Source organism: Pseudopodoces humilis, chromosome 15, assembly GCF_049639895.1.
Source record: "Pseudopodoces humilis isolate 2021_Gansu_Grassland_sample_001 chromosome 15, ASM4963989v1, whole genome shotgun sequence".
Taxonomy (NCBI): domain Eukaryota; kingdom Metazoa; phylum Chordata; class Aves; order Passeriformes; family Paridae; genus Pseudopodoces; species Pseudopodoces humilis.
Window position 1 is genome coordinate 127,910 of NC_142214.1, and position 64,591 is coordinate 192,500.

Sequence of the window (64,591 nt, forward strand, 5' to 3'; positions counted from 1 at the left end):
CTGTTCAGTCTAGAGAAGAGAAGAATGAGAGGGGATCTCACTAATGCATATAAACACCCCAAAGCCAGGTGCCAAGAGGATGGTGCCAGTCTTTTCAGTGGTGCCCAGTGACAGGATGAGGAACAATGGTCATAAACTAAAATACAAGAAGTTCCACCTCAACATGAGAAAGAACTTTGCATTGAGGGTAGCAGAACCCTGTAACAGCTGCCCAGTGAGGCCATGGAGTGTCCCTCACTGGAGACATTTTGTGTCACCTGCTCCAGGTGAACCTGTCTTGATAGGGGGGATTGGATTGGATTGGATTGGATTGGATGATCTCCCAGAGGTCCTTTCCAATGCTAACTGATCTTGTGAAGCAGCAGGTCTATCACTTCTTTGGAAGGAAAATCACAGTAGTATCAGCTTAACTTTGGAGTTTGTGCAGGAACTTAAGCCTTTAGTTAGCTAAAACAGACTTAAAGGCAATTTTAGTTAGTGTGATCAATACATGTGCATGGCAGCACCCCTTCCTTGGAGAATAATAGAGACCCGAAACAAGTGTGGTTTAAAATTAAATGTATTGTTGATGGCACAAAGTTTTGCCTTTTTTGTTCAACTAACTTATTTGTTAATTACTTATACATGAAGTTCTACTGTGATTTTCTTTGGCTGGCTAAACCTGATAGTGGAAAAGTTAGGAGAAAATCTGCTCATGCAAAAAATTGGCTTAATTTGCGTTATTTGAACCTGTAGATTATCTAAATTAATGTTAATCCGTCATCAAGGCCTGTTTTCTTAGTACCACCCAGTCTAAGCACCATAGAGTCTTTTAAGTTCTCCCTTGCAGTTCTCCAGACCTTCATTTCTGGAAGGTGCCACAGGGCTTATGGACTCTAAGAGCGCTGCCCAGTGCTGTTACAGTTGCACAGCTGCATAATTGCTACATTCTGATAAGAGAACATCAGACTCTATCCTTATCTTCAGTTTTTCAGTCTGTCAGATACTGATATTCAGCTGCTGTTTGTGCCATGGAAAGCAGAAGACAACATTGCCTCAGATTAGCTCATAGATGTGTTTAGAACACAAAGGAGGGGAGCTCTCAAACACTACTCTAAACCCTAGTATGTACTTGAAGATGTCACCTTACCAGTGTGGATGCTCAGAGTTTCTGGATGCTGTTACTGTAAGGGGAAAAGGGAAAGATGACATTTGTAAGGAGGTAGGAGGGTACTGCCTGTGATATCAATGTAGCTGCCGGAGAATGGCATTACTAGATACTCATCCAATTATCATATGAAAAAAAGCTTCAAATTCTAGTTTCAATACAAAATAATTAAAATTTCAGAGGCTCCCTGGGATGGATAGTGAGAACTAAAGCAAATTGTTAGTCCTGTAAGAAATATGCCAAAAATGGCCTCCATCAAGGGGTGGAGGGGGTGGGGGGGTGTCTCTGTGCTTCTCTGACCCACAGTGTATAAATTGACTGCCTCACAACTGGAAAAATAAGCAGATGCAAACAACAGCCTCTTTTTCTGTCTCCTCTGATTAAAAGAGTAAAATATTTCATTGATAACTCCAGGCTTCATTTTGGTAACATTTTGTTAACACATACTTTACACATAGTTAGGCAGGATTAGCATGAACACAATGACATTTGAAACAGCATTTTAACATAAATGCTGTATCAGGGCCAAATTCTTCCATCCATTGTTCTAAAAGGTATCTTCATGAGGCTTCTCAGCAAAACTTAGTTGCATCCTCATTGCAAACTGGAACAGTATTTTACCATTTCTCACTCTTATGCAGTGTATGTATGGTCTTGCTCCAAAGACCATAGGATCTTAAACAATTAGAGGATATATAATTCTTTAATTCTTCTAATTCTTTCCTCTCCCCTGCTCTTTTTTTTTTCCCCTGTAATTTTGAATTTTAGAAGAAAAACTACGGAAATCATCCGGGAACAAACTACAGTCTGAATTGAAATTAATTCCTCTTCAGTAAAAAGTTCAAGGCTGAAGAGCTATGAAATTTTCTTTTGCAGATGACCTTTCAACTTTGAATTTTCTGATAGGAAATTAAGTAGTAATAAGAGATCCTATATTGGACCCTATGGAATACGAAACAGACTTGGATGGGACAGTTGGGGAAACCGATCAGGAAAACTTTACCAACCTTTACACAGAGGACAGTTGCTCCCTAACTAGCATAGATATACTTGCCCTTGCATTATCACGTTTTTGAGAGCAGAAGAAATGCAATTAAGTATGTTACAAGTATGTTACTTACAAACCCACATACATATAAGGTGATCTCTTCCTGCCTTCTCATTGATAACATTAAAATGAGCTGAGTAGATGGGAAAGGTAGACAACATTCCATGAGGGCAATAATTTATGGATTTTTGTGACAGCTTTAAACTAAAATGTTACTCAAATGAATCCCTGGATGTTTTATCAATGTAGTTGAATTTACACTGCGAACTTTTGCATGCAAAGTGTTTTGGATGTCCCTTGTACCATGCTGCATATTTTTATCAAACATATTGGCCTCTTACCAAGTTCATTATGCTTTGGTTTTGTCTTAGGCTGCAATGCAAGATGTAACTGAAAGTATGTATTCTATTACCATCTGTTAAAAACAGGTGGGGCAGCACACCCATGCCTCGTAAGACCAGGGGGATCTCTTCTGATAATGGGCCATTGAGTCTCACTGCATAAGTGATAAAATTACATCATCCCATTGTGAGATGCTCCACCCAGGGGGAGGAGCCAAACAGTCAAATACAACCTGAGACTTGGAACACCACAGGCAGTGTTTCTCCACTGGATTCCCAGAGGAGAGACTGGACCCATCTACACCACCCCTGGACCTTCAGAGGAAAACTACACCCTTCTACAGAGTCACTCAACAGAGTGACCTGCAACAGAACCACATCTGTCACTCCAGGAGGACTGCAGCCATCATTTAATCAGATTGCTACCAACACCCTGACCAACAGGGTGTCAGGTTGTACCCTGACTCAGTCAGTGGTTTTTGTACTGCTATATTTAATTTTAATTTTCCTATTAAGTTGTAGGGGTTTTTTATTTACACATACTAGTAAAGAACTATTACTCCCATGTCTTTGCCTGAGAGCCTGTTAATTTCAAAATTATAATAATTCAGAGGGAGGAGGTTTACTTTTTCCACTTCAAGGGAAGCTCCTGCAAACACAAGTCTTTTCAAACCAAGACAGGTCTTAAACTGGATAAAGAGTTTAGGAGACCTGAGGGATGAGGACTAATGAATAACTAAATAATCTGATCATAAAAGACTCATTCAGAATTAATAAAAAGAGGACTGTAATCCACTCTTGATATGCAATCAAAAACTAATAACTGAAAAAGCAGTTTAATAGTTTTATAACATAGAGTAATTTTCTAGGCATTGTCAGTTGATAAGTATTCATAGAAATTCAGGGATTTTCCTCTGTAAAAGTCAAACTAGAGTAGATGAGAACAGCACAAAATAATTGTTTCTTTGTAAACCATTTCTAAATGAGAATTCCTTAATGTGCTTCTCCCAAATCACCTATTTGGGATCTCATTGTGGCTCCTTTCAGTTTAGCAATGCAAGGTGGATCGCAGGTCCCTAAGACATAGCTGGAGCTGCCTGAAATGACAACTCTAATTCCCAGGCTCAGCTGAAGAGACATGAGAATTCCTGTGCATCCCTTATTCTTTTTCCTGTGAAGGGCAATTCACTTTGATTTGATCGGATTAATGAATTGGTTAAAATTATTGGACATGGATGTTTTGCAGGGTAACACAAATATAGTGTCATGGTCTGGAAACAAGAGTGGCAACAGCTTGCCGAAATGGCAAATATAGAAAGATTGAGGTGTTTGCTACCCAGTATTGACAGCAATGCCTTTAGCACAACGTCTCTGACAGCTGTGAGCACCCATCTTGCCATGGTCACACAGAGCTGGGCTTGCAGCTATCACTTGTACTTACCCTGCTCCTCAGACAGCTTTTGCAGCTGTCCCAAAGGACTGCTCCTGCCATTGCCACCTGAACAGGTGACCCTGGAACTTGGCATCACGTTTGTGGCACCACTGTGACTGTGTTGTACCAAGAGGCTGTGCTGTACCTGCAACCATCACAGGCTGCATCAAAAAAACCCCACTAAATAGAATTCTTCCAGATTGCTGTATGAAAACTTAGATTTCCACCCCTAATTTCTGAGCTGGTAATATCTGACTTAGGCCTTTCTCACTCACTCTCTACAACTCCCTGAAAGGAGGGTGTAGCAAGGTGAAGAAGGTCTGACTGGTCTCAGGTAGAAAGTGACAGAATGAGAAGATGTAGACTCAAGTCTGCAGGGAGAGGTTGAGGTTGGACATTAGCACAAATTTCTTCACTGAAAGGGTATTTCGACATTGGAATAGGCTGCCCAGGGAGGTGGTGGAATCACTGTCCCTGAGGGTATTTAAGCAAAGACTGGACGTAACACCTAGTGCCATGGTCTGATTGACATTGTGGTGTTAGGTCCTGTGTTAAACCCGATGATCTCAGAGGTATTTCCCAACGTAATTAGTTCTGTGCATTTTTGCTGGGGGCTAAAACCTTCAAAGAGATTCTGGTATCATGGAATCCCAGAATGGTTTGAGTTGGAAAGGACTTTGAAGATCACTTGATTTCACCACTCCCACCCCGCCCGCCATGGGCAGAAACACCTTCCCCTAGACCAGGATACTCCAAGCCCCTTTCAATCAACATTTCCAGTGATAGGACATCCGCAGCTTCTCTATGCAACCTGCGCCAGGGCCCCACACCTTCCTAGGGAAGAGTTTCTCCCCAGTATCCCATCTAGCCCCCGACCTCTGGCACTCGGAAGCCGCTCCCCCTTGGCCTGCGGCGTCCTGTTCCTCAGACTGCCCTTTCCCAAGATGGCGCCTGGGCCTTCGCCCCCTCACCGCGCAGGCGCTGTGGCCCCGACCCGGCCGTGACGCGACTACCCCCGCCTCCGACTGTGCTGAGGCCGCCTCCGCAAGGCGCTGCCCGGGGCGGTCGGTGCTTCAGTTGCACCTCATGGTGCCTTTGCCCGTTCAGGCTGTAAGATGAGGCTGCTGACTGCCACACTCTTGCTGGTGGCGCCTCTCGGCGCTGCCTTCTACCTGCCCGGACTGGCCCCCGTCAGCTTCTGCGAGGAGGGCGAGGAGACCGAAAGCTGCAAGGTGAGAGCCCGCGCGGGCGGGCCCGACGCGGGCCGTCCCCTCGCTCTGCCCCGTTCGGGGCTCCCGCGGCGAGGCGGGTCCGCGGGGTATTCCCAATCCCGCTGCTCGCGGGTGTCCTCCCACGGGCGGTAGCCTTTGCTCCGGGAAGGCAGACAGACCCCAGCTAGTATTCCCTTTTCCCGCTGAACTTTCCAGCCAGCGCTGGGGGGACTCTTAGTTTCTTCCCGGCGTGACCGGGGCCTGTCAGCAGCCAGGGGTAACTCCACCATGGGGTAGCAGCATTTGGTAGCCACGCGTTTCGTACCAGACGCACGTTTATTTCTGAAAGTCCGTATTTTCCTACTTTTTCTCCTTTCCTGTTTCAGTCACTAATTGAGCTCTTCGTGAACCGGCTGGACTCTGTTGAATCAGTTCTGCCATACGAATATGATGCGTAAGTACATCCCAACAGGTTTCCAGAAGCGTTTGGAAAGGCGCTTTTATGTTACCGTAAGGGTGTCAGTATTTTGGCTTTAGGGATGGAAGAATGAATCCAGTGCTCAGTGGCAGGAATAAAGTACAAGAGGGTGTGAAGAATGAAGGCCACACCTGTGCCACCTGACCGTCCTCTGTTATTGTTAAAAAAAGGCTGTAGGGTTTCTTACAGGTGCATTTCTTTGAGCTGAGTACAAGATTTAATATTGACTGTTTGACATATTTGAAAGTTTTTTCTGTTAGGCAAGCCTAGGACGTCAGATGCTTTGAGTTCCTTTTTTTTTCCCTGGTAATTGAAGGGAACTTCGAGACCAGTCGCAATTAACTTTCTTTTTTTTTTTTTTTGCCAAAGTTCTGTAGCTACTTCTTGGTTTGTTCGATTTGGTTTTGTTTAATTTTGGTTCTTTTATATGAAAACTTCTATCTGCTTTCCCAGATATTAATAAGTCTACAAAGCAATGATAAACAATGTGATTTGCAGTCTTGCTGTTGGGCACAGAAAAGAAAACTTGGTGTTTTAGCTCTTACCTTGGGCAGTGCAGCAGTAGAAGCAAAGCCAGAGACTAGTTAAAAAATACCCCTTTCTCTATTTCTGTTAAACTGTATGGAAGCCAGTGAATTTAGGACCACTGATTGAGGAAAAGTACTTATGTACCAAAGATAAGCATTGGTTTGTTTGTTTGGGTTTTTTAATGTAACCTGCTGCTACCTGTGTTTAATGAAAAGACAGCATGGTTACATTCTCTTATATTCAGCAGTTTTAGGCTGTACGTAGTTGATAAGAATTGGTGAATGGTGTTTGACAGTGCAGCACTCTAAAAGCACTTCTTTGAAATGTGTTTCATGTTAAATGCTATTTGTAAATATTCCTTTAAGAAGGGGGTGTAGTTTTTCAGAAACTTTTTGCAAGAGAAATGAAAAGTCTGTAGCACAGCCCCTTTTTTCCCCACAAAATGAAACATTCTATTGTTTGTTTAAATTGCCATTTGAAAAGGGTGGGTGGATTAAGCATCATGCATTTTATTAAAGATATGCTGGAATATGTGTTGGTTTAACTTGATATTAAAATAGATGTCAGCTTTCTTCACAGAGGCTCTCAGATATTTTACTACCAGTGTTTGACCTGTAAAAAAAAAGTAATGAAAACTACTATGTAAAGGAAATAATTTAAGGCTGGTATTTACATTTATATGTCAATTAAAAATAAAAGGGAACCTTTGCTACTTTTTTCCAGTTTTGACTTCTGTCAAGATAAGGAAGAGAAAAGACCATCAGAAAATCTTGGACAAGTGCTGTTTGGGGAGAGAATAGCATCATCTCCATATAAGGTTATTTTATCCCTTGAAGTTGATTCTGTTTAAATTTGATAGCTGTCATTCTGATGGCTGTAATCCATAGACATAGCTGAAGATTTGATGACTAGGTGATTTTTTTGTTTGTATTTTTTTAATATAAGCACTATGGAGTTTATGTAATAAAACCCAATAAAACTCCTCCCAGGCCAAAGGTATCTTAGGCTGCTTAATTACAGTTAGGAAACTGAGCCAGTGATCACTCTTGCCTGTTGCTCTGTGGTAGAGAATTCCAGAAACTCTATCTAAGGTAGTTACTTAATAGCTGTATGTAAGGAGTGTTAGATGATCTGAAATAATTGGTTTATTTAATGTAACATTGGAGACTATAAAGTGATAGTTCAGGAACTGTTTCATATACTTGGTTGTAGTGTTGGGCAGCTTCCAGAGTGGGAAGGGGAAGTTAAGTTATGGCTCACTTGCAGCTTTTCTTTGCTTATACATGCTTATGATCTGTTGTCTGAAACAGAATTTTTCAGTGTTGATGCATATCACTTGGAACCTTCTATAGAGTAAATGTATGGAAATATTTTGTGGATTGAGTATGTGGTATTTTTCTGTATCATGCCTTGTATTAGCAACGACCAAACGTAGTATATCTAAAGAGCTGTGCCATCAACTTGGGACAGTTACTAGCAGTGGGGGAGCTGTGGTCAAACAGTGGCTCTTGGTGTTTGAGAGCTATATGGTGTTTGAATGCAGTTTCCAGACTTGGATTTGCTGGTGAAGCTGAAAACTGCTATGTGTGTGTGTGATGGTTGCTAGATAATCCAAATCCCTGTGAGAAAAAGAGGCAGCAGTTTCTGAGTCTGCTGCTGCTCAGTCATAAGGGACCCGATCACATCTTTTCATTAGTGTGTTAGGAAGGTGCTGCCCCCTCCCTTATATGAACTGCTCTTAGACATCTCCTTGATTCCCTGAGCTAATGTAATTTTAAGTCTTAGGACTAGTGGTCACAAGAAGCTTTTAAATATGTAAGCATGGTGGGTCATTTGGACTGGGTCCATATTGAATAGATTAAGTGTTATAACAGTTGTTTGAAATGGCTGCACACCACAGTAATTAGAAAGTGCTGCTCCAGGTTAGTGTTTGGGCCTTGATAACATTATAATTTTCAGTTGTGTTTTAAGCTCACTAACAGGTTGCTAACCTGTTAATTATCCTGTGAAGGTTAATTATCATTAACTGGGTCAGAAGTTGGAGATGCAAATGTGAATGTGTTTGTGTTAGGTGATGTCTGTGCTTGAAGCTTACATGTTAGATGTTGTGCAACTTGTGCTTTTAGCAGCCTTATTTAACTTGGTCATCATGGGGAAAAACAGCTAAACAACATGAAACATTCAAGAAGGGTGTAGTGGAAGTCTGTTTTAGCAAATGATGAAATTATCAAAATAAAACAAACTGGTAGAAGAAAAAGCAATACCTTTTTTACTAATTTTCAATTTTCAGTCCTCAGGCTTTATTGTTTAGAAACTTAGAGTAAGGAGGTAAAGTAAAAAACCTCCCTACTTAACCGGAAAAAAACCCAAAACACTAAAAGATCTTTGAAGCAAAATTGAAGTGACTTTTTCTTGTGTGCTTTTTTTAACAGTTCACTTTTAAAAAGCAAGAAACTTGCAAGAAGGTTTGTACAAGAACATATGATCCAGGAAACAGTGCTAATAAAAGCAAACTGGCTTTTTTGAAGAAAGGAATGCAATTGAATTATCAGCATCACTGGTAAGCCAAGATATGTGCTTGAGGTTGGGTTTATTTTCTGCTTTTGGACATTTGTTATCTATGTTTTAAGTGATTGCTTTTTTTCTTTGTGCATGATAGTTGTCTCTCTACTGTGCATCTTGTAGGCGTTACTGAAAAGTGTGTGCATTACATGAATGTGAAATGTCACTGTGAAGTGAGGTGCATCCCTTTCTGAGGACATGTTCTTTGATGATTTCTGTCTAGGATTATCGATAACATGCCTGTAACATGGTGTTATGATGTGGAAGATGGACAAAAATACTGTAATCCAGGATTTCCAATAGGATGTTTTGTTACTCCAGATGGTAGAGTTAAAGATGCTTGTGTTATAAATGTAAGTGGTGGAACTTTCTTTGTTAGTATAGGGTGGTTTCATTTGTGGTTTTACTTTTAAGCTTTCCTTTCCTGAGAAAGAAGAGATATGTTTGTGAACATGCTTAATGTTCAGACTATGGGCACTGACAGAGCTGAGTGCTGCTAGTGTGTGCAGTGTCTCACTGATACAGTTGTCCAAATAAAAAGTTCATACAGGTCTTTTACCAATATATTCTTTAAAAATGTATAAAATAATGGTGTGGATGTTCAAAAGCCTTAGAAAATTGAGGTTTTGTTCTGAAATTTCATGTGTATCCATCCTAGTACCTATTCATTCTTTGTCTATATGGTGTTCATGTGCAAGATGTTCTTTTATCAGTATCAGACAGAAGCTTTCTAGTGAAGTCCTAGAAATTAGTTCTGTGTTCTGGTTGCAAAAGTTATGTATCACAGATTACAAGTTAAATGTATCAGGGTTTTCCCAGATGGCTGAAGGATAACAAACATGGCTGTGACAGGGAAAATAAAGTTGACAGTTGGAAATGTGTCAGTCATCCTGGGAGTTCCATTGTGAATTAGTATAATTGCACATAATAGTGATAGAGTTTTATCCCTCCTGGGTGAGGGACAACACTCCTCTTGGGGAGGAGAGAGCTTTCTGTGACTTTACCACTTGACCTACTGCTTGTATGCAGTGGAATCAGTTCATTTGTGCAGCAGGTCTGATGCTTGAGGTTTTGCTTTTATCATGCACGTTCAGTTTACTCTGTCTGTCGTCACCTTCAAACTCAGTTACTCCTCAGGCTCCCCAAACTCAGTTACTCCTCAGGCTCCCCAGACTCTTGAAAGTAATCTTTTATACAGGTATATTGTTGAAGTGTTTCCCTTTGTTGCTCCTTCATACACCAGTCTCATTTTAAAGTTCTTGACTTCTTGTGCCCTCTCTTGTTGGAGAAGTTGCTCAGTTTCCTGATCATGTTTTGTAGTCAGAGTTTAACAAGAAGAACACTTTCTACCTCTTCAACCACGTTGACATAACAATCATGTACCACAGTGGGAAGGATGAAAACTGGCCTGGTGCAAGACTGGTGATGGCAAGACTGAGACCACAAAGGTAATTGTGCATTAAAGCAACAAGTTGTGGTACTCTGGAGTCCTAACAGTAGTTCCAAAAAGAACAGTTCCTTAGAGATGTTATTCGTGTTAATGAATTCTGAGGAACATGTTTTTCTGACTTCTGGTAAAGCATTTTTTTCAGATACATCCTTTCACTGAGTAACAGTTTCCCATGCCAGATCTGTTACCTGTCTCCCAAATGCATTTTGGATGAAAGTACAGGAGTACTTTTTCCTATGTAAGTTTGGATACAGAGATATAGGTGAAATACCATGTTAACGTTGATATTCAGAACTGCAGATGACAACAACTAATTTCCTAAGACTAACTGATTTTCTCAAACAGTAGCTTCTTAGTTTTTGTGTTGACCTGAGTGGAGGTGCAACAACTCAGAGGTCTGAAGAAGATTGAAGCAATTACTTTGGCCTCTAGTCAATCTGTTCATACACAGTTCATATTTGAAATCTCTATTTGAAAACTACAGTCCAGTTACAAAATTTCAAAGTGGCTCATTTTTTTTATAGCTAAACTTTTCTCTCTTTTCTATAGAAGTTAAATGAGTTAATAAGTTACACTATTGCTGTTTCTGAAGTCATACAGATATGCTTGGTACAACAATCAACATATACAGATATGCTTGATTGTACTTGGTTTTTCTCTTGCAAAGGTACAGTGTATTTTTAGTGAATTATCCTTGCTATGCAAGTTTATTCTTTCCATGAGTGCCAGGAAGATTCTACCAATCTTATTAATTTTTCATTAACGCTTTATCAGTAGCATCCTGAATGGCTGAAAAATGAGAATTTGCCTTTTCCCTGGCAATGCAGACCACAAGGGGGCAGTTAGGTTGCACATAACCTTAATTTTGTCATTCTCTGACCAGGTGCTTTGCTTCAACCTTGAAGCTTTCCTGATGGGGAGTATTTGTGGTTGGAGCACAATGCTAAATTTTTTAAAAGAAAATTAAAGTTTTTAAAGATTTTATTTAACTTCTTTTCCCCATTAGCTACAAGCATACAGATGAGAACAACTTAAGCTGTGAAGGCCCACCTATGGAGATTCCTGGAGAATTTACCAATAAACTGAATTTGGTTTACACTTACTCTGTGACATTTGAAGTAAGTATTAAATCTGTTACATGAATACGTAATTCCCCAAAAGAATGTAATCAAAACAATTGGATAACTTACTAATAGTCATAACTGGATTACAGTGTAAATTCCGTAATGATGGTCTTGTGAAGTATTTTTCTGAAAATATTAATGGATTTTCCGTTCCTGTAATTTAAGTGACACTATGAAAATAAAAATGAAGACCATTTTTTATTACTGTGCTTTATTACTAATAGAAAATTAGTAGATTGAATAACTGGAAGAGTTGTCTTCCTTGAGATCTACTCTGCTTTCAGATTTCAGTCAGGGTGCTGAGAGTCTTATGCTGAAGAGCAGTTTATATTTGGGGACATTTCTTTGTTAAGTGTTGACTGTAAAGCTTTTTCTAGTGAAGTTGCAGGGTTTGTCTCATTTTGTGTGGTTTTTATTTTGTACACTGGCTTTTTCTTGAGTAGGCCATCATCTATTTTTTTTTTAATGTTTACTAATGCACTAGTAACATTACTAGTAACTAGTAACTAATGAACACTTTATTCAGCCTGTAATGAGTTGGGAGGAAATTGCTTTCTGGCAAATGAGACTTTTTACCTCAGCATGGAAAGTGAGCCTCATGGGTATGACAATAATTTGATTCAAGGTACTTCAAATCTTGGTACTTCTCTTCCAGTCTGTCCTGAAAGGGTGGTGGTTTTTCAGTCTTAGAGGGTTTGGCTTGAGACCACCAGCTTGTTTTGTACAGACAGTGAAGCTGCCATGATATGGCAATGGCTTTCATCCTGCCAAATTGATTTGAACCAGTGACCTTGAGGTGCAAGGCTCAGTAGCCTGTTACTTTTTCCTTGAGACACCCAATCTTCTTTTGACTGATTTTTCTATGAGTGAGATTTCTTTCATTAATATTTGTGTTTAAATCTTGAGGTAAATTGTGATTCAGAACTTCAGTGTGAACTTTGTCTGGTTCCTCATGCAATGGGTGAGGTGTTTTGGTACCTACACTCTTTCTCCCTGTTGTGGAGCAGGTAAGACTCACATCTAGTGGGTTTGGATACTTCCAGAAGATGGCACTTCAAAACTGCTTATTCTCATTGTCATTCATAAGCCTTGATTTGAAATAATACCTCATGAGTTTTACTTTTTATTAGTAGTTTCAAAATAACTTAGAAGGGGATTGTTTTATCAGTGAGAAGTGTTTTTAAATAGGAAAACATCAGTTTCAGTAAGCCTGACTACATAAGGCAGTAAAATATATAGCTGTTTTATGGTCCTTTCTAATATGGCAGCTGACTTCTGATAAGAAGGTTACAGTGTCTGCTTTAATTAACTGAAATGGACAAGGTTTTTTTGCACTGTGTGGAAAGTATGCATCATCATAGCTCTAATGTTTAGTACACAAGTGTACAAAAATGTAAGCATGAGAGAAGTTTGGTACAGCAGTTTGGCTGTACAAACTTAGCACCTTGCAAGTAAATGAAGAAATTCAGCAGAACTTCAGGCCAGTCAGGGGATAGAATTTGGTAGCAGGACAACACGTATGTACATCCAAAGAGAGCAACTAGGGAGGACAAGGCTTGTGGGTCAGAAAGAGTCCTCAGTTGTACAGTTGAAGGTCCATCACATGAATATCTGGAAATGAAAGTTGTCTGCCAGGAATCAGTGGAAAATAGTCTGTATCAGCCAGCACTATGACAGAGAGTGAAGAAGCCTGTGCTAAATGCATTAAAAGTGATGAGAAAAACATTTCTAGTTTCCCCTGGAATTTTTCTCTGGAGTATGTTTGACAAAGTTAAAGATTTTGAAGTTTCAAGACCAGTGTGCTATGCTGGAAAATGTTGTACAGATGGCATGATTGTTTTTCAGCAGTTGCGACCTGCAGGCAGCTGCATCCCAAATCATGGAAAGATGAGGCTTAGTGAAGCCTGATTTAAAGGTAGAAGATGTGGATAGAAGATTTCAGTGAAAAGATATTCTTCTAGAGTCTCTAGAGATGCATTAATGCAAGAGAGAGGTCTTGCATCCAGGGTTGATACCAGGCTTAGAAATGAATGCTGACTGGAAGGTTTGGGGAAGGGATGTGGTATGCTTATTGCCTCTTAAAGACTGTAACAAACTTGTACTGACTTCTGTCAATTACTGTTTCATTTCCTTATAGGAAAAGAATAGTATTAAGTGGGCTTCCAGATGGGACTACATTTTGGAGTCAATGCCGCATACAAACATTCAGTGGTTTAGGTAAGATTTACTTTTATTCAGTGAGTAACCTTGCAGAGGAGCACAAAGATTTCTTAGTTGTACTTCTAGATAGAACAAAGTCTGTAGGTTTTCCATCAAGAAAACTTTTTGCTTTCATATGTGAAGTAAGTTTTCACCTTTTGGGGGCAATTGTATTACAGCATTACGTGAAAGGAATGCATCTTCAGTATCCAAAAGGAAAGCAGCTTCCACTGTTTTACTTTATCATTTCCATTCTGGAGAAGTTTTGAGTCATTGCAGCTCTGCAGTGTTCTTATTGTTACTCTCTGGCTTTGACTGCCAAATGAGAGGTACATATGTATAACGCATGTTTTGTACTCAGCAGTTGCTCACAGTAAAAAGATCTTTTTTTATGAGTTAAAGATGTATGTGAGAAGCTCTTGCTTATTTTATTTCCCTCTGTAGCATGGGAATGATACTAAATATGTATATAATTTGTGTTGAAGTGTTTATGTTTTGCAGTGTAAATCTTGAAAAGGCTAATCCAAATAAATTGTTCTCTACAAAATATTAAATGGTACAATATCAATTTCATTGGTTGATAGATATAAAACCTACTTGACAGTCTGCTTTAAGAACGGTGGCTGTTTCACCAGGGAAATTACTTCTGAGCTATATAAGGAGGAAAATAAAAGCAATACGTAACTGTCTTCAGAATTAGTAAGGTATCATTAAATACTGTTTTCCTCACTTCGGTCTTCTAAGAAGTCACAGACTTTTAAGTTTTGTACCTTTATCTTCTCTGCATGGGAAAATACTGAGAGGGCTGAGTATCTAAGGCTTTTCCTCAGATCTGAGCTGTACATGTGTATGAACTGATGGCTCTCTTGAAACCTGAATAACTGAATTCAAAGTTTGACTTTTTCTTTATCTACAGTATAATGAATTCCCTTGTAATTGTTCTCTTCTTATCTGGCATGGTGGCTATGATCATTCTGAGGACTCTTCATAAAGATATTGCAAGATACAACCAGATTGACTCTTCTGTGAGTAAAATTTACAGCTTTTACATGGGTACATTTTTCTGTCCATAATGATGTCTGTCTCTTAGTGTTGAGTACAGTCTAGAGAGATGTGTAACTATGATGAGTTTGATACATGCTAATATCTCTGGGGGTTAAAAATTATTGGAGATATTCTGATTAACATAGTCTGATAGAAATTCATGTTACCTGTGGCTGGAAAGTGTGGTGGAATCACTTTGTTTAGTTAGGAGATCATAATACTGCAGTTCATGTGCAACACAACTTCTGACCTTTAGCTGTGTTAGAACTACTTGGTATGTGTGTCAATGATACTTTATTTTATTTGTAAATACGATTCCCATGGTAATTGCTGTGTTAAACTGAGTAGTTTGTTTAAAGTAGTGAGATGACTGAAGCCTGTTGCCATCCAACTTAATCTGTTGTGTTCTTTTGAGATATGTACTGCTTAAAATGGGACAGCAGCAGGTTCCTATAGTGGAAGAGAATATAACTGATTGTCAGTTGAAAAGACTTGACCAGTAAACAGAGAGTCATTTTTACTCAGCCCTTTTCTCACTAGTAAAAGTGGTATCTGCAACTCAAAGATGAGAAGTAATGTCAGATGCAACAACAGTTTGAATTTTCACTCTTGTTGCTGTCCATCTGGTTAAAGAAGTACTTAAAAATGAACAAAAATATTTCATATTGAAATTAAAACATCTGAAAATATTTCTATTCTTCTTTGTGGTTTTAATATTGAATATCTTTCGTTAATGTAAATCCAGACACTGATTTAAAGTGGAATGATTTTTCTCACATCCTTTAACTGATAGTTTTTGTGAGGATCCTGTTTCATCTCTCAATTAAATTATGTTCAATATTTTATACTGTGTTGTCTTTATTAGTTGATCATTCTTAATGTGATAAAGAGCAAGACTTGTAGAGGCTTGATTAGTTTTTATGAGTAACAGCAGGGGTAGGTGTGACTTTCAGGAAGCCACAGTTGTTTTATTTTTTTTTTACCAGGTGTGAGAGACTTAAAGATCTGTTGCAGTTCAAGGAGCTTATTTAAAAAGGTGTGAAATAATTGTGCAAAAGAGGACCTGGGCTGAAGAAGATGCAGGGAAGAAAATTAGTATCTCACATTTAGGGGATGCTGGTGATTGTACTTCTAAAGAGATTGATGCACCAGCCAGTGACTGTGGTCTCAGAATGTGCATTTAATGTTTCAGCTGGTGCTGGCTGGCTTCTAGTGTGATGTGGATTTAGTGAGACATTCATTAATAAAGTGTTTAGAAATCATTAGATTACTTTTAGGGTCTTATGACTAAGAGAGGATTCCTGAAGAGAACTCATGCCAGTATGTTTTCACCAGTGAGAGGTAAAGCTCTCTCTCTTTTTTTTTCCCCCCTTTATTCTGAAATCTCTTTGATAATGACTACTTGAATGTAGGGGGCTTAAATCTTTGTTAGACTGTTTTGAGAACAAAGATAAATTAATGGTAAGATGAGGCTTACTGCACCTTGGAAAAGTTTAGAGCTCTAATTTAGAGCTCTAATTGCTCTAATATTTTTGGAACTCTAAAATATAGCTGACTACTCGGTTTAGTTGTACAGTTCTTATCATTATGTTGTACAATAAAGGTTATCAATACAAAATACTGCGGAATTTTTTGAATAGAAGTCTGAAAAATACTCTGACTCACAGCTAATTAGCCAATAATGAAAGAACTTAATTCAAAATGGAGCTTAGAGACAAACTGTGGCACATAGGCTCATCCAGGATAAATCAGGGGTCTCAATCTTCCAGACCTGGTTTCCCTTTATTTCTTAAACCAAAATAATTACCATGTAGCTATTCATTTTAAAGTTTGCGTTAGAACCAGAAGGTCTTTTGAGTGCATTTCCCAGATGAGTTTTGACAAGGATTCTATATGAACCATTCCAAATCTGTAAACATTTTCTGTGTTCTGTCAAGAAGTGAAGTATTAAGCATCTGTTCCTGCTTAGTGTTCAACATTTTGGAAACAGATTTGCTTCAGGTGGTAACTTTTGCAACTCTTTCATTCCTTACCTACAGCTACCTGGGAAAAGCCTTTCTCCTGTCTAACCTTAACAATTTTCTCATCATTGTCACAATTAGTTCAGACTTACAGGAAGTTTTGTATTTATGCTTCTTCGACCAAACACATCTTTCTTTACTGGAGGAACATTGGACGTGTTGGAATTATACCTGGATATCTGGTATTGTTTTCTATCAGGTATAGGGTGTGGTTTTGTATTTTAATCAGTGTTGCCTTGTGTTTAATAATTTTCTATTTTTGTATTTATATGAGAGTAATTTCTAGCAAGCAGAGGCATCATTATGGGGAAAACAAAAATAATCTTCCAGATAAAGAAAAGTTACATCATATGTTGCAATTTAAGGTGCACTATGTCATTCACCAGCGTGGTCTGCTTTCTTTCTTACCCTGCTTTTGGCAAGCTTTAATTCTAGCAGTAAGCAGTTCTTTGAACTGAACTCAGTATTCCCACATTGAATGGAACCTGTAGCTTTTAGCTTTATGGGGAGTAGATGATCTTCTTGTGGGGTTGGTTATGTGGTTGTGTGTGTTAGTTTATTGTTTGGTTGTTTCTTGTGAGGGGAGTTGTCTGTTTTGAGTGACTTTATTCAAAAGCTTTGTCCTTCAGCAGTGGTTCCTTAGGGCCGCTGGACTGAGGATTCCCCCTCCCCATTCCATCCTTCCATCCATTCACCTCTGGCAGTGGGACGAAGTGTTGGTACTTGTCCCTCATGATTCCAGGGAGCAAACTTCCTTTTGGAGTACAGAGACAGTTTCATTCTTTTCCAGTATTGTCATTGAGACCAATGGGCTTTGAAATCAGAACAGAAAAAGATAAATGCATGAACTGGATTGGAGCTAAAACTAAACTGAATGCTTTGTTTTAGTTTAAATGTAGAATGTTGTTCTATGGTCTGACTAATTACATTTGCTTTTTCTTGCATTAGGAGATGAGTATTTTCTTGATTTCCTTGCCTTTCTCACTGAACCATTAGGGGGTTATAAAATCAATGAGTGATGACTCAGATGCAATTAGTCTGCCTTTGGATCTTAACTGGAAGCTAATCAAACTTTAAATACATATTTTGCATCTTGTTTGTATTAATTCACTACTGCATTATGTATTGCTGCTAAAGACATTGTTGATTTTGTACAGGAAGATGCCCAAGAGGAATTTGGCTGGAAGCTGGTTCATGGAGATGTATTCAGACCTCCAAGGAAGGGAATGTTACTGTCTGTTTTTTTGGGCCAAGGAACTCAAATTTTCATTATGACGTTTATTACTTTATGTAAGTAACTTCATTAAGGTGATGTGTATGTAGTTTAATTGTAATAAGAAAGATGCAATGTTATTAAACAAATGATAGAAGCCTTCTTTTGGAAAGAAGTCCTTCCTTTAGTAACATAAAATATTAATGCAATTTCATAAGAGTAATCAGATAGCTTCAGTAATGCTGTTATAAGCATTGTCATTGAAAATGTGGTATCTGGGCTAATGCAGATTCTTCATGAATTCAGAAATCAAACTTCCTTCTTACAAGTTTCTTTTTAAAAAACACAGTTTTGTGTGGTGTAAAATATCCAAGGGTCCATTAATATAAGTTCAAAGGTATAATGCAAAGCTTTAATGTTCTGGCAACCCTTTCTATCTAATATGTTTGACACGAGCCTGCAGCCATACAGAAATATGAGCAAGAGTACACACCAGTGTGCTGTGTCAATAGTACTGACACAATGTTGAGATAATGAGAGCCTACCACAAATAGCTATATATGTATGTAGTTGTGTAACCTGTCATGAGATGGTATTTTATTATTGATTATCTGTAAAGTTTATGAGTATTCAATTTCTTATTGTGCAATAGAATTGGTAAGTACACTGATACTTAGTACAAAAGAAGAATCTTTCAAACTTTGTTCTCCAGGTTTAATTCAGATTTTGGTCTTTCATAGGGGAGCTGCTTTTCTCTATTGCATGATACTGTGAGATTACTAGAATTTTCTTGGTAGGCTTGTCTTTCAGTGTTGATCACAATTCTCTATCTTGCTTAGCAGCGATAGTTTCCTGTGCAATGTGTATAGTAGTGTAGAAAGAAATTGGTGGCAGGTAAAAATGCTTTTGATAGATGGTGGCATTTTGTTTTTCAGCATTTTGGCAATGAGAAACTTTCTACTTAAGAGATGAGGTGGAAATAATGCTTTTGAATGAAACAGTGCCATTAGGGGTATGTTCATGTGATTCAGGTTGTACAAGAGCTTATGCACTCAGCCTTCATTTAAATATGTGGTAGTGAATGGGATAAACCTTCACAGTGATCCGTCTTATTAGGGGTATTTTGGCATGTGTCAACAAAGAACTAAATCTTTTTGTTTTTTTAGTCCTAGCTTGCCTTGGTTTCCTTTCTCCTGCCAACCGTGGTGCTCTGATGACCTGTGCAGTTGTATTGTGGGTCTTACTAGGAACTCCAGCTGGTTACGTGTCTGCTAGAATGTACAAGAGTAAGTACATGCATTTATTTAATGTAACACGACATGTTAAATTCAGTATTGCTGGGCTGTATTTAAGCCTTCAACTGTAGCTTGTGTCTCAGACTGATTCTTGCTGCTATTCTGCAAGACTGTTGGAAAAAGTCTTGACTTGGAAATTGTTGTTTTTTCTTGTCAGCATTCAGAGGTGAGAAGTGGAAGACCAACGTCTTGCTTACAGCTCTGCTCTGCCCTGGGTTAGTATTGTTCCCCCTTACTCTTTTCTGTACACTTAAGTGTAAACGAATCTGAAGTGGGAAGGAGCTGGGGAAAAGCCAGTTGTTACAATGCTTGTCTGTGCGACTTTGTTTATGGCTGTTCCCAAGCTGCTGTTCCTTTTGTGCACTGCCTATCTGTGAATATAAAGAAAAGTCAGTTCCGAGGAACTGGAACCTGGTAGTCTACAACACAGCTTCTTGGCTTGTTTTGTTGTCAGCTGTGGGAGTAGGAGGAATGGGGCAACACTCTTGCAAGATTGTGTCACAGCCTTTGGGAATCACTGCACCAGAATATTTGGCACAGTGCTGGGTACTTGGTGTACTGCAGTACTAAGTTTGTTCCAGGTAATTCTGGTTATAGTCTTCTTACATATAAACATAGGTGGTGTCCAGTTTGGGATATGGCAGTAGTGTGTATCATACTATATAGTGTGGCCAATACTGTCCTGCTTGTTCTGGAAGGGCAATAGCATTTCAACCTTTTGTTTTCTCATAGCTCTTATGATCTTTTGTGAGAATTAGTGGGGAGAGGGAGCAGAACGAATTTCTTCTGCAAGTCTTCCATGTTTCTTGGTTGCAACTTTGAGTACTTGAAGTTATCCCTTGGCAAATGTCCTTGGCAAAAGTGGAAGAAAATTTTATAAATTGCTTAAGGTATTTCTTCCTCCCCAAAAATCTCAGCATGAATAAAACATGACTTGGCTTCAAGTAAAGCAGAATCTCATCAAATGAAAGGTAATGTGCTTGATAACAACCAAGTATAGTATTTCTGTGAGAAATCTCACTTCTAAGCAGAATGTGCTTCAGAATCCCTGCTGTCATTTAGATGTTAACAGGAAAGGGAAGAAAATATATATTGATGGGAAGAATACTGTGCTGATCAGTTACACTCCCAAATAAATTGAGTTTCACAGAGGAAGTAAGATGACTGGGACTGATAGAATATGAACAGATGCCCTGATTACACTGTGCTAGTTCAGTGAATCTGCATAATATCATAAACAGCCCAAGGCCTTTTTAATCTCAGTAGGCTGATGTGAGTTCATATTTACAGTATTTTTTCTAACTGTGGAGGGAGTAAGTGAGGTCTGTGTTATGAGCCTGGGTAGATGATAAAAATTAGAAAGACTTCTAAAATGGATTTGATACTTCCTTTTTGTTCAACAAGATGCTTACACCAGGGTTTGCTTAGGTGTGCTTATTGAACAAGTCTGTTCCCATGAACAGTTTTGGCAAGTGTCAGGCCTTTCCTAGGGGAAAAAAAAGGAGCTTGTCTATTGCTCCAATCCTTCCTCCTTTCTTTTTAAATTAAATACAGTGAAAGGATGCATGTTCACTTCAGGGCACCTTAAATTCTGTCTCAGGAACACTTTTTTAACAAAAACCAGACAGCGGTGCACTTTTCAGGACCCTTTCTGAGGCTGAATTTTCTGTGGGGTGTCCTTGAATGCAGGAATAATGGCAACTAACACAAACTTCTTTTTATATGGGGTTCCTTTGCAGAACAAACGTTCTGCTTTGTTTTCAGAATGGGATGTTTGAAATTTTCATCTCACCTTGGTTCAGCAACACCTTGATTCTCATCTCTGGGTTGTTTTCTAGTTCTTGTCCAGGATGTTTAGAAAATGCGGCAGATGTGTTTAATGAGGAAGGGAAAAGCATGTCTGGAGGCAAATCATGGCTGATGCAGTCTTTATTTAAATTATCCTGAAGCATGGGTTACTTAATGTGTGTAACTTCATGCTTATACAAACATTTCTGTTGCAGAGCAGAGCCCTCTTTAATCCCCACTTCCCTTTGTGACACAAACTGCAGTAGCACATTAGGTTTGTTGTGAGAGTCCATGGGGATTCCTAAATAGGAGATTTTGTTATCACTGTATTTATTCTGAAGGAATTTACTATTTATAAAGGACATAAATGAAGGAAATATTTATGGTTTTAATAGGGAACAAGGCTCAGATAAGGAGTTTTTAAATTTATTCTATAATTTTCCATTCTTTGTATAAATTGTTTCAATGGCATGTTTCTGTTACTTTCTGATGTTATGTACAGAGTCTTCTTTATTTAAAAAATGGCTTTGCTGTAGGTACCTACATTACTAGCATTGGGTGATGGAGGCATTTTTACTTTAACTGTACCAGTGATGAAAGCAACTAGGACTGTTGGGGAAATTGGAAAATTGGAAGAATCTACATTTATTTTAAATTATTTACATTTTGTAATACTAATATTAAATAATACTAAACAGCAATACTTGTAATATTGGTAATTCTTTCTTAAATATTTTAATACATTTTCTGATTTTATTTTTCAGGATTGTCTTTGCTGATTTCTTCATTATGAATCTCATTCTGTGGGTGAAAGGCTCCTCAGCTGCCATCCCTTTTGGCACTTTGGTTGCTATCCTTGCTATGTGGTTTGGAATTTCAGTCCCACTAACCTTTGTTGGTGCTTATTTTGGCTTCAAAGAGAAGGTAGGGCCCTTTGAATACAGATGGGAAGTACACCAGTCCTCTGTAATTGAGCCATTGACTGTCCAATCAAGCGTTCTAGAGCAGGATCTAGTTGGATTGAAACATCTGTGATCCCATGATTGTAAAACAGCATTTTACTGTCTTGATATTGAAACAGAGTGTGTATTTGTAATGTCACACCACACAGTTTTTTCTGTCCATTCATTAGAATCAGGTTTTAATAACTTTCTTGGAGCTCTTGCTTGCTTTTTGTGCTTCAGGACTACCTCGGTAGTACTGCTGAGTTTTGAAGTAGTGCGTCAGAGAAGCTTCATTTGTACTTCACTAGTTTGAAGTAATGCCAGACAGCTAAGAAAAATGGGATGTTATTGGCTTTTTTAAATTTTATTTTGTTTTTAATTAAGGACTGGACAGATTTATTTCCTTTGTGTTCTGCCTTGCTTACTGGCCCAAAGTTGGAATATCTAAAGCACATGTGCTTTTTCCTAATGCTGGACATCAAGTTCATAGGTTTTTTTGTTTGATAACTTGTGATGGTTTATGAATGAAAATATAGTTATGTTTATCAAATCTTTATATGCAAATACTAGGGAAAAGTAATCTTGTTTTTGATGTAATAATTCATCTTTTATTTCTATTATTTTTTTCTCCAGCCTATTGAACATCCAGTGCGTACAAACCAGATTCCTCGCCAAATCCCAGAGCAGTCATTTTTCACAAAGCCATTACCTGGTATCATCATGGGTGGTATCTTACCCTTTGGCTGTATTTTTATTCAACTTTTTTTCATTCTGAATAGCATTTGGTGAGTTTTTTTGGTTTTTTTTTTAATCTAATTATACAGGTTTGATAGTACACACAGTAAGTTTGAACATCCCAAAGCAATATTATTCCCATATAAGGAATAAACCAATTTTTAAAGTTTTTGATAATTCTGTAGACTTCGTGGAATTTCCAGAGTCTTTATATTTATTTCTGTGCTTAGAATTTACAAAACTAATTCTTCTTAAAGACAACTTCAAAGTATGACACGAGAATCCTCTAGCCTTGTTTTATCTTCCTGGTTGCAGCACAAATGTGGTTTCATGCTGTTGTGGTTAGGTAGAGCCTAATCCATTGTGTAACTATATTATGATTTATGAAACTAATGTGATCTAGCAGTTTCAACTGTGTAGATCAGAATCAGGTCAATGTTTTGCAAAATAAAGATTCCACTCCTCGTGAACAGTCCACTCCACTCCTAAATCTCAGAAAATCTAATCAAGCAGTGCATGAAAAGTTAAACCAGTGCAATCTTCCATAACTTTCACAATGTAAATGTGAAATGTCTAATACATTGTTGTTCAATGGCAAATATTACCCTGGAGGTGCTGGGATTTTATGGTGTCACGTGTGTAAGTTGAAGGATCTTACAGAACTGTTTTCTAAATCAGTTCTTAAATGCAAATACATTAGTTTACCTTTTAATAACAGTCCTCAAAAAAATAGAAACCGTTTAATGTAGCTGTGCTGAAGAATATAATTGGCTGACAAACAGGTATATTCTAGTTTTGTAGTTGAAGTTAGCAAATTCTTAAATAGTTTATTATTCTTTATCCTACAAAAGGGAAGCATGGAGGTAATATGCAACTAATACTCCTTCTGTCAAATCCTGTACTGCAGTAATTGTCACCTTCACTCAATAATGTTAATTTGGTTATTTCACTTATCTGAAAAACACCAGATTAAAAGTAAATTAACATATTTCTCTTGTATTTATTTTTGTGGGTGATTTTGTTTGGTTAGCACTTGGTTTCAAGTCAGCCTTAGTCTGGAGAGAGAATGGGAGTGGAGGAACATCTGATTTGATGTAGTGAGGAGATGCAGAGGCACCTGGAAAACTTGGCTGCAGCAGCAGGAAGAAAGTTAGTATTGGAACTAGGGAAGAGTGCAGGTGATGCAGGAGTTGGGGAAGCTAAAGGTCTTCCCAACTAAGAGACATGAAGTGATAAACATCTCTGGTGGAAATTGCTTTTAACTGTTCTCTGTGGCAGAGATGCTGATTTCAGATATAATTGAAGACTTTGTTGGTCTGTAAAGCAATGGTTTATTACCGGTAGCTTAAATAAGTACATGTTTACAGAGTACATTCAGGTAAAGAAAACTTTTTTATGAATTAGCCAGTAGTGATACAGGCAGTTACCCCAGTGGTGTGGGTTTTTTGGTCTAGATTTTTTTTGGTCGGTTAACTCAGCATCTGGTAATGGGAGACTGTGAATTAACTCAGAACTTCAACCAAAAATTAAACTCATGTTTTTATTGGTTTTTAATTTTAGGTCTCATCAGATGTACTACATGTTTGGATTCCTGTTCCTAGTTTTTATAATCCTTCTAATTACATGTTCAGAGGCCACAGTTTTGCTGTGCTACTTCCATCTGTGTGCAGAGGTAAAAGTTACAGTTCTGATATAGGTAGGGCTTGTACCTGGAAGATGTTAGAAATACAGGTGAGGTATTCACATACACTGTGAAGTGCTGGACTCTATGAACTGATTGCATTTTCAGCCTTGGCATGCCTGTTAGCCACGCTTCTGAAATGTGCCTTTTGCTTCAAAATCCACTGCTGGCAACAGATAAGCAAAAACAAACAGCTTTGATCTTAGAGTAATTTCATCTTCCTAGTGGAAGCAATACAGATGACTTTGAAGAAGGAAAATATCTATGTGCCATGCTGGAATTTTTCTGAGCTAAATTTTAAAAAATTCACTGTTTCATAAGACAATGTTATTTTTTCATAGTTTCACCTATCTTCAATTTCCTACATGATGATTCTTAGTGAGTGGCTTATTGTTTCTTTCAGGACTATCACTGGTGGTGGAGGTCATTCTTGACCAGCAGCTTTACAGCAGTTTATCTCTTTATCTATGCAGTCCATTACTTCTTCTCTAAACTCCAGATAACAGGAGCTGCCAGCACCATTTTATACTTTGGTTACACAATGATCATGGTCTTGATTTTTTTCCTTTTCACAGGTAAGTACAATGTTCAAACTAAAATTAATATAGGGGGCTCTGGTTTTGAAATGAGAAACATTAGATGAAATCTAGATTGCGTGAAATATTAAATACAATTTACGACTCTTTAGACAGCGTTACTTACTTGGTTTCTGACACCACAAAGATCAGTAAGATATTTTTTTTACATTTTCTTCCTAACTTAAAATTACATTTATTTATGGTAGAATTAATTTTCCTTTACTGACTATTATATTAGCAGGGAGTTCAAACCATTGTGTTTTCAGGGCCCCGTTCTTGTTCACTTTGATATTGAGTATTTACTTGATTCTGGATTTCATAATTGGTTCTAGAAGTTCTGTAGTTAGAGATAATTTCATTCTGCATATGGAGGATAAAAGATATTTTCAGCTTTCACTCTCAGCAAGTGAAGGAGGCTGGTGCTGAGGAAGAAGTGAATGTTGACAAGATAGAGTTTTAGTACTGTTGGAGTTGTCTTGTTGTCTTACCTGCTCATTAAACCACTTCCTAATGATGGAAATACACCTTAACTGGAGGAACTGATTTGAAATATGGCTCTCCAGTGTTAGTTGTCCAACTTTTCTGATGTAACTCATGCAGACCAAGTGTCTTCTACAGGATTATTCTAATGTTCATAATCACTTGACTGAAACAATAATTTTGAGGTTTATTTGATGAGAAATCTGTGCCAAATTTACCATGTGTTAGTGAAATAAGAAGCTCTTCGAAGGTACTGGCCTTGAAAAATAGCCATGAGTTTTTTATCTTGGTGTTCATCATACTGCTGTGGTTGTCTATGTAGATTTAACACATGAAGTCAGATCTTTTAGGTGTCACTGCTTGGCTTCATGAAATACTGCAATGACAGAACTAGAGAAAATGCTTCATGTATGATGGGCTGTTCATAAAAACAGCCGTGATTGTCACTTCAAAGATTTCTAATAGGATTCTCTGTCAATAGCATGGTAGTTTGTGTTGCTACTTTTTAACTTCTGCTTGTTTGTTGAAAGCTGCTATGATTACTTTGTGTTCGCTTTGTGAAATGCATCTTTTAGTTAAGTGCAGTTAAACGCAGATGAAAAAGAGAGGCTAAAATAGGTAAGAAAAGTAAGTCTTAGCATCAGACTTCAAGTTTGTCAGTGTAACAGTGAGAAGGACCTCTTTCATCCTTGTTTTTTCTACTACTGGTTGGCACAAAGCAAAAAATCTTCATAAAAACCTGAAGAAAATTCCTGTATGTTTGAACAATGCAGTTATCCTGTAGAAATTATATTAAATAACAGTAACTGTCACTTATTGCTGGTTTTTGTTCTTTAGAAATGTGTCTCTTTTAAGGAGGACAACAAAAGTTCTAAAAAGAAACGAGAAAAAAAAACAAGGAGGATTTAATTTTTCTATTTTTCAATTATTAGAAGGCAAAGATGGAAGTTTGCATATTGCCAGTTAAATTCTGCTTAAATTGTGGTGAAACAGGCTTCAGATGTCTTCTAGAATATATATCTAGCTATATTAAAAAAAAACCAAAAAAATTATAGTCTAAAATGTTTTAACTACTTTTATACTAAAACAATATGTTAATATGTTTCTGGGTTTTAGCATAGGTTAGTTGCTATCCTGCCAATTTCAGTATCACTTATAATATGCAAATTGGTAGAATTAAAAATGTCCGTTTCATATATAAAATGATAATTGAAATTGTCATGGCACCTGCCATTTTTAATACCTGAAATGATATTAAAAGCTTCTGACATGCTGATCCTGCAGTTCTTGATATGAAGGCTAGTGAGGCACCTGAAGTACAATAATAAACTGTGCTGCTGTTATTTTTGCAGTGTCGTTTTTTCTTTTGAAAAAACCCCACAACAGTGCTCCCTGTGCTGCTTTTGTAGCTCATGAGGAAAGTTACTACATGGTCCTCCTTTTATTTTTTTTACATTTAAGAGAGCAGCTGGTCACTAGAAAGCTAATGGGTACAGCAGATACACGGAGCGCGTATCCAATACATCCTTGCTAATGTACAATGCTGTGGTAACTTTACTTTCCATGTTTAGATGATAGATTTTTGGGCCTGAAGTGTAAGCTGTTCTAGACAAATAGCACAAACAGAAGACACCTGGCTTTGTTTTGTAAGATACTCCTTAGCAGGCATTGCTTTAGAAAACAGGGGTTTAGTCCTTCACAGTTTCTGGAGGTGAAAGAGTTTTCTAATGTAATTTTAAACACTGTTTGCATTAATAGAGTTCCAAAAATGGAATCTTGATCTGTTCCACACGTTAGCAGTAGGTATTTTGTTTTTCTCTGTTCTTGCCTACTAGGTCTCAGCAACTCTGACAGAAAAATAAAGGGCAGTGTTAATACCTCCTCCATGGCAGTGTGTTGTGTTACCCTGGGGCATTACAAAAGAGATCATAATGAATAAGTAAACAGGAACTGAATGTTTGTATAGCAACACTGACAGTAATATAATCTGATGGTGTGCACGCCCAAAGCAGACAATTAGATTTTAATGTACAAAGAGCAGCTAATCTTTCAAGAAATAACAAGTGTGGCTGGATGGGGATAGCTACATGATTACATGTATTTTATTCGTGGAGACAAAAAAATGCTGAGCATAGTCAAAGCATGTTTCTTTACAGTGACCTCTATTTTTGAACATCATTTTCACTTGTGAGTTAATGCCATTTTCAAAATTGAGTTTTGATCTTCTGGGTAGATTGTGTTTAGAATCTGAGATTCTGAAGCACCCACCACTGTGCAGTGATTGAAACCAGTATGATACAGAGAGCTTTTAAGGTACATGAGAAGTATCAGGCAAGTGCAGAGTGCTTTTCTATTTGCTTTCTTACAATCTGCTCGTGCTTTGAATTCTTTATTCTTCATTAAACAATAAAGCTAGAAGAGATGAATAGAGCAGAAGAGTCTGCTTAATGTATTTTGACTTTATCCTGTGCAATAATCCTTGTTTTTAATTTTGAATTTAACCTGGTTTACTAATAACTGTCTCTTATGCAGTTAGATGCTGGCTTTGTGTATAATGTCTTGTGTCATGTATAATGTCAGAAAGTGGTAGTATATATATCGCAGACCAGACTATTCAGCAGAATATCAAGCTGAGGACAAAATCATCAAAAAAACAATAGAGGTGTCAGTGTCTCCCCACTAAGCATAAAGGGATTTTTGGACATATTGTGCTTCTTGGCTAAAGAAGTTTCTTGAGTCATCTTCATATCTGGGTTTGTGAGTTTTAAATGGACCCAGCAAACGATTTTTTACCTGTACCTCCCTAGAATAATCAATGACATGAAGTGAGCTGCTGTGCACTGAGATGGTATCACTTTCCTAGGCTAGTTGAGATTATTTAAAAAGGTAGAATCTTAAAATATGCCAGTTGCCTGCTTAAGGGAAAAATAAAGATCTCTCCCACAACAGTGAGTTGTTCAATGCAGACTGCTCAGATGCTTTTTCATTCAGTTTAAGCTGGTGAGTGGTTAGGATTGGGTAAACACTATAGCCAAGAAACAAATCTGTTATATTGGGTTAAACTGAACAAAGAGATTATACGTGCTCATTGGAGGAATTGGTGTTAGACTTGGTGCTGGGTCATTTGATAGAGATGTACATGTGAAAGATGTAAAAACCTTAAAATGTAAAGGAATTTAGACCAATCAGGAGATAAATGTAATGGTCTCAACTCTCTCAACTAGTGGGGTATTTTATATATTTGTTTGAGGTTTTATGGTTTTTTCTGTGGGTTTTTGTTTGTTGCTTTGTTAGGGTCTTTGTTGTGTTTTTTGGGGGTTTTGTTGTTTTTGTTTTTTGTGGTGTTTTTGCTTGGGTTTGTTTGTTTGTTTTTTAAGGACTTAGTGTTAGAATTATTTTTTAAACAGCTTTACCAAAACCACCTTTGTGTATTTGTTCTGTCGTGGTATGTTCATTGATGTCTGTCGGAGAAGCCTGAGCTGCAGAGGTGTGCTTCTTGTTGATAGTGCTTCAAACTTGGGTTTCAGTTTGAATGTATTTTGAAAGAGACAAGTAAAAGCAACATCCTGGTGTGGTCTTATCTAAATCTTACCTAAATACTTCTCCTGTTCTAATGAGATGCTCATTTTAATAAGGGATGATTTTAATTTTGGTGCAAGATGAGCTTAGAAAAATGCTCAAGATTGAAATGCTACATATGCTCTTCAAGAAAATGCATTTCAAACCATGCAGTGTGACAGGCATGGTTGGATTTTGACTAGTGCCACTAATAATATCAATTTTACTGGGTAGAGGTACTGGTGTAGGAAACGGCGTGTGCAGTTACCTGTGTTTTAGGATTGGCTTTAGTCAAAGTAGTTAAAAGGAGAATTTGAGAACCTGTGATGCTTGTCAGTACCAGTTAAAAGATCCAGTATGAAGTGCTGTCCAGTATAGTGCTCAAATCTGGAACAAGTGACAAATTTGTGAAATGGGCTAAAGCACAGAAAATGTGGAAGACATTCTGGCTAGAATTTTTAAGCAAGCCACACTAGTTCAGAGCTATTCTTTCTCTCCAATTGCTACTCATTTGCAGATCCCCTTGACTGGGATATTTATTACTGTGTATTAAATCAGAAGCTTTTTTACTGCTTTACCTTTTGTGGGCCTTATAGTGTTCATGGAATCACGAGCACCCCAAGGGCTGAGGTGGAAACACTGAATTACAGTGCTGGTAAGCCCCAGTTACTGATGTAGAGGTAGCAACAGATGGAATCTCTGCTCACCAGAGAAGGTTCTGACTACCTGAGACTGTGTCTTGGTAATGAGTGTTGCCTTTCTCTCCTAAGTTCGTGATTCAAATCTGATATCTGACAAACATTATCACTTAAAAAGTCTCTTATTCTGCTTCCAGTACATTGGCAAAATTTTTGATAAAGTTTGAAAATGAGCAGGGTGTACTTGGCCTTTGATTTACTAAACAGACTTTTTTTTTAGGAGCGGGAGCTGAAAATCAATGTTACTGAAACCTTTGAAAATCTGTTTATAAATAAAATAAATTCACAGTGTGAAGTCTTTAAGTTCTGTTATGACTGACAGGGTGTTTTATAGAAAACTGATGTATTATAAAGATTCAGACCAGTGAGGATTGGAGGAAAATACGTGGATTTATAGTGTGTTCTCATAATAAGTTGTGGCATGCTCAGAAAACTATGGTAGCTGTCATTCTTGGGATAGTTGTACATTTTGGTTATGATAGTATCTTTTTGTTCTAGAACAGCAGATAAATTTTTAATTTTATCTAATCTGTTAGACATTTGGAAGAAACTGCTTTCAAAGCCATAAAAGGCTTAGAGTGGACTGTTTTATAAAAACAACCAAGAAGCAGAGGCTGTGAGAGCATTATTAGAATGAAACTGTGATAGGAAGGCTTAGAGTAACAATGCTGGTATTGGAGTATTTGACACAGTAGGAAGGAGTGAGATACACCATGCACTGCAAAGACTTAGTGATGTCAAGCCTACAAAGGAATTACATTCCTTGTGTGGTTGATGACTGATCTCTCAACAGCCATAAATAAATCTGCCATCTCCTACTGTTTCAGAGAATAACAACTGCAAACTTGGAAGGAAAGGGCAATCAGGGTAATCACAAAATAATAGTAGGTCAAAAAGCCTTTAACTGAACATATACATGGTAACATGAGGAATGTAAGAATTGGCATACAGATAATAAGCATCCTGAGATGAGTTGCTTGCTTGGGAAATGTGTAGATGTGGGCTGAAAGACAGATGTAACTCGTGTTAAAAACCCAAATGCTTAATAAAGAATCTTCTAGTTATTAAGTCAGTCACAGTAGTCAGAGAGATTGGAGCTGATGTTAAACGTGGGCTGTACAGACAGAAAAGGGTAATATAAAATGAGGAGCTGAGTGCATAATCTTGTAAGTGCCTGCAGTGGAGCTGGGAAGGGCTGTCCCAGGGCTGGCATGTAGCTGTGTCTTTGAGGGGGAATTCAGTGCAATTGAGATCTTCCCCTTTTTTATCTGTTAAGGGCTAACATCTCCCTGGCAGTTTACAACTGGGTAAAAGCGTGAGGAGCAGTGCACTGCTTCTTTTAGAGGCTGAACACTTAATTAATTAACTGGGACTCTGTCTCCTTGCATATGAAATTCTTAAAGTAATTTAAAAGTAAATGTGATGGACACTGTGTCTTTGCAGTTGCCTAATACTAATTAGGGACTGTTGGTGAAAACCAGAAATTTGTTCATCAGTTTAAAAATAGAAAATTGGTATATACTAATCTCATTCAGTGTTTTGGTTTGTGGCTACTCCTTTCACTTGGTGCTTGATTCCAGCTGCTGTAGCACTCAAAGCATTCCTTTGCCAAAAAGAAGTAACAGGATACAAAGAAGAAGAAATTTTTATTCTCAAATATAAATAGAGCACGAAAAATATAAAACTGGGGCAGGTGAATTTTTCCAAGGCCTAGTTATGTGTCATAATTCATAGGTGGCAGTGAAGTATTGAAGACCTAAAAAAAACAGGTAAAGGCTGACTTGGCATGTCAAGTTTCTGAGCTGGTGCTTGTGTCCCTGCTCATAGCGGTGGCAACATGGTCACCAGTGGCTTAAATGTATGTTAAGTGGCCTGGTCCCTAAAAGTTATCTTTGATCTAAACCAATAACCTAGCTTGGGGATGAATGTGTGTTGTTAAATTTAAGAAGTGCTGTTTTTCTGGGTATTTAGCTGGATTACAATATTATATTCTGTCCTGCTGGGAAGCACTTGTTAGATTTCTCTCTCAGGACAAAGTGGAAGATAAACTAACCATTTTTACTTTCTCATTTCAGGGACTATTGGATTTTTTGCATGCTTCTGGTTTGTAAGTAAGATTTACAGCGTTGTGAAGGTGGACTGAAAAGCTCCAAAGTGTCTTTTGAACATATCTCCCTTGCTGTTTGATAATTTTTACCATGTATTGAAAAACATCCTGTGTAATTATTCTGATTTGTAAAAGTGGAAGACCAGACCACAGCATAAAATTCAGATTTTTATTGAAGAAAATGGCACCATTGCCATTTTGATATAAACAGAAATGTTTACATCATCATATGCTTATTGAACATGTTAATTATAGTAATTAAAAAATTATATCCAAAATTTGATTTAGAACAAATAAGAATTCTATGAACTAGTTCATTTGAAAAATTGAGTGCATTATGCAGTTCTCCAGCTGAATTTCCTTGTGACTGGGGCTTGGGGTTTTTTTGTTACCTCTTTTGGTTACCATTTATATACCATGAAAGCCTAGGACTGTCAAGTAAATCTATGTAAAATGTGAATTTTTTTTTAACTTAACTATGATTGTACATATTATCCTGCACCTTCTTTACAGCTAGGTTATCTTCTTACAAATGTACATGCATTTAGTGTAATGTAGACTTTATTAAAAATATCGACACTGGTTTTTGTTCAAATAAAACTGCACAACTCCAGCTGTTATGTTTCCTTTCTTGTTAATTGGCTTTTCACTACTTGGTCTCAGATCATACTAGTTTAAACAGTTGACTGGTTTTGAGTTTTATATTGTTTATAAGCAGTTTGATTGTGGCTTTGGCTACAGATTGTGCAAGGACTGATGGGTCACTTGAATCTGTGGCTCTAGGATGGGCAGGGGCTTCTGGACCTGTGCATCATCTCTGCATTTTCTCCAGCTTACTCCAAAATATTTTTTGCTGGGCAAACCATTACTTTGTATCAAAGATTAATCCCCTTTTTCTTCTTGTAGCAAACTGAAACATATGTTTCCTTATTCTTTATCTGTGAAGATTAATTGAGCTTGTTGGGAAGCTTAGACATGAATCTAGTGGGCTTGGAAACGGTTGTTTCATAAAGGCGAAGCCTTTTTTCCTCCTCTGTGGAGCTTGTGCTTCAGTGCTGGATTACATGAGATGGAGTATGTGAGTATCCTCTACACCTAGAAGATGGCAGGGGTTCTTCTCTCAGGAATGTCAAAGTTTTAAAGAGGCTTCCCAAAATCTTGAATTGCCCTGGAAGCTGAGCAAAGTCACTGCAGACATGTAATTTCAGTGGTTGTGTTACAGATGCTGTTGGAGATGAGTAGGGGGCTATTCACTCAGATTAATGGGTGAAAAACTCAAAGCTTATTAAATGGCATATGGAAACATTCATCACTGGAAGCTGCTTTTCAGCGCCTAAACCCACAATTTAACAAGACCCAAGATTACTGTATCTTTTCATAGTCATATAAACACCAGGTAATTGCTGTTTAATGCTTGATTTCAAGTCTTATCTCTGTGTGTAGTTGTTCCTTACAGGTTACTGAAATGTTGGGACAGATGACCTGGCTCAGGTGGGATGACTGCCAGGTCACATCTTTTGGACAGTGCCTGTGGATAAAAATGAAGCTTTAGACAACTTTAAAAGTGTCAAGCATTGGTGTATCAGGAGGAGCTGGCTACAGTAAACAGTTCCCAATGAGGTTCAGATATGCTCTTGATGACAACTGCCTCACAAATATTTTCCCCTCCTACCAGCCAAATCTCCATTTCTCTACTGTTCCTTCACAGAGGTGGAAAACAGCTGCATTGCTGTCAGAGCAAGCAGGTTTGTGGTTGGTTATCAGCTGGTTCAAGAGCACCGCTCTATTAGAGATTTTATGCTCTTGGAATTGGTGCTGCTCTGTTAATATAGGTCCTTCCTATTAAATTTTGTATTTAAAGTTGGGGAGGGTTTTGTTGTTTACTTATGTTGCATGAAGCTGCTTTTAAATTTTATGTGTTCAAAGGGAAATTAATTCATGAGAGAATTTGGAGCTACAGTTGCCATAAACTCCCAGCAGGAAATTTTACCAGATTAATAAATACACATTTCACAAGAGGCAAAGTAAAACGGGCTGTAAAATTGTATTTATGGTGCTTTTATTGTGACTACTACTAAGCTAAAACATTGAAAGTGGGTTGAAAAGGTTTCTGAAGCTTGCCAGTAGTCCAGAGCTAAAGCCATGAAGTAAAATTGATTGTTCTCAGACTATTATCAGTGAACTTTTGTGTGTGTGTGAGATTTGCTACTGCTGCTGCACTCCCCCTGCCAGAGAGACAACCACACATTTTTCCTCCTGAGGTCCTCTACATCTAAATACTTTTCCTGTCCCCATATCTAAATTTGTGCTGTTTTGTAGAGTAACTGAATATATGCCCTCAGAATTTTCTGTCATCTTTTTTTGACCACAGAAAAGGTGCCAGCTGTCATTTGGCTTCGTCCTTACAGAGAAAGCCCCTTGTCTATAAGCTAAATACAAATGGTTCTGAGCACATATTAAAGGTGGTGTAAGCTCTAGCCCGAAAATAATAGACAAACCTCTTAGTTTTAATTTTATTGAGCACAGAATGGGCTGTAATAATGTGATTTTTTTAGTGATTCTCAGCACTCTTTGGGAGGTTTTCAAGCATGGCTGAAGATCTTGTCCACTCTGTGTTGAGTCAGTGATGGGTTTTGCAGATGAAATGGTCATTATGGGGGCATGAATGTTTTGAGTACTTAGATGCCAGCAATAGATGCAATGATCTCCAATCCATTTCATGTTAATTTATCAATAATAGCTGTCACATGGAAATAACCATTTTTCATCTATTAGAATGACAGGCGTATTCCTTACATTCCCTACATTGTGTTTTGTGATGCTCTCAGTAATAGATGAGGTAAAGCAGCTCCAGTGTGAGACTCCTGGTAATACCACCCAAATCCAACAGACTTTGTAGAATGTCAAGTTTGTCATATTTAAGTAAAATGTGACAAGTTACAAAAGAACCTCAAAGGAGGGGGGGATTTCAGTGCTAATGTTTTGCATTCCACTTGTTTGAACAGTGTTGAGCAGCTACAGTGTTGTTGTTCCTGAGTGGAAATGCCAGGAAGATGCAGATGTGTAGCAAGGAGGGGAGTTGAGGGTGGTGTGTACATGGGATCCGTGCCCACGCCTGTGTGAATGTTCCTGAGGACTGAGTAGTGCTGCTCCGGGGCAGCTGGGAATATGTGGCACATTGACAAGCTGTGATGGAAGGTTTAATGAGCAGCAATAAGCTTGGCTTCAGTGTCTTGCTGATGTTCCTTGTAGCAGTTGTGCTTTTGTTTTGGTTCCAAGTTCATGTTTAAAATTTGTTTCCTAATTCAATCTGCTATGCCAGTAGCTCCAATATTTACAGAGATCTGTGTCAAAGGAGTGGGAGAGAGGAGGTCTAAACCAAATATGCCTGCAGTTAAATGCTAATGTAGACATGGGATCTCTTCTGGAACCTGTGAGTGAGATCTTTAACAACACTCACCATGTAAAGATCCAGCAGTGAGAATTACACAAAAAAAAGAATATTTGAATATTTGCACATTTTGTATCGTAAGTGTTGGGACCAAGTCCAATGACTGCTGAAGCGAATGGAAAAGTTGGGCCATGTTGGTCACACACTGGAAAGAGAAGGGTGATTCTCGGGTGTGTGGTGTCTTCTGCAGTCTTACACCAGATGTTCGGCTGTCCAGACCTATTCCCATGAGTTGTATCACTAATTCCAATGGAAGTGGAGCAGTAACTTTCAGCACGGGTGTTGCTGTTTCTCTGCTGAATGTGATACCACTTTGCATTTTCACTTGCAAAGCAGGACTGAAACCACAGCATTTCTACAGAGTAGCTGCTGGTGCTTCCAGGCATAAAAATGAAGAGATGAAGCTCTGCTCTTCGTCTGCAACTATGACTTATCTAAGTCATAAAATAACCTAAGTCTTAAAATAGTGTCAGCTAAACTTGCATTGTGGAGATGAGTTATTTCAATATTTCTATTTTTGTTAAATATTAATTGTGTGCAAAACATTATTTTTAGAAAATATATTTAGGGCCATGTGGGTGGATTTGGGTTTGTGGCCTCCTGTTTTCCCTTTTGCTTTCATGCCTGGGGAACTCCTTTGCCCTGAGAAGAGCTCCTTTTGCCAGAAAAATGTGAAAAAGAGGATCTGACTTAATTTCCCAGAGCCCTCCAGAGCACTGCTGCAGGAACCAAGCCCTGAGCAGTTCCTGGAGGGCTCATGTACATGAGAAGAGGTCAAACTTTATTAAGGCTAAAGTCATATTTGCCTACAGTGTGGTTTCCTTGTGGAGAGTGGACTTTTTATGGCAAAGACAGTGGGAAAAGGCTTGACAACAGTCTAGGCTTTCCCTGAGATAATAAGCAGCAATGTAGCTTTCCAAGAAGCACAGTTCATCCTTCTTAGATGGTTTCTTTGCATCCAGGTGGGATATCTTTGACTTTACTGGGATAAAAGCAGGATAGATTTCTTTCATGTTCTGTTGAGATGCTACAGCTCGCAACCAAAAACTTCTGGTTACTTCTAGGGTCACCATCTATTTTGGTATCCAAAGTAGCTGCAGTTCAGGAGTTCCCAGTCTGGTGCTTCATCTTCCTAATCTTGATGCCTCTGAGTTACATGATTACTCTGAGTTACATGCATGCACTAATTAGCTGTGCTCATACAAACAGGGAGCCCTCAGACTTTCTGGGAAGTTATTAATGCCAGGATTTTATAGATAACATTAGTGTCTGCAGAGTTTACCCAGAGTAATTTATGTTCTATTTGTAACTCTGGGAAAGCTCTTAGATTTTTTACATCATGAAACAGTAAAACTCGGAGATTTATTACAGGGACAGAGACAGCAGGGAACTTGAGCTGCTTTGTTTATCATAGAAAGTTGGGTTAATCAGACATGCACATGTGTCTCCCATATTTTCTGGATGTTTCCCTGCTGCCCCTTGACAAGCTCAGCAATAGATGACCAGCCCTGGGTGCCCTGGCAAAAGTTTTTGGAGTCTACGGGAGAAGAATTATATTTGTATGTCCAGTGGATGTTTATCTCCCTCTGTTAATAGAGAAGAGACAATATATAACTGAGCTCTTGATCAGGCTGCAAATTCTGAAGGAAGGCAATACAAGAAATCCCAGTGGGTGGATCGGGAGTTGATGCTCCCAGACTCTGCTGGAGCTCTCAGTGGGATGTAAGCGCCTCAGAAACGCTCATCCCAAAGGATGATGGTTGCAGGTAAAGAGAGATAAACTAGAGAAACTGTTTAGAAGGCAGCCAGGAATGGCTGTGCAATGAAAGCTGGAGCTTGGTGACTCACATCAGACCCCAGCAGGTGGGAATGATAAGCCAGAGCCTGGCCAGTGGGATGGACCTGGGGAGGGCATCCCAGAGCTGGGTGTCCTGGCTGTTTTGGTTGGCTCAATAAGACATTCCCTCTGCCTGGAGACCTCTTCCCACCACTGTTCTGAGATCCCTGTGGCTGCCACAGCCCTGCCTTTTCTTTAGGGGGTTTCTGCAATACTAGTGTGAGTAGCATCTGAGCATTTTGGGAGGGGTTACAGGGAAATACTGTGACTTTGGGGGTGGGATGACCAGCAGAAAGATTTTCCCAAACTACACAACCTGTGGCTGCACTTGGCTCATCTAGCAGATGCTGCTCATGCTATTAATTTCTACAGCCTGGACGTGCACTTGGGGTTAGACTTTATCCCAATTAAGAGGCAATCCATCAGAATGGAAGAGGCCAAAGTGTCGTTTTCCCTGAGCTTAGCATGGGACACTTTTTCCAACAAATTTCCTACTGTTGCTGGCACTGGTGTCTCAGGACCATCTCCATCCTGCCTGTTATAACTACCCTTTCTAGACCAGTCATCCATGTGCCACGGGCATGTAGGATGCAGCAAGAAGAGGTTTTCTGATTCTCCCAGGCAGTAGCAGGAGGGTCCCTCTGGGTTTCTTAGTGGCAATGGTCTGTGAGCAGAAGGAGAAGCACTGTTAGCTTTGCAAGGCTCCTGTGATGTTCAAGCAGGGTGAAATGACTGCATCTGGCCAGGCATCCCTCTGGCACAGGTGTGGGTGGGATAGCAGTGGGAGGCTCCCTGCCAGACTCAGGGAAGCTGACTCTCATTCCTTGGTTTCCACACAGGCTCAGCTGGCTTCCAGCTTCCTCCTGTCTCTCCTCTCCAGACACCTCCTTTGCAGGCTCCATCAGCAGGAAAGCTTTGGTTAAGAAGGAAGAAAATGTAAAGGCAGATGCTTTATCCAAAACAGCTGCCCATCATCCTCTGTGCCCTGCAGGGTGAGCTCACGCTGTGGGAAAAAGTCCTATGGTGTTTGGGGAAGCCGAGGCAGAGGAAAAGCAGGTCTAGCTCGTCTCAGGGGGATGCATAGGCAGCTTCCTGCAGGACAGGCTGGGGAGATCCACTACCCTCAGCATCAGCGACAAACGAGGCAACTGAGTGCTGCAGCTGAGGGTAGTTAAGCAGCAAAACCGGTGATGACTTTCTGGGATTGTTAGGGTTTTCAGGTGTGGTGAAGAGGGAGCTGGGGAAGGGAGTGTGTTCAGGATTGTTGGCTGGAACATCTGCTGCTCCTGGATCCCAAACAGCAGGAAAAGATGTGAGTTAAACAATCCACAGTTTTTGAACTTCTCCTCCCTGAGGGTAGAGGGGGAAAAGGGAGGTATTTGTGGCAGTAATTCTGGTGCCATTGACTTGGGGTAGAGGTTTTCTGGGCAGAAGTGGGCTGTGTGTTCATCTGGAAGGTGGGAGCTGGCTTCTGAGACTCTTGGGGCTGGGAGTGTCTCTGGGCAGAATGGTGGCTGTGCTGTGGTGTGCCCCTAGCCTGTGCCGCTGCTGTCACAGCAAGCTTGTTGTCCTCCACAGACCACGTGCCTCTCAAAGAGCTGACAAATAAATGTTGTCTGGGAAACAGCAGGACTCTGGAGCTGCTGACTGGGGTGGCTGTGGGTACAGAGAACTTCTACAGACCTTGTACGACAACATTGTGTTGGGTGATGTAGGGAGGAGGGTGCTTTTTGCCCTCCAGGGAAGATTCCTTTGAGGCCCTGAACAGGTCTATGGCATGTGGATCAAACCCAGTGGGTGGCTTTTGTTTCAGGTCCTTCTTTGAGTGACAAGTACTTCAGTGTGTGGTTTGTAAGCCCGGCCCTGCCTTCCTGGCCCAATGCAGGTATCCTTCAGGAAGCACAGGGTGCCTTCCCACGTTGTTAATAACTTTAAACCACTCTTTCTGTGTCCTATATACAATGCTCCTGACGTGCTGACCAGAGGGGGCCAGGCTGCAGACACACTCAGAGGAGTGGTGGGCTCCAGCTGCAGGGAGGGGTGGGTGTGTGCGAGGAAGGAGGGAAAGTGTGAAGGGATCCAGACAAGACCCAAGCTCATGTGTGGGGCCCTCAGACTGGGTGTTACACTCTCTATAAGGTGCTATTCTTTCACTGAATTATTTTCCCAGTTTTAATACTGATAAATAAGAGGCTTTTATTCTGATATTGTTTGTTTTCAAAGATTAAAAGTTATAATAAGACAATTGCTGGCAAAGTGTCTAGCTTATAGCAGAGATAGTCTTTGTTTTGAGGTTTTCCTGTGTCAAGGTTCTTCAGTGGCTCTCATTAGGAAAAGCAGCACATGCCAGACTTTGACAAGTAGCAGCGGGAGGAGTGTAGCCTAGCAAGAAAAGTCTAAAATATTTAAATATAAATAATTCACCTCAAAAGTTTGCTTTCTGAATGTTTCTTGCCATAGTACCTAACTAATTACCATGTTATTAAAGCGGCGTGCAAATTTATAAGCCGTGGGTTTGGAGTGGTGTGACAGATATAGCTGTACCTCTGCTATTCTCAGTCAAGTTCACTTTTGAATTTTGAATTATTTTTTTTTTTAACTAATAGTTGATTTTATGTAAACCACCCAGCGATTAGGAGTTGATTTCAAAGATCATCCTTCATAAAGTCTCTTGATCATATTTTCCTGTGACTCATGGATATAATCTTGTATCCCTGGGATATTCATGGCATGCTTGTCTAATTCCCCACAGTAGCTAATCTCACTTTTCTACCTTAAAAAAAAAATATCGAAATCTCTTTAAAGCAGGACTGGTAAAAAGGCAACTTTTACAGCAAATCTCTAGCTCCAATTGCTCCTGCTGGGGAAGTCCTAATGATGAATTTGTGACATAATTTCTGTGGCAACATGCTGGCATTTCATAAATGGTGATGGTGATTATAGAGCAGGATCAGGTGAAGCTGGATTGTGATGGAAAAAGCCCTGATTCAAATGCAAATTGTTCAATAATGGCATAGAGGATACCAAAAATTATTGGCAATTTATTTTATTTGGGTTCAGCTCCTCATTCAGTCTTCTTCAGTTGGAAGTCACTCTTCCAATGATGTGAGCAAAGAAATGTCTGGAAAATATATTTTTCTGCTCTCAAGAGAACAAAATTGTTCTAATTTAATAATAATTAATCAGTTAGTGTAATTAATAAGGATGTTCTCTATTTCAATAATTTCTCCCATTCAAGACTCTCCAAGTGCTTCACAAGCCCTAATTGATTCCACCTTACTATTCCCTGTAGCAGAACCACATAATTTACCTCATTTTCTGGAGATAAGGAGGAGTGCGAGTCCAGCAAAGTGATTTAATCAGGTTAAATGATTTGCCCAAGGCCAGACAAGGAGCTGAAGTCAGGAAAAATCTGTGTTTCAGAGATAAGCCTCTATCCAGTTGGGTTTTGGCTGTGGGAGAGCAGGTGCAGCTATTGCACAGCCATGGGAGTGGGGGCCATGCAGTTGCACCTCCACATAAGTCTGGTGGCTTTGTGTTGTCCAGTGCATGAAGCTGGGAATAGGAACAAGCCCCATGGACACACAGTGGTGGTGAAACCAGCTGAATTGGCTGCTCATTAGTTATTCTTGCTGAAACTGGAAACAACTTGGTTTGTTTTCTGGATTTTCTTTTCCCTTTTTTTTTCCTTTTCCTCCAAATCACTTGGAATTTAAACTGTTTATCTGAGGATTAAACTAATTACTTCTGCAAAATGCCGTTCCCACACCACCTAGTGTACATCTGTTAACTGGGGAGGGATAACTGAACCAGTTGCCAGATGGTCTCTTGGATTTCGGTGGCGAGGAGCCAAGGAGCTGCCAGTTGGTGGTTTGTGAGGTTCTAGCAAGGAAGTCACGCTACATGCACACTCCCCTCAGTTACTCTTCTTTGCCTTAATGAAGATACTGCTTAATGCAATAAAGCAGCCATTAGCCCCCTCCCTGCACCCTCTCCTCCCCAGAAGGGGTGAGTTTATAAGCCTGATTTGTCTGACTGAGGCTGGCTTTTCCAGGAGCTCGGGTTCTCCGCACGCTATGTGTGCAAAGGCACTTTCTCAAGTATTCAATCCGGTGTCGGCCGGCTGCCTCTTTCTGTGCCAAAGTGCAAAGATGCTGTGGTTAAAAAGCTGCTCTTTGAAAGGGGTTTTGATAGCTAGAAATTAAAAAAATTGTTGCTAAGTCTTGATTATCAAATGACACATATGCATCTAAATGTAATAAATATTGGCCCACATCACATTGTCTCTTTTAAAAACTTGTGCTTTGTATTTAAAAAGCATATAATATTTGCCATTGCTTGGAGTAGGACACAACCCCTGCTGTGCTGGAAAGAAGTCTGAAGAGGCTGTTTGTAGTAGGATAATACAGGTGTCCTTACCAACACTCAGAACATCTTTTCCAGGACTGGGCCAGAACTCGGGATCCTCAGGGGTAACACCGACGTGGTGTGTTTTGCATGGGGCACAGATGTGGCATCCAGAACCCAGCCTGTTTCTGACAGTGCCCTTGGCATGGACTGTGGTGCCCATTAGCTGTCACAATGGGTTGTGGAGTGAAAAACACCCATCTTGAAATGAGTGAAGTGATGAAATGAAATGACAAAGGGGCCTTCTTCTAGTTGAGGAAGTCTGGGGTGGTGCAAGTTGGTGCATTTTTTTTACCCCTTCTTACACCAGAAAAGTCTTCTCAGCCCTAAGAAACTCATAAGAGGGAGGAATTGATGGCTTCAGCATTGAAAAAAAAAACAGTTTGGCAGCTGAGATTTTGGTTTACTGTCAGAAAGGTGGTGGACATCAACAAGATTCAACCAAAACCATTTGTTGGAGGGAAGTCAAATCAATGGTTTCTTCTCCATTCTGTGGAGTGACAGCATCTCCAAACTCACCAGTGTTGGGGCCAAATTGTGGGGCTACACTCTCATCCACACCATTGGCTATATTAATGATGGTGTTAGATGCACTGCTAAGCAATTCCTTGTACTTTGAGAGGTGAATTTATTTTTTCTTGAAAGGAGGAATTTGGCAAGGGGCAGCGGTGATGTGTGCTCCCAGGGCTGGTCTTACACAGCTTGCAAAGTTCCCCAGGGTGGCTTCTGCTGGTGAACAAATCTCCTGGCATTGCAAAGCAGTAACTGTGTCCAGATTCGGCCAGTGCTGATGTGCAGAGCTGAGACCCCATCTGTGGGGAGCTGCCCTGGGCACGTGCAGGTCAGAAAAAGCCCTTGGCTTTGTCTTGGAGAAATGCGTGGCCGAGTTGTGCACAGTCTTTGTCAACGTTCACGTGGTGTCACTCAGCGAACAGCTCTTGGTGGAAGCAGGGCTGGGGCCCGTGGGGCAGCTTGCGTGGCCATGGGAAACAGCCCTGGCCCTGCAGAGCTTTCTCCCAGTTTACTGTGGTGCCCTGGGCAGGGGCTGTGTGTGATTAGAGCAGCACCTGGCTACACGGGGAGGTATCTGTGCTACTGTTCCAACCCACGTCCCTCTGTTCCTCCTCTGGAGGGAACAGCATCTTCCCTGCCAAGCCCCATTCTCTGGGCAAATACCACCCTGTCCTAAGGTTGCCAGGAACAAGCAACCACCTGAGACAGAGGCTCAGGAGATGTAAGGTACCTATGACTTTTCCATTTGCTCCAGCTTTAGTGTGAAAATTCCTCTAGAAAAATACACCTAAACACTTGTGGTTTGGGCAGAGACCTGGCCAGGAGCAGGGAAGGGAAGGAAAAGGTCTCTGATGAAGCTCCCTCTAAGTTCCAGTTTAAGTTTCGTCTGCCCCAGCCCTGAGAGTGCCACAAAAGTGGCTTGTGGATGCAACCACCACTGTTGTATGTGTGTCACCATTGTTCCTTGACTGCTGCAGCTCTCCTGAGACCATGTCAAACCTGCTCCCAGCCCTCCTGCCGAGGCTTTTTGTTGTCCATTTGGCTTTGTGGGTGCTTGGCTTCTTTTGTACATGCAACACCAAGGGAGGACAAAATATGCATGTGGCACTGGAGGAAGCAGATGAATGGAGATTTGGGCTCAGAAGGGAGTTTTGTCTGCTTTCTACGCACAAAGATGCAGTTAAAACTTTGTCTAGGTTTGCCAAGGAATGGGAAGTAGAAAATAGCACACTCTCTTGGGAGTGGAGAAAGCAAAACAAAACATCCTGAACATGATCCATCAGGAGCACAGTGCTGCTGCTTGGATGCTCAAAGAGAAGGGCCCAGAGGCTGCCCTTGGATGGATCACCGAGAGTAGACAGGCGATGTACAAGCTCCGTCAGAGCAGTCACACACTGCCCATCTTTGAGGAGGAGCTGATGCTTTCTCAGCCACTTCTGAGAAACAGAAGATTAAATGTGGCAAGACTTTATAGGTGTTTTTAAGGATGAATCAAAGAGACAAAGGCAAACTGAGATGCTGAGAATGTGCACATATGGAAGAAGCTCCTTTATTGAAATTACAGGCACACAAATCCAGAAAAGCCTTGTGGGTTAGGTCTAGGTGCTGATTTTGGTAAGCTTCTTAATTGGCATGATCCCTCCTTGCCCGGGTTATGGGGGAACTGACCTTCACAAACCCAGCTCAGGGATGAGCATTGGCAATCCCCAGGGCTGGGTGGTGGCATGAGAGGGACCCTGCTCCACAGGGCTGTGATACAGGGCAGAAGAGTGAAGGAAATGGTGAAGGGAACAGGACAGAGCCCTACTCTGAGTGCCAATTTCCCAAGACAACACTGAGCTGGAATGCTTAAAGAGGATCTTCTGAAAATGACTGATGGTGAAACACTAGCTTTGGTTTCTGTACCTATCCATTGCACTTTTAGGAGGGTAGATGTTTAACCTGTCCAGAAGCTCAGGTTTATTGAAGCCCTTGTGCAGAGAGGATCCTTGGAGGCCACAAAAGCTGTGGGCAGCTTGGAAACACCAGGCTGGCTTTAGGATGGCGTGTGGCTGTGCAAGGAGCCACCCTGCTGCTCGTCACTTCTTCACACATCCCAGTTGTTAACGTGCAAGGAAATTCGGGGCATCATCATTCAAAACTCTGTGTCCCTCACACCACAGGATTGGTTTCTGTGAGCTCATTTGGAATGTGTTTGGGGATCAGATGAGAAATGAAGCAGGATCAGAGCCAGTCTGAGGGAAGCTCCCATTTATGTGCATTTCTCTCTTTTCTAAAAGAGGTCTCCAGTGTATGCATGTGCAGCAGAGAGAGGTCTGGGCAAAGAGCACGCCCTCAAAGCAATTCCAGTTCTGCCTTTGGGATGTGCCTTACATTTCACACAAACTGAACTGGGTCCAATATGCTCTGCATGATAGAATATGGCTTTGTGAGCACGTTCATATGTGAGACTAGCATTAGTAGGCATTTGCGCTTCAATTTCTGCTAAAAGCCAACAGATGGGGAAAGTAAACGCCAGGAAACCACACCCTGATCAGGTGGCTTGAGCTGTGCTCATACTATATTTAGACGATAGGCTGTGTTGTGTATTTGGAGTCTGATCTTGTGAAAATTAAACCCTGCTGGTGCTAACCCACAGAGGTTTGCACGCTGGGAAAATGGCCAGATTCCTCTGGAAAATTTTGAACTTCCAACTGGGAGAATTAATGAAAGTTCACTTTTGCCAAAAAAACAGAATTTCATCTCTTTGCATGAAAAAGATTGGCTCTCATGGATGAAGAATCCCCCTCTCCTGCCACCCCATCTTGCACACATACAAGAGGAAATGTGGCAGCCAAATACCCAAACCTGCTGTAGGAATCGCAAGTCATTTGTTCCCTGTATCTGCAAGGGGTAAGGTGAGAAGTCAGTTTGGGCTGCAGCAGGAATGGGCAGGCTTCATGCTGAGAAACCCTTTATGAATGGAAGGGGTGGGATTGTCAGGACACCTGTGGCACTGTGGGGTGACAGCAGCGTGGTGAGCATGTTTGAGGCCATGCAGGTTTATACAGTCAGTGCTGAAGTGGGGAAAAAGGCTAGGACATCTTTTCTAGCTCAATTTCCTATGGTGTCTGGCACCTTCGGAGGTGTCTACTGGGCAACTTGGACCCAGCTGCTGGAGGATGGTGCACAGCTGTCCTGCTCCCAGCACTGGGAGCAGGAAAAAGTTTCACTGCTTTTTGGAAAACTTCGTAATGATTTTACTCTTCATCAGTTGAATCTGGCTTTGTCTGGATGCATCCTTAAGTCTCTCCATTCAAAGTGAGACCAGGCTTTTTCTCTTTGTACCAGTTGTGTAAGTGAGCTCCCCAAAATGCTCTGCCCTCTTCCACTGCCCAGCTTGGCTTCAGGGAAACCCAATTAAGGGTTGCATGCATGAGGCAAGGTCTCTAGAGGGCAACAGCTCCTCAACCCCCTGTGGTTCAATACTGTCAGAGAATTTTGACCTAAATAACTTTCCCAGGTCACTTTTTTCAAGTTTTCCTCTCTAGCTTCCAACACACAGTTTCTGAGGTGGGCCTGCAGTTAACCTCCACAAGGCCAGCTCTTTCCCTCCCCCTGGCACAGACTGCAGGATTTCTGCCAGTAGCGCAGGCAAGGTAATCACCTCAGATGAGCACCAATCCAGGCACTAGTTTAGTTTTTAAAGTGCAGCAAAGAACATTTCAAGGATTTTGTTCTTCTAGCAGAGCTGTCTGGCAGTTTCTGAGCAGAACCTGATCCAAGTGCTTTTGTAGAGCTCCTGTTTTCTTCAATAGCCCAGCGATTAAGTTCCTTGACTGTGTTTGTCAGCCAAACTGCGTGATGATCACAACCTGGCAAAGCAAGGACTGTTCATCTTCAAATTCAACAATTACATGCAGAAGAAAAATAACTCAGCATGATGCTCTGCTGTATCTTGCTGCCCTGCTTATGGAGGATGGGCAGCAGGATGACCTGAAGGATGGGGTGCTGCTGTACTGGGGTTGAGGGCTTGTCTGAAATGCAGCCTTTTACCTTGCCCCACTGGATTTTAGCTTGTCATAGGGAAAAGGGGACAATTCAGCATATTTACGAGTTTCTGATGTGAAAGGGAACAAAGTTATCTGGGATCACTGATCACATTGTTTGAATGACCTTCAGTGGGTTATGTTTAGGAAAATTTGACGAACTTTAAATGAAAAATAGTATTTGGACCTGAATTTTTAGCCTCCTTGAACAATATTGCTGCAGTTCCTAATAATAACCTGCAGAAGGATTTTTCTTCTTTGGGGAAAGGCAGGTCACAGTGCTGCTACAGGAGCTGAGGGTGTGGGAATTCATTGCTTCTCCTGAGGGTGTGGAGCCAACACCCACTCCTTGCTTGGCTCCAGCCAGCTGAGTTTACCCATCTACATGTATTTTGCACCCTGTAACTAAGCTTGTCTGCTCACATGAAAAGCTAAAGGTTGTGGACTTCTGGCAATTAATAGAAAGGAGATTTTGGAGCTTGGTGCCGTTGGCATGCAAAGTATTGGAGGGTGTGTACAACACTCTTGGAGGGTCAGGGTGGCCAGGTGGGGACTCCCCACATTGTCTCCCTCCACATGCAAAATCTTCCCTGCTGCTGGATGGGTGGTCTGAGTGGAAGTGCAGGTCCTTTGCAGGTCCTTGGCCACTGAGATCTTTGCAGCCCTGGCATCCCACCTTCAGCTGAAGCGCTGGCCTTGGGAACTGCTGTGCTGGATTTAACAAATATGGGCTGTAGGGAGAAAGAACATCTTTAACCACCCCAGAGAGATTTGGGTCGTGTTTATGACTTGAATGTTTACTTGATGAAGAGTGAATTGCTTCAGTCCCCTTGCAGCCCTTGGAACCACTTGTGGAATGAATAGCAATTGTTCTCTGCTCAATTAGTCATATATAAATGAATGCCTTGTGGTGGCCGTCCCCAGAATGGTGCATAATTGATGCACTTAACTGATGGTTAGACCAGAAGGATCTCACTTTCTTTGCATGGCAAAATATGGGAAAAAGATACAATGCTGGAGGAGTTGTCCTGGGCCTCTGGGAGAGGGAGTGTGCAATGGCTGTATGTGAAGCTATTGTGCCCAGTGCAGTGACCTTGAAACATATTGAGCTTATTAGAAGTGCATGTTGACTCTTAGATTTCAGTGTGACTGCGTGGCAAAGCAGTTAGGCCAACGAATATGTGATAATGTTTTTTATAAATGTGATAATTAGATAAAAGAAGAGGGATTTGGAGTTTAGACTCGAAGACACTAATTAAATTCACATTGACAAATCAACATATTGGTCTCATATGGATTAAAGCAGCTCTGAAATGCTTCTTTTGTTTTGATTACAGTAATTAAATTCACACGTTTTGCCAATCCATAACAGTTACCTTGAAACACAGAAGGCTGAACCTAAATCTTCAAAACGCACATCGATGAATGTGCTGAAGTCAGAGCATTTTTGCAGAGCAAATAGCTGAGGATTTTTGGGACTAATATTTGTAAAGTTTTTCTACCCTCACAACTGAACACTGTCAGAATGATGCATGCTCTTACTCAAATGCTGAGTGCTTAACTGCAGTTTTAAATTATGCTCAGTGATGAGGTAATAAAGTATTTCAGTAAATATGTCTCAGAGGAGAACTTGAGAAAGAAAAAAACCACATCTATTCCCAGTAGCCAATCTTTTCAGGTCAGTATTTAAAAACCGTAGGTCACACATCAGAGAATTATGAGCTGCTGCTGGCAATATTTTTGGAAGTTAGGACTTCATAAATATATCAACTACTTGATGCAGGGCTGCCCTACAGCAGTCACCACAGAACCAAAGCCAGGGGATGGGAGTTTTGAAATTTAAACTAATATTTGTGCTCCTTCTGCTGGGTTAAATCTGAAAAAACCGAGCTCATTGATGTGCACGTTGCCCAGAAACGGGAGAGATGCTATCAAACTGGACTACCCTGTCCTGGGCTGGTGGCCTCTCTTGCCCGCAGGGCAGGGAGGTGCTTTGGGAAGATGGTTTTTAGGGTTGCAAGGTGCTGTTCCAGCCTCTCCTGGCTGGAGAGGAGCACAAAGGCATCACAGGGTTTTGTGCTGTACAGTTCAGACAAAGCCTCTCTGTCATGTTTAAGGACAAATATCTCAGTGTAAGCATTACTGCCTCCTCTCCAAAGCCTTAGGTGCAAAGGGCCCCACAATAATCCTGAGTCATCACCATCTCATCATTAGTGAATATTCTGTTTTCTGTCAGTAAACACAGTTTAAGCACTTTATAGTTAAGCTTCTTAAGATTCATAGCTGATGAGGGAGCAATGAGGACAGGATTTTAATGAATACACACAAACTGGGGAGTTCCTGGAGGAAAGGAGAGGTTCGGGCTCTGTCTAGAAAAGTGTTCGAGGCACGTGGCAGTAGAATGCATTTAACAAGGAATTCTTTACTATGAGGCTAATTATGCTAATCTTTGTTGTGTTATCTGCTTCAAATCTGGCTGCTGAATGGGCAACTGGACCTGAAACTCTATGAACTGGGGAGGTTTCTACTGAAACTTGTGCAGTATTATTGCAAAAATTTGCTCTATTTCTTTGATTAGAGGAAACTCATTGTGTTCCTCCGAGAAGATTTAAGTTACAGGATTTGATCCAAGTTCAGGGAAAGTTTTGGCACTTTATTTAAAGACTGAACTTTAAGTGTTTCCAGCTGCAGGTGGAAGGTGAGCCTGCGTGGGACAGTGGGAAAGCCAAAGGGAAGGGCACTGTGAGAAGCTGGGGACTGTAAGGGGTGACGGCATTCTCCTCAGAGGTTTTTCATCTCTACTGTGGTGGGGTTTATTTATTTATTTTTTTTAATCAAAGCACTGAAATACTGGTGGATGGGGAGTGCTGTATAAATGCAAATTTCATTTACCTCTGTCTGCTGTCAGCTGGGTGCAGGTGAATCCCAGTTCCCAAGGAGGGAACAGTGTGGGGATGTGGGGGTAAATAAGCATCATGGGGACATTCAGCACCTCTGGGGCTCTGCTCTCCCTGCTCTGGTTTAAACAGCAGTGGGGACAGCTGGGACTGGCATGTGTCCCTGGAGCTCTCCTAGCCTCGGGTGAGGATTGTATCTGCGGGACTGCCTGTGGGAGCGAGAGGGGATGGCACAGCAGTTTTGACCTTGAGGAGGGTCCACTGGAGTCCAACATAGAGCAGCTACAAGTCCTTCTCACCTTCAAATTTCTTTACAGGTGTTGCTCAATTAAGCCTACCTAATTAGATCTGTTTGTCAGTGGTTCGCTCTCAATTATCACCAGCCAGGTTGAGGAGTGGCTGCCTGCTGCAGTGAGTGTAAAGTGGGAGCTGGTTGCTGAGAATCTTCTGCTATCAGTCCTCATTTTGGGGAGAAATATTGGTCTGTTGCAATATACGTCTTCTGTCACCAGTTTTCGCCCAAGGTGGGATTTCTGCGTTGCTGCAGAAGCGCCCTGCGCTGTCCCGGGCCAGCTCAGGGGCTCCCAGGCTGGGAGGTGGCACCGCTCCACTGGTATGGATCGAGGAGGGGACAGTCCCTGTCGCTTCTCTGGAACGGGTGAAAGTTCCCGTTTGAGCGCTGAAAGCTCCTTAAAGGCTCCGGCTCTGTCTGCGCTCCGCGGGAGCCGCCGCTGCAGCTGGGGCAGCTCTTGAGTAGCTCTGCTGGTGACAGCGTGGACTGAGCTAAAACCCACCGTGGGTCTCCACACGGGACACTGCCAACATGTCAACTGAGCTAAAACCCACCGCGACTCTCCACAAGGGACACTGCCACACACCGACTGCTCCTGTCCCAGCCCTGCTGCGGTGTCCGGAGCCAGCTGAGTCCCCAGGACGTGCGTGGATGGCAAGGGGATCAGAGTTTGGGATTGGGCTGTGGGGGTTGGAGAGCAGGTGGAGTTTGGGGTGGGGGGAAGTAGGAGAGGAGGAACGATAAAGTGTAGGAGGTTCAGCTAAGTTTTGCCTATCTATCCAGACGTGACATTTGTGCCAGCTAGCCAAAACTCAAGATAGATGCCACTGCAATTAGTTTTAAAATGCCCATTGTCCTGGAGGATGCTCAAGTCCTCAGCCCTTATCCAGAGAGGTCCCTTGGAAGGTGGGCTGGTTTAAACCTCTGAATGCAGGGTGGTTTTTTTTGTGAGGCTCCACCAAAACAACCTCCCTGAGATGATCATATGAAAATTGGAAGTGGCAGCTGTTCAAGGCAGCTGCAGGTTTGAAGCTGTCCAAATTCTGGACAACACGAATACATTTTTGTTTTTTGTGTTGGATCACAGTGGATACAAAGCCTGGTATAGAACAAGGTACTCGGATGAGTTTGCATCTTTCCCAGGATTTGCCATCCCTGTGTACCCTCGGCTGTGTCATTACAGCTTGCAGAGGATCTGTCGGCACCACATCCTCAGGCTGTAGCCAGCGTGTGGGAGACAGCCTGCCACGGAGAGATGAGCTGGCCTTCTTCTCTCTTAGCTGGCCACCAGTGGCCCTGGAAGAAAACATGCTCAGCTGTGTATAAGATGCATTGGAAAATTGCACAATAAGTGAAGTCAAGAAGAAACTTGGATGGGAAGGGGTTAGTTAATGAAATAAATAATCACACACTGCCAGTCTTCCTTCATGTGAGGGTAATGAATGTTTAATTCAGGTAATGAGCAGAAGCCAAGGGCCCACCCTGCCCATGGGTGGGCAGCAAGAGCAGAGAACTCCTTGGGACTTGTCTGACCCTGGTGTAATTTGAATTGTTGATGTTCCACAGTGCTTCCAGTCCTCTGGAAAATCAGCTACTCTTAGCTATTGCCTGTCCCATCTTATGGCAAATGCCCCTCCTGCTGATTACCCCTTCACTTTAAAAATAAAAAGCACCCACTGTCAAATGTGAGGATGATGAGCCTTGTTACACCTCCAATCTCTGCTGCCATTGGTGAGAACTTGTGCCTTGTGGGCACCCTGGGGCTGGCAGCTGTGATGTCCCCAGACTATGTGGGTGTCAGGGATGTCACTTACCACACAAATACTTGCTGGTGGGGAGTGGTTGGGCATCCTTACATGCACGACTCATTTTTCCTGAGGCGTTTTAGCTGAAATATGGCACTAAAGATAAGATTTCCCACCCTAAAGGAGTCTGGCAGGTATCACAGAAGTCTTTTGGGTAATGTAGCAAGACTCTTTTTTGGCTATTTGCAGGTTTCCAAGCCCAAAGCTGTCCTTCCTTTTTCAGAAGATGTTATGCTATTAAAAAAACCAACACTACCAGAAAACCCTAACCAACCAACCAAAAAACCAAAACAAAACCCCCCAAAAACAAAACAACAAAAAACCAAACCAGACCAACAGAATAATTTGCTTAAGACTCAAATTCACAGTACCAAGTAAGATACAATTTCACCCTTTGATCTTCAGAGATCTCATCTGGTGTCTGCTGAAGTCAATGAAAGCCACTCTGTTTGACTTCAATGAACAGTTATAATATACAACTCAGAATTATCCTTCCATTTTATCTGTACATGTCTGAAGCCTCTCTGGTGGAAATAAATTTCAGTATGGAAGTTTGGGTGTTTTAACATGATTTTATATGGCATTTAAGTGTTTCATATTTGAACATGAAAGGAATTTTTTTTTTTCCCCTGAAAAACACAACTGCTATTAAAGAAGCATGTGGCATCAAGCCCAGATCACCTAGCAGGAGTTAATACAACATTTGTAGCTGCATCAGTACTGCTGAAACGAGCACTCAGTTGCTAATGAGCTGCCTGCCAAGCAGTGCTGCTGCCATCTGAAAACCTTTCTGTCCTTGGCATCTGCCTCTAACAGAGATATGAGATATATAAACCCAGAAAATTATCTTCATTATGTTGGATTAATTCTGCACATAGTCCAGTGTTTTAGCCTACTGTAAACCTGGAACTATCTCAATGTAAATGCACTAAATAATCATGTGAAATTTGCCTTGGTGTGGAGATCTGGCATTTTCCTTCTCCACTCCTATGTGCATCCTCAGCACCAAGTGTTACTGACAAGTCTGGAGGGGGAGGTTTAGCAGCATGAGGAATTTGTAATAGAAATCAAATATTAGTACAAGCAAGATGATATCTTGCCCAAATGAGACATGATTATATAATTAATCTTGATAGTTATACATGATTTTGTGTGTATGTGATTTGAATACAGGATTAAAAGGAGATGAGACACTGAGATGATTTGCTTTCTGGCAAAATCCAGGCAGAAAGGTGAGCAAAATTTCCATGGGCTCTGGGGTAAGTTTGAAGGATTTCATCCAGCTCAGATTGTGATGGAGGTATTTCCCTGCAGAAATCCTGGACCAGAGCTACACAGCAAAGAACTGGAACTGAGCGCCCTGGTGCAGTTCAGCACATGCCCATGGTTTTGATGAACAGGGATGTTTTTAATGACACATTAATAACAAACAGCATTATGGTCTCTGTGCATGTTCTTCAGACACGTCATCACCTGCTGGGATATTCCCTTTTGTGCACAGCCATTGCTGTGGTGCCTTATCTCCCTTCCAGTTTGGCTTCTGCTTCATTCTCATTCCATCATTGTTTGCACAGCTTTGTACAACGCTTTCAGTCCCACAGCATCTCCAGTCAGGGGAGCAGGCTGTGCTCTCACCCCTGGGATGATCCATCCCTTGGGGTGGGTGCTGTGGGAAGTTGTTTCCCTCAGCCTCTTCAAGCTCAGGGAGGGCTCTGTGGCACAGGAACCTGGAGCATCTCCCATCATGGAGTGGGATGCACACATGTGTATTAAGGATCTGTTAGACTAGATTCCAGACATTTCAAAGACGAAATACTTCACATTTGGGGTATTTGACATGTGATTTTTTTTTTAATAGAGTTTTTATTCCCTAATTTTTTGTATGAACTAGTGGTAATCAGAGGAGGGCGGTGAAGTCTCAGTGTTTGATCTTTATATTTACTTTTCAGTGGAACTTTTCTCTTTCTTCTACCTGTTTTTTCTCCTGTCCTGTTTTTTGAGCACTGCTCATACAGTATGAAGTTCAGCAAAGCAGGATATTGCAAAAAAAAAAGATAACTTATGCAAAAATCACTGCAATCTCAATTTACATGCTTATTTATTTTAATTACAGCAGGATAGTTGTTATTCCTGCCTGTACCGTATGGATGCTAGCTTTGGAGCAAGCTGCAGGGAGCCTGCAGAAACTGCTCCCTGCCTGAGAGCTAGCCTGAGAAATTCATAGGAGGATTTCAAAACAATCCTCAGAGACAGAAAACAACTGCCAGGTGCTGTTTGTCTGTCCTCTTGTTTTCCTTGCAGGAGAAAGTCAGGAGGTGGTGTACACCACTGACCAGTGATGGTGATGTAGCAGTTAACTAACCAATAAGAGTTTTCCTTTCTGTACTTTCCACGAGCTAATCTATAAAACAAGTCTAAAGTAATAAACTAAGGGATTCTCCTGTTCTGACTCCATGAGAGTCTGTGTTACCTCTATCCAGCCGTTCCTAATTAGAGCGACAGTACCGTAGAGTCCTTTAGGAATCTGGTGCGATGGAGAAAAAGCCCTAGAGAGTCTTTGGAAAAGTAAAGGCATGCATGTGTTTGGTCCATAGGAGTGATGACAGAGAATAATCTGCTGTTGGAATAAGAATTACTGGCATTTCTAAAGGGACTGAGGTTTTGGACCATACAAAAGGAATAGTGAATCATGATTGTAACCACTGTCTTCGGATTTTGCTTTTTAATCACCTGCTAACCGTTTTGTGGTGGAAATGGCATGAACATAGCCATGCCCCTATATAGGATGTGATGCAGCAACAATTCTGAGGTCTGAGCCTGAGGCTTTCCCCAGGATCCTACTTAATATGGTATTGACAAGCAAGTATTTTAATTTTGATTTACATCCCTGAGAGTTATTCCACTCTTTACCCATTCCTTAAAAGCCAAGCCCACCTCGATGAAGCCCACAGGGTTGCTGTCCCTCTGACAGCTCCTTCTTTGGAGCTTTGACAGGCACTGCAAGTGTGTTTTCCCCAACAGAAAGATGCAGGCAGGAGAGACGATGTAAAAAGTTCAGGGGATAAACCTGGTGAAAAAACACGAGTGCAGGTGATACTCCAGGGAGCAGTGGGGTATGTACAGCTGCATGGCTTGGATTTAGTGCTTATGGGTGTAATTATTCTTGTAATTGCTGTTTCAGTCTTGCTGGTTTCAGAGGAATTATTCTGGGTGAGGGATTTTTATCATATAAACTGGATTCAGGGCAATGTGAGAGGAGAAGAGGATGGAGCAGCAAGAACAGAGAGGAAAATGCTCTCCATGGTGTGGGAGATGAAGGTGACAAGGAGAGGGGCCTGTGTGGATGGGGTACCTAGCAAAGTTTAGGTGCCAGCACTGGGTGATTCTGTAAATCTTACTGCTGCTGCCACGTGGATAATACAGTGCTATTTCAGGAGAAACCTTGGGAACCAAATACAGCTTAGATGAGAGATGGATACTGTGCCTGTTGGTGTTTCTGGTGTTGCATACCAGCATCAGTCCATGACACAGAAACCTAATCCAGCATCACAACTGGAGAGAGTAAATGCCACCACGTTCCCAGGAATATTTTGGAGCTCCTGCCATTAAAGATTGCCTTAAGTACAGATGGGATCAACTGGCCATCGCACAATTTTAATGGTGCAACAGTGACAACCAGTGGCCAGCTGGGCTAATCCGGGATGAGTGCCATCCCTCCAAACCAGAGCCAGGTTCCTTGGGGGCCCGGAGTCACACTGGTATGGCTCTCTCTAGGCACTGGGAGATACCCCACCAGAGAGTTCTGCGTGTGGCAGGCTTTGATGTTTCCATCTTCGGGGTCATCACCCCACATTGCTGATGGGTAAAATGTTAGTGTAGTGTTTTGGGGCTGAGTTTCTGCTGCTGAACACTCGGCTGTTGGAACACAATTTGAGGACATTTGGTGCAATTGGTTGGAGAGGGCAGAGCACAGGTGGGAGGAGGGTTAAGTCTCTAATGATGCCAGTTTACATTTGGAGTTGTGCTTCACCTCCAACAACTTTATTTCCTTATTGCACATTTTTGTGCTGAAATGGACATGACCTCAGACAAAGCACGAAACAGTTGAATGTCTCATGTAAGACTTTCTTTTTCCCTCTCCTCAAACCCAAAGAAGTAATTTAGACCCCAAAGTGCTTGTCCTGCTCTTTGTGTGCAGAGAACCCCACGGTCGACCAAACAGTTTTATTGCAGGAAAAGCAGAAATTCCCCTGCCTGCCTCCACCTGGGCCCTGCTGTATCCCACTCACAGCATCACAAGGACTCAGTGCTGTGCCTAGCACATCATCCTAGTGCAGTCTTTCCCCTCCCAAGAGAAGTTTGGTGTTTTGTGGGAGCTGGTGGGGCTTGAGGTCCTCCTGCTCCACGTCTGCCATCTGTTTTGGGCAGGCCTCAATCCCTTTCCCAGGGAGGTGACAGCATCCCTTCCCAGGGCCACTGCCGGGAGGGCACATGGGGGAGGGCAGCCTTTGCTTTTTGCCTGCACATTTGGCAGTTCAAAGGCTGCTGGTCCTCATTGCTGCTCTCAAATCTGTAGATGACACAGATGTGGATATCTGGTGATAGCACAGAGGAAACTGTGGTTCTGTAAGCAAGGTCTGAACAGCTTGAGGACTGCCAGTAAGGTGCCATTTGCAAGATCTGGACTTTTGAGAATTTAGGACAAAGGTAAGACCCTTGTGAACAGGCAGCCCAAAGTTATTGACCCTTCTTGTGTAGTGGCTGGTGTTGGGTCAAGCTGCCCCACAGACACCTGTGATGCCCCTATAACACTTTGGGTCTTAGCAGGCAAATTTTGCTGAAACCCAAAAAGCTCTAGGGAAAACTTTTTGGTCTTTCTTGTCCCAGTGCAAATGTGTTGTGTGTCTCAGCTTGGCAAGTTGCAGCTACCAGTGATATGATGCCGATGTCCAACTGCAATGTCAGTCACCTTAACTGAGACTGACTCATTTGATTGTAGTTTATAAGGTCTTAAATTGTTTTCCTCCTTAGCCCCTTTGACTTCTGGGGCCCTGTGGAACAATTCTGGTTTGTCTTGGATTTTTAAATTTAATAATAAGTTTAGAAACTCAGGAGTTTGGGGTATAGGAGCATCCAGGCATGATGTGGAGCTGCTCCCTGCTGGGGAGAGTGAGAGCAGAGCCCCGGGGCTGAGGAGCCAGGCTGGGGCATGGCCGGGCAGTGCAGTTCCCTCTTCCAGTGTGCCCTGGGTAGGACCTGCTCTCCCCCTGCACCTCCCTGCACCTTGTTTCCCTGACCAGATTGGGCTAGAAGTAAAAAGTAAAACAGGAGGTGAAAACCTTTTACTTCTATTTGTCCTTTTACTTCTATTTGTTAATCTTTATTCTTCTATCTTTCGTTCTCCTTTCTTTCCACCCCCCCTTTATTTCTTTCTTTCTTCCCTTCTTCTCTCTCTCTCTCTTTTTTTTTTTTTTTTTTTTTTTTTATTAGCAGGGCTCCTTTTTTCTCTCTCTTTTGCCTCAATAGAAAGAAAAAAAGTTTTGTCAGCACTCCTGTTTCTTTTGTTGTTTTCTTTTTCTCAGAAGTCTTTTCTGCTTTTATCCTAATCCCAGGCATGCATGAGGGAACAGTTGTGCTCTGTTGTTTGTCTGTTCTGGTAGTTTTGAACCAGTAGGGCTCCTGCTTTGTTCTCTTTATTTTCTGAACACAGAAAGGTAAAAGAGTAGGAATAGCGATTGAAACTCTTAAGAACAGAAACCTTCGATATTTATTTAGATTTAATTCATTTTTTGCCGTGTTGGTAATAATTAAGGGATGATGACAAATTAAAAAAAAAAAAAAGAGGAAAAAAAAAAAAAGGAAAAGGAAATAAAACCTCTTTTCACTCCTCTGAGATCAGAGTTCTGCTACCCAGTGGATTTTTAACTTGTACCCCTTGAGACACATATTTTTAACTCTGTTGTCCAATTTATTCACTCTCTGGAACCAGACAACAATTTAACATATGCCAGGGTTGTTTTTTTTATCCCTACACAGAGAATTACTCCTTTGTAGCACTGGCTTTATGGTTTGAAAAGCAGTGTTAGCCTGGTTTACCTGATGCGATGTCAGCCTGACTTTCAAGTCACATCTCAGTTTTAAGCCTTGTATTTATGGCTTTAAATCCACTCTGGTGCTGCTTCTTTTGAGGGGGCATGTTGCAGAACTGTCACTAAAGCTTTTTTTATGATTTTCTAGGTATTTCTTTACTAGTTGGGCATGCTGGCTGATAAATTGCTTGAAATGTTTTAAAGATTTAAACTAAAACTAACATGGATCCATCTGTCTCTGTTTCATTCCTGCAAAACAAACCTTTTATGATTTTGGTATCCAACATGTGCTTGTTCTCCGTTGCCATGGAGATGCTGTAGGCCGGAGTTTTTTTCACAGGCTCTTACGATGAAGTTTTTTTGAAAACTGTTTTGATTAATTTTTCCTCCACTTCAACTTCTCTCTCACTTAAACTGTTTTCCCCTTTTGTTTCCCACTTGATTTATGGCAGGTCGCTGTCATTTAAATAGATGTGCGTTTTGAAATTCCTTCTTTCTGTTCAAATGCAAAGGAAAAAAAAGAAAAAAAAATAACCCATGCAAGTCATGCTCAAAGACTTGGTTATTGTTACTTGTTGGATTTCTGCTCTCTGTGGTTGTCGGGCCTAATTCAAAGTAATTCAGGCTACTCAGTGGGGGCAGTGCATAGCTCCACAGGAAATTATGATAGCAAAAGTCTTCCTGTAGAGCTCTACACTTGGCACTACAAAGTGCCTCGGGCTGCAGTTACCTGAATAGGGTTGAATTAGACCAGACAACCGCATCATCCCACTTCTTAATCTATTAGAGCGATATACAAGTGGCAATTGTTGATTGCAAAAATGGGATTAAGAGGCTCTTCAAGTGAATTGATTTTCTTGTGAGAACAAAAAGAGGAAAGAGAAGGCTCGTTTGAATCACACAGCCAGAAAGTTTCGTGAATGGGTTCCACTCCAAATGTTAGAGTTAAAGCAACCAGTATTTCCCCACGGAACATGCAGGTGAGAGGAATAAACTGTTGAAAAATAGAAAATGATGTCTAAAAGTTCGTGGTGCTCTCAACAAATCGTGGCTCTTCCCCTACAACCCCTCCCTCCCTCCCTCCCCTTCCTCCCTCCCTGCTCCAGGCAGCAGCAACAACAAATCCTTGTTTCAGCTGAACACTTTGTTGCTCTTCGTCAGCCTCTGCTTATTATTCTTTAATCTTTATTTTTACCCACACATTTCACTTACTTATTTTGCTTCATCTCAGGCAAGAAATGGGGTGAGAGAACAGCTGCTTTGACTCCTGCTGGTTTTCTCTGAACTTTTCCGCTTATTTCTTCCCACCACCAAGACCAAAGAAATGCCATGTGTCTCCCAAGGGACCTCCCAAATCTGTTGCCTGCACTGCTCCACAGCAACTCCCCACAGGGATTTCACCCTATCCCCCTGGTGCCTGCGTTTCCCCTCAGGGCTACTGTTTCCCCGGAAACCCCAAGTTTTGTGTGGACAAAACAAGTGTAATAAATTTCCCATTAACCTCAGTGTATCATCCCTTGGGAAGAGCAGAGCCTGGCATTTACCTTCACTGGGATGGCTCCTGCTATTTATTTTTGGATGGCTCTCAGTGATGCTGGAAATCCTTTTGCCTAAGCTGAAGGACAAGCTGGTTCTGGGCTGCATGGGGAAGGTAGTGGTGAAGGCAAGTCCTGCCCTGTGTGTATTGGAGAGCAGCACTCACTGTCAGCAGTGTGGAGAATAGAAATGACACCCAGCAGGAAAAACGAGCTGCTGGAGCAGATGGAGGAAGCCTGGTGCTGTCGTTTGCCTTGGGAAGGGACAGTGGGCAGGGTCCTCTCTCAGACACAGGGATGACAATCCTCCCCTCCCACCATAAAAGCATGAAATCTCACGCTGGGTGCTGGTGCCAGCGCAGGGGTGAAGGGGATGAGCCACTTTCGAGTGGGCTTCAAAGCTTTTGGGAACAAGCGGCTGAACTAGACCTTGCTCCGTGGGTTGGAGGGAGCATGTCCATCCTCATAACGTTATCCCCAGTGCATCTGTTCAGGCTTGTTACGTAGTTGGTTTGCCCCTTCTTTAAATTTGCTAGAGTTGGCTTGTTCCCTCAGCTGGACCCTGCTTGGGAAGGGGCTTGAGAAGTGTCTCAGAGCAGAAAAGGCTGACGGAGTCATTGCTTTGAACTGGAGGGGGCACAGCCACCAGGGAGGCTCTCACATGATGTTTTAGAAAGGGGCAGAAGCAAATTTGAGCAAAAGCGCCATCTCAATGCTTCACTTAACAATTTTTTATTTCAGGGGATAGTTATGTTGTTGCAAAAGTTTTCCTTTTGGGTAGGTGGTTGTAGGACAGGGATGAGCTTCTATGGCATCAGAGACCCCTCTTGCACCTCAACGACCCCCTGTGCATGTTTAGAAGTGCTGTAAATCCAAATGAAACAAGACCAAATGGGCTTCCCTTAGGAGGTTGCATTCACACTCCCCTGAATCCTTCACCATGAGCTGACACTTTGTATTTTCTCAGCACATTCCAGCCCTTCCCACCTCTTGCTCTGCTCTCACTGTTTTAAGAGGTGATGTTTCCAAACAAGCACTTGCATGGGTTTCCCTTTTTCACCTCTTCTGCCCCGTGGAAAGATTTTTCTCAAAATCGCAGTCACAGGATACCAGGAGCACCCACCAAATGTTAGCATCCATGGGGAGCAAGCAGGCACAAATTCCTCCTTTGCAACAACATCGCTTTCTCTAACTGCGACCCGGTAATTGCTCTGTATTTAATTACCCGAGATTGCATCAGGTCCGCGTGCTGTATTTGCGTGCGTGCTATCAATTATGTCATAATAAATGAATTTCCTTTTCAGAATTCCCTGCAGCCGATGGCTGGGCTTCTGTTCCTCCTTGACTGTTCTGACTTTGAACAGGTTTATTCAGCTGTTGTCTGCTAAGCCCTACAGAAAAGAACAATAGCTTCTGATCTGCCTTTTATGGGTTATTGGAAACTGGTGGTCCGCACTACAGCTTTGGTCAGTGATTAACCAGAGTGAAAACAAACTACACAAGGCTAAGTTGATGTTGGAGGAGGAATGAACCCACTTCATTAAGGCTTTAAGAGGAAACCTTTTCTTCTTCAATGCTTGTTCACAACTTTTCAGGTCTCTGTTTAATCACGTAATTCTCTCTAAGTAGGAAGAGAAGCTTGCCTCACAGCAAGAGGTCTTTTGCCACATGACAACTTAGAAAGATAAATGATATATAAATATCTTCATGGTTTTGTGGAAACCAAATTCAGTTTCACTGCATGCAGCTAATTTAGCAGTTTCTTAGGTGCTGTGGGCATCCCAGTGTTCGTTGCAGGTAGAGAAAGTTCTGCTGCAATTGCCTTAACTTTGGGCAAGTGTGTGTATGTAGGGTGAGGAAATCATATCTGATCAGTGCCAGACATGGGTGGCTGACAGGGGCTGAGGGCAGGTGAAGAGGCAGCAATAATAGCAACCCTCCTTTACAACCACGGAGATGAAATGCAAGTGCTCCCCAGGGTGGGGGTTTGCTCCATCTCCTGGAGATATTGAGCCCTCCTGCGTACTGGCATCTCTTTGCTGTTGGCAATCCAGGGAGCAGAAATGAAAGACAGGGGATTTAGGGTGGATGAATTCGGTGCTGGGGAACATGATAAGTGACTCCAGCCTGTGAGGTCCAACCCTCGTGCTGTGCTGGGTAATCACACAAAGTGCATCATGTTGGGGCAGCCCCTGGGCTTTTGTTTAGTGTAATTTATTATTATTTTTTTTCTGTATGGCAGTTAATTATGGTTGGAGAGCATATGACTTCAACCCAAAGCACAGCCATAATAAATCAACCTGCTATCTCCTCTGTGGGTATCCAGCAACAGCAAAGTCTGTTTTTTTCCACAGCCCTTTCTTTTCCATCACTGTAGACAGCAGCTTCTCCTGGCTATCAGCACATGCATAGGGAGGGATAATGTGGATACCCTGGGAAATGCCAGAGAGCTGCTTGCTGATCACCTCCAACATTTTTACCAATTTCTGGTGGACAGCAGAGATCTTCATCAGGTAGGTGTCTGAAATGCTAAGGGCACACGTTGAACTGGTGCTTGTGGATGAGCGTGGCTGATCCAGGTTCCTGCTCATGTGTTGGGATGAACAGTCAGAGCTCCAGTGGTGATATGTAGGAGATCCAGCTGAGCAGAGGTGACATGGGCTGGGGCAGAGTTGACCCACCTCAATGTGGCAGTCTGCCTTCCCGGCAGCTCACTGAACACCCTGGAGCTCCCCATTCAATACTCCAGATTCAGCTGGAATCCTGGATTTGAATGCTCAGAATCCCCAGCTGTGGTTGCAGTTGTGCTCCCGAGACCTGGGAGCACAGAGGCAGGGTGAGTCCCTGCAGGCACCCCAATACCTGCCGTTTTTCCAGGGCTGCTCCTTTCTCCTGCCAGCCTGAGCCATAGCTCCATTTCTGAGCACTCTTCCCATCTACCAGGGTGGATGTAGAATTGCCTCTCTACCTGCCTCAGATGATGCACATTGCTCCTTTGCAGCCATCTGTTAAACTTTGTGAGCACAGCATGGACCCTGATGAAAGAACATTTGAGGAGGAGCAATCTCTAGTCCCAGTGAGACAGGACATGAGCAAAAAAGTCGAACTTTGCTTGGGGCTCTCTCCACACGGGTAAGTTTTGCTCTGCTCTTGGTGCAGAAATGCACTGAGGAAGGATGGAGTCATCTGGGCTAGGAACAGAAAAATCATCACTCCATTCTTGGAGGAATGAGGACTGCAACTAAACAGGCTGGGAAATATAGGGACAAAGAAGGTAAAACACATGTAGAGATCTCCCACTTCTCATGAAATCAAAAAAAAGTAATGGATGATCATTTTCTCCTTAAATTAAACAGCAGGGGCAGAATTTTTCCTCCACAGATTCATTGTGAAGCATGATTTTCCATAAAACTATCGTTTTGTTTTCTCCAGGTGTTTTCTAAATTGAATAATTTTGGGTACAGAAATGTTTAAATATTTAATTAGCTGAATTCTTTGAACTCCAATTAGAGAAGCTTGTTGAAATAATTTAATGAAGAGCTTTGGTAGGAATGGAGAATGGAGGGGGAGGAAAGCTAGGGTGTGCTGGGATGGGAGCAGCCTGGATTTACAGCAGGCGAGGATCTGTCCCAATGCAGGGCTTGGCTATTAATTTACAGTACTAAGCTATCTCAATTAATAATTAAAATGCATATTTAAATAATGCATCAAAGGAAAATGCCTAAATTGCAAACCTGAGATTTTTGGGGTGAGTTCATGTTCAGACTCAGTCTTCACATGTGGGAGGAATTCAGATACCTAATGTACCAACATGAAACGTGGATTTCAAAAGCTTTTGCTTTTGTGTTAAAATGATGAAAAGAGATGTAGGAAAAGAGACTGCTGAGCTCCTTGGAGTATTTGTGAACAAAATAGCACCTTTTTGGGGAAACGACGGCAACTGTTCAGAATCTATCAAACAGTTTATGCCTCAAATGCTGCAAAAATTGGGCGGCAAAAAGTGTGAGAGATCCTTTAGATGATTCCACTGGGGGGAAGGCTGGGCTGTGGATCGAACAGAGAACACAAGAAGCAGATGTGCCTTGGACAAAAGGATTAACAGACTAAGACCCATTTAGGAGTCTGCAGCTGAAAGAGGAGGAGAAACTGAAACACAGTGAGACTTCCAACAGTGTTTCATATCTGGCACAGAGGTCTCCTTGGAGACAGTTCAGGGTCTCACGGCACCAAACCAAGACCTGCAGTGTACCTGGAGGTGCAACATGTATGCATCATTCCTCTAGTGAGTCCAGTGCCTTCCTGTGCCTGTGGCAGCTGGCACTGATCGGTTCATGGCCATAATTCGCCATTCTTGGCTTCTCCCGGAACTTGTGTAGTGTTGGGTGGTTTTTACTCTCAGATATCTCTGCTGAGACAGGCCAGAGGCAGAGCTGCTTCAAGCAGGCACTGCATTTGCTTTGGCTGGAGAAATAGGAAGCATCATGTCCCAGCATCATATCCCTGCTCTGGGGATGGCACAGCCCATTTTCACTCATCCTGCATGAGCCTAGTTGGGCTCCTTCCCCTTTGGGTGCTTGAAGAGAGGCAAGCCTGGCTCCTGCTGTCAGCTCTCAAATCCTCCTCTCCCCATGTCTGCCCAGGGATGGGGTTGGGTGGCAGTGGCAGGTCCAGGCTGGCTGTCAGCATTGTTTTGCTCCAGCTGGAGGGCTTTGCCACACTGATGTCTGTCTGGTTTGACTCCAAACATAAACCTCTCTGGGGCTGAATAGATGGGATTCCTCGGTGCCAAAGGCTGGCTTTCCCTTCACACATGAGGGGTTTGCTCCAATATGCTTTGATGTCCTGCAAGGAAGCTGCTGCAGCATCAATGGCATCTAACACGGTGACACACGTAGGGCCCGAGGGCCCTGGGAGCAGGTTTAAATAAAACCATTGACTCATCCAGCCGTGCACATGACCGGTGATGGCAGCAGCCCAGCGATCGATTGAGCTGTCAATGTGTGCCCATGGACCACGCTTTGGTCTTTCTGTCCTGTGCAAAAAATGGCTGGTCTTGGTGCACTGGGCCTGATCCAAGACTTGGAAAAATATCTGGCTGCTCAGGAAGTGACTGGGGCATACAGGACCTGTCCAGTGTGTGTGCAATTACCGCAGCATAATTGCACACATAATTTTCTGAAATCTGTTGAAAGGGAACAATTCAAACTGCAAATTGTTTCCCTCCATAGCTAAGCACTGCACAAAGTAGAAAGTCTCTGTTCAGGGTTATTATTACACCCTGGGGCTTTGGAGATTCTGTTCCTAATGGAGAGAGAAGTAGGCAGTGTTTAACCAACAGAGGAAATAGTGTTTAACCATAAGCATGTCTCTCTAATTTCTGCTTATAGTCCTAATGATGAGTGGGTCTGAGCATCAAAGGCAATTTTGCTGATGCCGAGACCACAGGGATTTCATCCCTTTTACCAGGGGACAAGGCACTGCTTTCCAAGGACAGATTTTTTTCCCCTAGCTGCTGCTAGTCCAGGCTTCTCCAGATGGAGATGGCCTTGGAGGCTGTGGTCCAGCCTGAAGCAGGCTCTCCCTCCAGCCTGCACACGCTGCTGAGCTCTCCAGCAGCTGCCCAGTGCCACCAGTCTTTACTTACAGTGAGTACCTGAGCAGACCTGGCTGGTCCAAAAGGTACCTCCCCCAGGAGTTTGTTTTTTTACACAGCAATAGTGCTGATGCTTTTTCTCCTGTGTGCAGGTGTTTGCTTATCTGTGAGCTGCCTGTAAGCATTCCTCGGAGCACACAGATGGGATCTTTGGAAAACTGGACCCATGCACTCTACCTGTGAAGTGATGTCTAAGTAGGCAGGCTCTACATGGGATGTGGTTATGACTGAAATTTATTAAGGACATCTTGATTTTGGCTGCTCTTTGTGGCCCCAGAACCACACTTTTCACCTGAGAACAGTTGGACAGAGGCTCCCAAAGGAGCTGTTTCACAGCAAGCAGCTCTTGGCACCTCTGTGGAAAGCGTGTACTGGGAGAGTGGCGAAGCTGCCGGTCCTGGGACTTTGTGACTCTCTGCAAT

The 64,591-nt window shown here is 41.6% G+C and overlaps 1 protein-coding gene across 2 annotated transcripts; it reads left to right on the forward strand.

The window, feature by feature from the left end:
* Positions 1-4,995: 4,995 nt before the first annotated feature.
* LOC102108758 (transmembrane 9 superfamily member 2-like) lies at positions 4,996-32,275 on the forward strand. Of its 2 annotated transcripts, XM_005526098.3 has the most exons (17): positions 4,996-5,200; positions 5,566-5,633; positions 6,909-7,002; positions 8,618-8,745; positions 8,971-9,100; positions 10,068-10,195; positions 11,204-11,315; positions 13,459-13,538; positions 14,437-14,545; positions 17,743-17,875; positions 18,965-19,084; positions 19,251-19,308; positions 21,646-21,805; positions 22,459-22,610; positions 24,121-24,232; positions 24,645-24,816; positions 31,631-32,275. In XM_005526098.3, exons 1-17 carry the CDS (start codon positions 5,084-5,086, stop codon positions 31,696-31,698), a joined length of 1,941 nt encoding a protein of 646 aa, XP_005526155.1. In that variant the 5' UTR covers positions 4,996-5,083; the 3' UTR covers positions 31,699-32,275. The 2 variants fall into 2 exon arrangements, with proteins under 2 accessions (XP_005526155.1, XP_014110825.1); XM_014255350.2 differs by lacking the exon at positions 6,909-7,002 and having other exon boundaries at positions 5,143-5,200.
* Positions 32,276-64,591: the final 32,316 nt, after the last annotated feature.

Bases quoted from the DNA above. Each gene is read 5' to 3' on its own strand.
- LOC102108758 (XM_005526098.3), top strand. From the start codon at position 5,084: ATGAGGCTGCTGACTGCCACACTCTTGCTGGTGGCGCCTCTCGGCGCT. The intron at 7,003-8,617 runs GTTATTTTATCC...TTTTTTTAACAG, and splicing joins TAGCATCATCTCCATATAAG to TTCACTTTTAAAAAGCAAGA. The intron at 24,233-24,644 runs GTAAAAGTTACA...TGTTTCTTTCAG, and splicing joins ACTTCCATCTGTGTGCAGAG to GACTATCACTGGTGGTGGAG.